Raw genomic sequence first — 72,089 nt, forward strand, 5'->3', positions numbered from 1 at the left:
TAGGCAAAGGACAGACATTAAACATAAACTGTTTTCAGTGATCAGAAACTGGTTTAAACCTGTCACAGAACATAAGTTCTGTGGACATAAACCAGTTTCAAAGTAGCTGGAACTGGTTTAAGATAAACCTGGTTGAATGTAGTATCCAACTTAACGGTTATGGGTCAAACCAGTTTATGCAACATTAGTCCCAGACCCCTTCCTGGTTTAAGTTACACTAAAATCCCCCAGCATCCTAGATGCTTTGCAGCCCTGGGCTATGCTATCTGCTCCAGAGAGCAGGGCTGGCTCCGCCCCTCTCTTCCCTAGCCAGAGCTCTGACAGAGACTGCAGGCACAGCACTTGCTTCCCCCTGCCCAATGCCCCCTTGCTGCTCAAGCAGGGATCCTCCTCCTCCCTCCTTTCCTCCCACAGCAGGGACCCCAGGCCCATGGACCCTAGGTATACTAGCTAATGCTGTAAGGTGTGTGTGTGCGCATCTCCAATTTTACCAGGACAGACAGACCGAACAGTGTCCACTTAGGGCTTTTTGGAGCTAATCAGCAGGTCAGCTGGTAATGTCTCTCCATTTCTTCCTTGGAAAAAGCTGTTTAAGAAGAGCTTGAGCTAATGAGAGAGGGTTTTGTTTTGTTGATGGGCTGGTAAACTGTGTTATCAGCTCCCTGCTGACTCTCTTGCCTGTCAGGTTTGTTGCAGACAGTATGAAGAAGCAGGGAGAGGGAGATTGAAAAGCTCAGTATCATCAACAGATGCATTCAGTCCTCACATTCCTTTGCCTTACTAGCCCAGGTCTGGGGTCTGGCAACACTCCCACCCCTTGAGCAGCATGCAGGGAAAAGCCTGGGATGATGCAGGCAGGGTAGAGGTTTACAACCTTCCCCAGTCAGAGCATCCTGCTGGGGCATGGTCATGCGCCCCAGTGATGGGAAGGGAGGGCTACTCTAGTGTCCCCCAGCTTTTAGCCTGAGCCACTGCAGGCATGTGCCAGCATTTCCTCAGTTCAGAGGGCATGTCTGTGTAGTTGCAAACCAGTTCAACTTAGGCAGATTATACTGACCAGCAGAAACTGAATCAATTCAGGCTCAGGCTTTTTGAATGCCTATCCTGAGCCTTAGGTAGCCCTAAATCCTCTGGATCACGATGAACATATAAGAGATATAGTCAGATGCCTGGCAAATCTGTTTGTGGCTGATTAGCCCAATTTGAGAGCAACTCAGGTTGTTACAAGTTTCACAGATCCATATGTTGTCTGAGTTGGAGTCCACATTTACAGCATGCTGCTTTCTTCTTTCTTGCTTTGCTTCCATTTCCTAGCTCAAAGCTGCTTCAAATTGAGATGTACTCAGTGCCAGATATTCCCAGCAGATTGGACAGGATTCTGCACACTCCTTCCAGCTTTCTATGCTGATGTTGAATAACTCATCTCATTTTTGCACACATTGTGGTACTGCCATAGGGGGTGACTCCACTTTCTAGAGCTGTTTTGAAGCACAATATACAAATCTTTCTTGGGGATATGTCTTCTCCCATTCTCCTGACATGGCCAATCCATTGCAATCCCCTCTTCTTGATAGTGGTTTCTAAGTGTATCTAAGTGTACTCCAGTACTTCTACGGTTGGTATCCTGTCTCTCACTTTATTTTCAGGATCTTACACAAAGCTCTCATGTGGAAGCTGTTCAGTCTCTTGATGTGCCTAGTATATGTAGTCCACATTTCTGAAACATAAAGCAGGGATGACAGTACACAAGTCTCAGTTTAGGCAATGGTATTAACTAGTTCCCTTAGATTTTCTAGATGTGTTCCTATGAATATAGAAAACTTAGTAACAGACCTATTTTTTGCTTGGCTTTCTTTTTAATTTAAAGTGAAAGAGCTCATGATTATAGTTATTTTCTATGACCAGCTCTATAACATTCTCACTCTTTATCAAAAGCAATTACAAAATAACATCAGCTTCTGTTGGCTTACTTGTTGGAGAAATCTGTTAATGACCATACCCGGGTATCAGGGCCCTACCATTATTATTAGTATTTATTCTCTAATCTACATCTGGAAAGTTGAGGTCTCCAATATTGATACAGTTCCCAATTGTGTTTATGTCTCTTGAGAGATCTCCATCTGTATCTAAATCCAACCCTGAGGGCCTATACAACCCTGAGGGCCAGTAGATTCTCAGAACTATGCCAAAGAACTTTTTAAATGATCCCTTCTCTGCCCCCGATCCCCAAAACCAAGTAATTTTGACTCAAACAGATTCTGTTTCATTCATGCTATCTCTTATTTTTTTTTACATTCTATTACACCATTAATATATAACACTATAACACAACATATGTCTTTCTTTCTATTCATCCTGAGCAGCACATACTTTCAAGATCTGTGTTCCACTCATGTTTGCTAGTCAACTATGTTTTTGTTAACACTTCCCTGCCTGCTTCCCTGGGACAGACAATGCGAACATCCCCACGTAAGTAATACCCTGGGGGAGAGGAGAGGCAGGAGAGGAGAGGCAGGGGTTTCCTGGGGGCAAGAGGAAGCCTGGAAGTGGGGGGGACGGGGGCAGCCTTACTTTTCAGTCCTCCAGACTCCTGCTGGCTTCAAACTTGAGCTATCACTGGCACTGACCAATATTTGTGTGGCTCAGTGAAAGGTATAATAAGGCCCTTAACATTAGTTTTCTTTGAAAAGAAAGCTATTTTCTAATCAAGGGAAAATGCAGTAGATAGATTCTATCTGGACTTCAAACATTTGATATGATGCCACAAGGGATATTACTAGTGAAACTGGAGAAGATGGGAATTAGTAAAGGAATTGCTTAGAATCTTGGAATCATAAAAAGGTAGGGCTGGAAGGGACCTCCAGAGGCCATTTAGTTCAGTTCCCTGCCTGAAGCAGGATTACCCCTGTCCAAATCATCCTATACAAATCCATTACCTAACTTATTAATAAAAACTGCACAGTCAACCTGACGCAACTGCAAGTCATCAAACCATAACCTGCCACTGGTAAAGCATGGGGACCACTGTGGCCAATGCCCTGCTTCTGCAAGTTTTGTTAAAATATGCTCGAGAGATCCAAGGAAGAGGGCCATGCCCTCCATTACAGAGGAAGGCAAAAAACACCACAATGTGTACCAGTTTGACCATGGGGTAAAATTCCTTCTTGACCCTAAATATGGTGACTGGTCTGACTGAGCAGAAGGACAAAACCCTTCAGATAGGAACCAGCAGGAGTATTGGCACATACCAAAGTCCCCAGCTTTGCATGGTGGCTAAAGAACTGCTAAACAGAAGGCAGTAGTGGGTAATACTGAGAACATGGATTTTAAGGATCTGTCTGGATCAAAACTTATTTAATGTTTTCATTAATTCCATTAACATTAATCCATGCTATAATCCATTCATATTTTCATTAATTCCATTAGGAAGTGTGGATGAAATTTGTTGGTGACACAAAGATAGGAGGAAGCCTCAATAGACAAGATAGGAGGATTCTGATATCATACAAAAAGAACTCAATTGCCTTGAGAACTGGAGTAACAGAATTGACTGATATTCTGTTTGCATTGACCAATAAGCTTGGTCAACATTAATAGAAAAGAGGCCTTCTCTAAGATGGGAAATCATCAGTTGGAAATGGCTGATGAGGAGGGCTAGTTTGTTTTAGAGATGATGGGCGATCACTCAAGAATGAGTAAGATAGTCTTCCAAGGATCTTGATAGTGAGTCCACAGGTAGCTCCATAGCCCAATTCTAGATCCACATGTTTTGTTTCAGTGAGGGCAGGTATTTTCAGGAGGGATGGGTACTGTGTTGCTGTGTTGGATGTTCTTCTCATTTGTTCATCTTTTCCTCTTCTGCCTGTCGACGAGCTGTTTCAAAGTATTGAGGATCCTCCTAAAGGAGTCTTCCCCCATTTTGGTCAGTCCTGAGCAAGGGTCTCCTTAGTGTTGATGTTGATATTCATGTTTGCCTTCAAGGTGTTTTTGAAGCACTTTCTTTGCCCTCTGCTATTTTGCTGACCTTCTTTCAGCTGTGAGAAAATGATTCTCTTTGGAAAGTGGGAGTCAGGCGAGTGAACAATATGAACTATTCAGTGAAGCTGATTTTGGATGATCATGGCGTCAATGCTGTTGGAATATGCTTTGGCAAAGATGCTGATGTTTGTGTATTTATCCTCCCAGCTAATCTGAAGGATCTTGTGAAGGGACTGTTGGTGGTACTTTTCCAGGCTCTTGAGATGTCTTCTATATGTGGTTCAAGTTTCTGAGCCATACAGCAGAGATGGAATGACAATGGCTTCATAAACCAAGAGCTTTGTTTCAGCAAGGATGTCATGATTTAAGAAGACTCTCTTAATCAAACATCCAAAGGCTGGCTCGCACATTTTAAGAGGTGTTGTATTTCCCCATTGGTGTCTGCCTTTGAAAGATGGCTTCCAAGATAAGTGAAGTGATCCACATTCTCTAGCAATTCTCTGTTGATTTGAACTGGGGGAGGGTGAGGGGATGTTGTTTCTCCACTTGGAGCAGGTTGGTAAAGGACTCGCTGTTTAGAGTTAGGTCAATACTCTAGTAGACTTCTGAGAATACATTAAGAAAGATTTGGAGGTCTGTTTCAGCCTGAGCAATGTCATCAGCATACTGGAGCTCTATTATGGATGTTGTCATGTTGGACTTGAGTCTGAGGTTGAAGAGTCTTCCATCCATCCTATACACAATTTAAATTCCAGATGGGAGCTTCCTGTCAACAAGGTGCATTATGGTGGAGATAAAGATGGAAAACAAAGTTGGAGTGATGATGCAACCTTGTTTCACTCCAGTTTTCACCTCAAATAGTTCTATTTGATTTCTGTTTCTGAAAACCCTTACTGACACGTTGTTGTGGAGAAGTCTCAGAATACTGATGAACTTGTTTGGGCCGCCAATTTTGGGCAGGAAATCATCAGTTGGAGAAGGCTGATGAGGAGGGCTAGTGTGTTCTAGTATGGTGACTTAGAGCCACCAATGTCATGCTGCCCTGAAACAGGCAAATATGGTCCTAGGATATATCAGGAGAAATATTTACAGTAGAGATAGGGAAATATTTGGCTCATTGTCCAAAGCACTGGTGAGATCTCTTCTAGAATACTGTATAAAAATTCTGTTGCTTATGCTCAAGGAAGATGAACTCAGTAGAAAATATGCAGTGTTCTTTGTCCCAGGGATGGAGGATTGGGCAAGGGGGAAGCCACACCGGCAGGCAGACCTCAGACAAATGTGAAAGGAAAAAACCCACTTGTTGCAGGACTTCAAAGAAGTGAAGAAGTGCACCAGGGAGAATCACCTGCATGGTTCATCAGCTGTGCACATCTGCAGCTGAGACTGGGTGACGTCATTGGGAGATGCCACCCGGTGGAGATAAAAGCTGGCCCTGAGAATGTGGCAATGGGCACACTAGGACCAAAGAGCGTGGCAGGGAGCCGCTGCAGTGGAGGCTCCCAGTGCCAGCAGGAAGCTGAAGATCTGGCAGGGGATGGATTGGCAGCTGCAGCTGAGACTGCAAGCCCTCCCCACCCTGGAGAGAAGTGGCACCAGCTGGGAACTGGAGAGCCGGTGTGGAGATGGGCAGCGGTGGAGCTGTAGGAGCCACTGCTGGGAGTGACCAGCTCAGGAGCAAGAGATCAGCAGTGGCTGCAGCGGAAGCCACCGAGCACAGCAACGATGGGCGGAGTGGAGACGCTGAGCTAAAGAGGGTTCCAGCAGGAGCTGAAGGAGATCCTGACTGGGGTGGGAGCACGGGTCTCAGCCCAGGGGATGCAACCGCTGAAGGCACAGGGGGAACAGAGTTGGCGAGCCTATGCCACTAGGGCTCCTCCCCCGTTTCTTTCGTCTTTTTTCCTTTATTGTTTCCCTTTCACTGTTTTGTTCCCTCTTGGTCTTCATTTTGCGTGTTTTAGGGGTCCTTACCATAAGGCTTGTTTTGTGGTATTGGTGTAGATTCTTTAGTTTTCTTTTTTCCTTTTTCTGTTTTTTTTCCCCACCCAGCACAAGTTTACCCAGCACTTTCCACTGGGTTCCGGGAGACCAGGGACCCTGATGGAGGATTGTGGGTGTGTTGTGAATACGGCAGTGGTCAGCGACATCCTCCTGAAACATCTGGAGCCATGAGAGAATGTCTTGGAAGATGGGACATTTCGAATCTCCCAGACCCAGGTGGGACCTCAGATGTTCTTCCACTGCAAAGGAGACATAGATGTTGAGGAGATCATTGTCCAAGGTTCAGCTGCAAAGAGATCCTGAGGCCCATCTCAAAGGGTGGCACATGGCTGGGGTGTAGGGGAGGTTGGAGCCCCATGGACACTCGCCAAGAGATGGGACAACTCTGGAGGCGCCTTCAAAGTAGACCCTCATCATTGAAGATCCATCTAATGTCGTGGCAGGTGAGTTTGGGGGCCACTCCGAAGGTGATCGAGGGACCCTCCGGAGCCTACACAAGGCTAGTTGGTGTACAAGAGCAGCTGCCTGCACGAAGGCGGTAGGAGAATGGATTGAGCGGAGGTGGGCACATTCTTCATTTATTTGTTAAATGATTTTAATTTATCATCTGTCTTGTTATGATGTCTATATTGTCTTACATGCTTTTCTCCCTTCTCTTTCTATTACTACAGTTCATTGTTTTCATATCTGTTTCCTCAACTGTCTTTGGCCTGCATGTCCTTTCCTACCTCTTTTTTCCTGTCATATAATTTTTTGCTCATACACAGATGAAATTTAAAGAATGAGACTACTTCAGATGTATGTATTAAGTAATGGATGCACATTTAAGTTTCTTACGTATAATATCATAAACATATGACAGTGTTATATATTATTTTGCCATCTCATATTACTATTAATCAAATGCTTATTCCACAATATACTGATTATATAATATGTTACCTGAGTATGTTTTATCAATAATGTAGAATAGCTTCATATGCACATATGTAATTAAAATCATATGCTTTTCATTTAGATTATATAAAACCAAATAGATTCTATCAGTTTGGTGGTTTACTTCCAGAGAGTCTGGCTTAATGAAACACCTTGACTGCCTGGAACTTCAGTGCCATTCTTCATCATTCTGAGGTAGATACACTAGTCAGATACTTAACTGATGTAAGCAACTATGTCTCCATTGAAATCAGTGGCCCACTGAATTTTTTCCACTGGACTGTGTATAGCATTTTGGGTTGGAACCTAAGAAATCAATGTCGTGCTTGTTTTGCATTAACCTTAAAGATTCCACAGTGGGGTGTTTTTGGAGGGTTCTTTTTTTGTTTTTTTTATGAGAGTAGGGAGTTTTCTTATAGTTCTTGTTTGGATTTCCCCTCTGTTTGTACATTTTATAGTTGGCTGTTAGTGTATCACCCCAGGATCTCTGTGTAATGCTGTTCACCTCAAAGTACATTACTACATCTATACAGAGGAATCATAAAGAACTAACTGCAGAGGATTAAATTTATACACTTCAACATGATGAAGAGTTTGGTTGACTCTGCCAGAATTTGACTCCCTGCAGTTTCTCAGTGTTGGAAATGTTATAACATTCTAAAACAAATACAACTTCATTCCCCACTTCCTGTGCAACCTTAGGATCAGAGAAAAATAGGACTGGAAGGGACCCTAGTAAGTCATTTAGTTCAATCCACTGGTTGGCCAGAACTGTCTCTGTTTAAACTATTGTATCTAAGTGTTCTTCCAATCTGCTCTTAAAAAACTTTCATGGGTGGAAATTGCACAAGCTTTATAGGAAAATCTGGGTAATCTTAACCCTAAAAGGATGAGAATTTTCTGTCAATTTCAAGCATGTGTGCATGTCTACATGTGCATGCACATACACTTACATAGGATTATTACCATTATCCTGTTCAACTCTTACTAGTAAAATTACTAAACATAGTAAATGTAAGAGAGCTGTAAAAAAAAATTACCAAAATGTCACTGTAACAGGTCGCCCTCCCCAGCACCATGTTCCTTGTTATCCGCACCCTAAGTGGGGTGCCCTTGGAGTCCCCTTTAAGGTTTCTTGTGTCCTGCTCTCTACTCTCCTGCCATGTCTTGATGGAAATTTTATACCGATGTATTTTTAAGCAGGAGACTGCCTATTGATTTATATGTTGGGGTCCTCCACCACCATTGACCTTGACCCCAATCTTTCTCTAGCTAAGCCTCCCCGTCTAAACTCACCAGATAGGGTTCAACTCTGAGGCTCTAGCTCTTTAGTCTTGGGGCTTGTGGCCCTCCTTTTTGCTCCATTCTGGAGCACAGCCTCTCTGGCTCAGAGGCCTGTTTACTAGGCTCATGGCCAGGGGGTCATAAGTTTAAAGCTGGGCAGCAGCCCCAGACCTTTATCATCCCAACCGAAAAAGCACACAGTTGCACACCAGGCCACCTTTCCCTCTCTGGCACCAGGCCTGTGCCCTTGAATACTGCTCCCTTTATGTTGCTGGGCCTGTGTACCCTGAACACTGCACCTACACAGGTGCCAGAGTTCCCACACTATAGTGGGGCTCCAATGAGGCCTCCTCCTTCCCCGGTACCCTCACCCAAACCACCAGTGTTATTCAATAACAAGAAAAATATGAACAGTCCTGTCCATGGGCAATAACCGCCACCAAGAGAAAAGTGATTAAAGAAGACAGCACACCAGCTTACATTTACTCAGGGGTTCATGCTTCTGCTTCCCATTATTGGCTACAGTCCTTCTTCTGGGGTTGCTGTCACTTCTCTGGGGTCCTCCATAGTTCCCCTCCTCCAGCCTTTGGACTGCTCACCAAGCCTCGCCATGGAGCTCTGGGACACACTCCTTCCCCTTTGGCTGCTAGCTCCTACTGCTGCCCAGCCCAGGGTTTTTATAGTCATAGCCTGCCCCCTTCTGGTCACCTGACTAGCTGCGAGGCTCAGCTTTTAACCCTCACCTTACCAGCATGCTGTGCCCAGAAAGTTTTGGTCTTAAAGGGGCCGACCTGTCTTTTGGTAACAGGGCTAGGGTTCCCTGTCACAGTCACCAAGCCACAAAAGATAAGAAACACTGTTTTATGCCCTTCAGTTCTCCTGTCTGGAATTAAAGGCTGCAAGATTCTGAAGTAACCACGACACCCATTAACTCAACAGGAGGGCCATATACAGACATTCAGAAATCCAGGAGAGAAATCAAAGTTACATAGTTTTTTCTAAGTGACCTCACTTAGATCAGGAGTGAACTGTATACAAATTTTCTCTAGTAGGGGGAGGGAGGGAGACACTCAGGCAGTCTCTGCTGGCAGAGGCTTGTAGGTGGGGGGCACTCCGCCATGCCTCTCAGTGTGCCCTGTGGGCTCCTTAGGCTGCTGGACACCACTGAGTACAGCTGAGCATCTGGGCCACCCCTGATTACCTACAAGGCATGGGCAACCATGGCCCCTAACTGCAGACTCTTCCCCCGCATCCTACTATGAGGCTTCCAAAAGAGCCCCAGAGCGAGTGCCCTCATTTGTTAATTGCATGTGCCTCTCTGTCCTGCCTACCTGCACCCTGCCATGGCATCCAACCACCCACAGCAGTCTCTGCTACATTGTCAATGAGTTCAGTATGGGCAAGCCCACAGCCAGAGAGGCACCCAGCCATTCATCAACTGTAAGGGCTATGTTTCTGTCATGCTGTAGGGCATTTTTAACCACCAGGCCTGCTTCACCCATGTCTTCACCAGCTGGGCAGGTAGTGCCCATGGTGTCCGTGTTTTCTGCAGCTTCCCACTCCCCCAAATAATGGAGAGTGGGCACTATGCTCCTGGAGTCCCTCATTACTTTATTGGTACCATCCTCATCCCTCCCCTCATCATCAGGGACCTAGATTACCCACTCCTGTCCTGGCTCATGAAGTCCAACACAGAGCAGCTAGATCACCAAAAGGAGCACTTTGCCACATGACTGTGGAGTGTGCCTTCAGCTACCTTAGGGTGCACTGAGAGGCTCTCAGCATGCACCTTGTGGTGAAGGAGGAGAACCTGCCATGCCTCATCATTGCTGCATGTGTCATCCACAACTAGGGGTGTGTGAAGCTTTGGTCACTGATTCAATTTGGAGAAGATTTGGCCCAATTCAGAGGCCAAATCATTGAATCTGAATTGAATCAGGAGACCAAAAAAGCCCTCTGAATTGATTCAGAGTCTCTGAATCAGTTTGGAAAAGTTTAGGAAAAAGCTTTAGAAATTCAGAGATTTGGAAGGCAGTCTTTCAGGGGAACAGAAACTGAGAAGAGGTCAAAGCGGGGGGGGGAGGGGAGGGGGGGAGGAAACTGGTTTTTGTACCTGGCCAGTGACTGTGATCTTTCCCCGAGTCCCCTTCCAATCACAGTGTTCTGGGGGGAGGGACATAGAAACAGCATATAAAGCATATAAAGGCTGCTCTGTCTGCAGCCTTTCTGTCCCTTTTGTGAGCTATTTCTGCCTGAGCAACAGCATCTGAAAGGTACTACTGGATTTGCTTGGCTTCCTAGTCAGTCTCCTGCTAGTTTCTTTTCTTGGAAAGGATTGGATACAGATTACCCTTCCCTAGAATCCCTCTACTTATCCCTATCCAATCCATTTCTTTCAACTTATTCTTCCCCCCAAAACCTCTTATTTGTTCTTGCTATCCACCCGCCCACACACACACTTTAAAAGAAAGCTGTGTTTTCCCCAGCAGGTGTGATCCATTGCAGGGAAGCACATACATTACACACACACTACACACACATATACAGTAAACAGAGAAGAAAGAATATTATTAATTACACATGAATATAGTAAACAAAGGAAGAAGAGATAGTAGTCAGACAGTAATCAGAGAAGAATAGATATTAATATTATTAATTACACACATACAGTAAACACAACAGAGAAGAAGAAGAGATAGTCATCAGACACAAATGGTAATCAGAGAAGAAGAAGAGATATTAGTTAGTTACACACAGACAGAGAAGAAGAGATATTACAGCTGCACACACACACAGAGACACATTTTCCAGCACATCAAAGATTAATATGAAGTGTGCTACAAAGGCATGTGCCAGGTCTTCAGGAAGCGGAGGCAGAGTGGCTAGAGGGGGTAGCAGGGAGTTCCTGCAACCCCCACCCCCAAACATAGATGCATCCTCTTTCTTGGCAGTAATGAGTCTTCTGCTGACAGTGGGAGAAGTACCTGTCCCTGTACCTGAACCACCTCTCCTAACACCAGCAGTAGCTACCAGCACCAGCATGACAGTCTCCTCCATCCCAATTTTATCTCCCAGTGTGAGCCTCCCAGTGCCAGAGGAGGACCTAGATCTGGAAGCAGGGGACCTGAGTGTTCTAGCAAAATAAATTCTGGGGAACAAGGGGGAAGCTGAGTTTCTGCTATACATGCCTCAGTGTTTCCCTTGACCCAGGTGTCCTTCTCTGGAAGGCATCTTGGAGGAGGTTGAGTTTGTGGAGGCAAGCAGCTCAGCTGAGTCAGCTCCTGCTCTTGTTGTGCCTCAGCCTTCTGAGGAGGGGGATAAATCAGGATCCCTAACCTCAACCCAGAAGCAGGGGGGTAGTGTAGTGTAGGATTATTTTGAGGTGGCAGAGGATCCCAAGTATGTGATCTGCCACCACTGCTGAAGGCAGATCAGCTGTGGCAAGGAGGTGAAACACTTCACTACCACAGAGATGCTGCTGAACCTCAGGAGGCAGAACCCCCTTGCCCTTTCATGGATTTTATAGGAATTAGGGCTGGAAGGGACTTCAGAAGATAATTGGTGCTTGCACCACCTCTGGCAGCAGTCTGTTCTAGGACTTGGGGGCTTGGACAGTAAAGAAGTTCTTTCTTATGTCCATCCTGAAATGGTCTTGGAGGAGTTTGTGACCATTTGACCTTGTCCTCCCTTGCTCTGGTGAACAAGCGTTTACCCAGATTTTGAGGTACATCCCATATATACTTATAGGCCCTTCTTCCTCCTCAGCCTGACATTGGTGGGAATGTGCCTACAAATAAGTCCCCCCTCTTGCTTCAAAGCCCTCATCCCCATGAAGCAGAAACAGACCACCCTGGAGCGGTGGGGGAAAGCCACAAACAAAGGGTAGTGTGTTGCAAGGGCAAGCGAGGTCACCCAGAGCACGCGGGATAGCCAGCCCTCCTCCTTAGTTGAGCGGCCAGGGTTCAAGTGACTCATGGTGCTCATGGCCCCATCCTATCAAGTGCCTGCATGCACCACCTTTAGCAGGACAGTGGTTCCCTCCCTGTAGGAGGCATGCAGGGAGTACTTGAGGGAGGAGCTGTACAAGGCAGGTCCACAGGTACAGTTTCCCAGAAACCCCCACAGCTATCTCCTTGAAACCTGGCAGGATTCATGGCTTCAGCAAGGGCTAGCAAGCTTGCTGTTTTCACCCTGCTCTGCCTTAAGGCACACATGTGACATGAATTTTACTTGTCACCAGTTTGAGGTGCAGTTTCCCAGAAATCCTTACATTTATTTCCTTGAAACTTGGTAGGCCTCATGCCCTTGGAAGAGTCTACCATCCTTGCTTTGTTCATCAAAATCTGCCAAAAAATGACAAAAGTTGTAGATATTTTAGTGATTCCCCATTATAGTCAATGGCCGAATCACCAAATCTCTCCGAACTGGTGCTGAATCTTCCGAAGCCATTCAGCCAAATCGATTCAGGACAATGATCCAAATCACTAAATTGAATCACTGTCCTCTGAATTGGCCGAATCCGAATTGAATACTTCCCTATTCACACAGGCCTATCCATAACATCTGCGAGATCAATAAGGAGGTCTTCCACAAAGCCTGGGCAGAAAAGGCCCAGCACACAGACTAGGCATGGTGCACTGAGCATGCATGACTGAGAAACCCCTGCTGATATTGGGAGCACTGGCTGCACACACTGTCAAGGAGTCTGGGTTCATGAAGCCTGGCTGACTACCCCTGGCCCAGGAGGACCGGGAGTGCTCCCTGGATGAGTATGGTTGGAGGGCTTTGAGTCCCTGAGTGCCTATGCCCTGGCACAGGGCAATAGATCTCCTGCCCCCAGGCTCCTCTATCTCTGCATCCTAGGTGGTTCTGTCTACAAACCTGACTGAGGGGCAACCATGCCCATGCCCTGCCACTCCCCTGAGGGGTAAACACCAGGATGCAGGGGAATGCAACATGAGGAAGAGATGTTTACAATATTGCAGTTGCCAAACTTTTCTTGTTTTTAATAAAGCCTTTTAAACATTGCCCATGTCAGAACTTGGCCCTTATTACCATTTATACCAACTACCAAATCTTTCGAGAGGAGCAGGGGCAGAAGTGAGGAAGGTTTGTGAAAGGAGCAAAATAACCTGGAGGGATGGTTAGGACAGGAACAGGGACGGGGCTGGGGCTAGGGGGAATGCCACAGGGATTGAACTTAAGACAGAAACTTGGAGGGGAGGCATGTGAGAGGGAGCTTTATACCTGGAACACTAAATCCCAGACTTAGGAGTGAAGACCAGGGACTTCTCCATGTAGGAGTTGGATAGGTGGGTGACCCTTGATAACTGTCTACCTGAGAGGGCTGCAAGGTACGGGGTGGGAGGCATCACTACAGCAGGGGCCGTGGACTCCTGGCACACACTCATGGGACCCCACCACCTCACTTCCATCTCTAGGTCCCAGTCTCCCTCTGTGGGGATCCTGACCTCACAATCCTTGGCCACAACAGGGGATCTACATCACATGGCAAGTCTGAGCCTGGGACCTGCCCATTTCCACCATGGCTGTGGTGCTCCCCTGCAGTTGGTTCCAGACCAGTACAAGAAGAGGGACAGTGGGGAGCAGAAAAGCTCCCCCATAGGCCTCGCACCTGGTGGGTGGATGATATGGGGCAGGTGGGTTCAGATGCCAACCTCTGTCCCAATGACAGACTGACATGGTGGGCTGCAGTCTCCCCCTGGTTCTGGGTTCTCATGAATCCTGTTGGCTTGTTCTGGAACTGCTTGAGGGGCCTGCATACATGGGGCAACCACCAGACCTGGGGGACTATGGACTGACTCAGAAAGGAGGGTGTATCACAGATGGTCCTGGCCTTCGGCCCCAGGCACCTTGGTCCTGCTCTCTTCACCTACTGTAACCCAGCAGAGTTGACCCTGCTAGGGACCTTTTTGCTTCTTTGGAGCATGGGTCACTTGGTCCCTCTCCAAGCTTCTCCCATTTGGCATCTGGCCCCACTCCTCTTGCTCCTAGTAAGGGCATAGTGAGGACTGTTCCCCCCTGCCTGGCATCCAGGGGTCCCTCCCATGGGACACCCACTCTTGTTTCCCCTGGGAAGACTCCCTGGAGCAGAGCATGGCATGCCATTAGGATCTAGGTGTAGCCTCCCCTACCATGTCTGGCCTGGGGGCTATGGGCTCTCTGCAGGTGGTAGCTCTGGCACCAGTCAGGGGTGTCTACAGAGCAGTCCAGGACCATGCTCATAAACTTCCTCTCCTGGCACTGGGACTCTACCAGCTCTGCCAGGGCATGTGTTGCTTCCTCAAAACGGTGTGTGGCCTTCATCCCTGCACCTTAGCATCCTGGGTATAAATATCCTCCAGCCTGAGGATATCCCCCCCTCAACATCTAGAGTCTCTCCTCATGCCATTTCTGCAGCTCCTGATGGCAGGAGTTGGCTGTGTATGCCTGGCTCCCAGAGGCAGTGACCAAGGCCTACAGCATCTCCTCCTTGATTCTTCAATGCCTTCTATGGACATCCCTCATGCTGTGCAGCCCCCTGTCCTTGAGCTGGCACTGGGTCCTCTGCACATTATCCTCCCTCACACAGGTGGTGTTTCTGCAGTTTGACAAGGGAGACACAGAGCCTTTGTATGAAGTTGCAATTTTTTCTTATAAAATGAAGTATAAGGGCAGGCATTTTGGACCTTCACAGCACTTGCCTGGGGACTCGCATGGAGACAACAAGGTAGCTATGTCTTGGCCCTCCCCCACCCAGGGCTGGAAGCTGTACTGTTGCTCTCCATCAGCACAACAGAGACCAGGATCCTGGCTGTGCTGCAGGTGAACAGTGGGCCCTGTAGTGGTGCTGGGATGGGTTACTGGGGGGGAGGGGCTTTCTCCCTCTCCATGAACTGCAGCAGGGACTTACTCCACATTCTCAGAGGGTCCAGGGATTTGGGATTCTGACAGGACTTGGACCATCCCCAGAGCAATGAGGGACTGATTGCTCCAGTGAATGCTGATGGAGCTCATAAACCACCCCATCACCCTATGTTCTTCTCTTACAGGAGAGACATTTCCAGTGCTGTTTCCATGCTGAAGTGGAACTTTGCTTCTGTCACTTTCCTGGTGAGATTTGGCCAGGCCTGGAGGGATGAGCTTTACCACTATTCCTAGAGGAACACCAGTCAATGCTTCTGCTACAAGACATGATTCCCCAGGAGGTGCTTGACACCTGGAGTTGGGCTGTCTGCTTTGAAGCCACACATTGCAAGCCTGGGTTACCATTCAATGTGAGAGTCCAGCTCACATGCTACCTGTGGCTCTGCTATGATGAACTGACAGTTGCAGACAAGTTTGCTTTCACCACAACTATTGACACAATGCTAAACCTGTGACTGCAAAGTTCCACACACTCTGGCTGCTTAAATCTGGCTGCAGAATCATGTTGTGTACTGTCCTTGGCTTTCCAGTTCCATTCTTCTGCTTTGAATACAATAGGAGGGGGTGCAGGTGAGGTTTTCTTTGCTTTCAGGGGTTAGGGAGTTGCTGTCTAGGACTGGGATGGGGTTGTGCTTGTGGGAGGTGGGGTTTTCTTGAGGGGCCAGTACAGTGATTGCCTGTGCCATGAGACTTGGAGTTGCCTGGCTTGTATGGACTTTCTCCAGGGATCAGATCAGATGGAAGGGGGTTAAAGTGCTAGAGTGCCACTTACAAGCCTCTCCAGATGCATGATCTGGGGGTCACTCTGGCAGCAGGACCAGATCAGCTGAGATAATGGTTCACACATAGAACTCTTGCTATCACATCGGTGCCTTTCTTGGACTTGGAGGGAGGGAGAGGAGTTTTTGCCAATGGGGAATTTTTCTCATTCCTGCTGTGCTACAACTCCAGTAGTGCTAATAGATATCTACATATTATCTCTTGTCCCTGACATTGGTGTCTCCTCTGCCATCCAGCCCATGGTTCAGCTAAGCTAATCAGGGCAGGGTGCAGAGTGCTGGCACTTGTGTTTCCTTTTTACACTTTGCCTGCAGATCTCAATCAACTCTTTTAATGCCTTTCCATAAGTGCAAGGGTGGCGATGGTCAGGAGAGGCTGGGGTGCTCTGGGCAGCTGGGAGCTATTTTTCTCAGTAGCTGAGTATTGCCTTAAGAGACAAAGAGGGCATGGAGGTGTGAATGAGGTAGATTTTTGTTCCTACAGAATGGGACATGGATTTCTAACCATTCAAGACTGGGGAGTGGGCTTGGCACTTCAGCTGGACTTCAGGAAGGGAGGGGAGGGGCTAACTCATCTCCCCAGTGTTAGAAGACAGAAATCTCTTGTGCAATTAGTGGCTTGGGCCCCCTCACTTAGAGCAGTCAGGACAAAGCAAGTCACTGGTCCCACACACCCCTCTAGCCATACACTGGCCACCCCTTTTCTGGGTTTCTTAGCCATGATGGCCTGGGAGTGGTCTGTGACTACTGGGATGGCCTGTAGTGGCCAGTCCCCAAGGAAAAGTGAGCAGGTTGGGTCCACTGACTGCCTTCTGGAGACAGAATTTATAGAAGACTTTGGGTTGATGGAGCATCTCTGTGCCACTACCTCTGTCCTGCTGGCTGTAGGCGTGGCCAACCTATCTCATACCTGTGCTTTCCCTAGGGGTCTTCATGTTTTCTTCAGTGCCTGGTTCCCTAACATGGCCATATAGAGTGGGATAGAGCCGTACCATCTGAGTACACTCATGGCAGCTGTGTTAGGAACTGGGTCTTGGGGGCCACATGTTTGGCTGTGGTCTGCAGGATTGAGAATGTGGGGAGGGAGGGAAGGGGCTCCTATTAGGTGGAAGGCACAGTGTTGGGGTCCAGGAGATGGATTGTGATGACCATGACATCAGAGCTTCTTTCCTGTGCTCCATGGTCTGCATGCTTGACCATGCCTGAGAAGATGTCAAGGAATCTCAGGTCCACTGCTAGATTCTGCATTGTCTCAGGGAGCAGCACTAATAGGTCAGAGTCCTTGGGGACTGCTGTCAGCTACAGATCTTATGCCCCAGGGCCCCTGGAGACCTGCTCCTGGGCAATTGGTTTTCCTGTCATCTTGGAGGCTTTCTTTATTGCCTTCTGCAGTAGGCCCCTGCCAGTGATGCCTCCTGCTTCTTGGTGGTGCTGTACATATGCATGGAGGGGATGGCCCTGTCTGTAGTGAGGAAGCAGGACAGCTCCTTGTAGAAAAGCATGCTATGCCTCTTGCTCCTGGACGTTTTTTTTTTTGGCAACAATGCACATTCTTGTATTGGGTTTTCATCCATTTATTCTTGGCCTAGCACTTCATTCAGTCCCTGTTGTGACCCCAGACTTGCATCTGTTGGGAATGTGCTTGAACACATTCTTGTTGCAGTGCCTAGTGCAGAGCTGGTCTTGGATCTCCTACTCACCTCAGACAGCAATGAGATCATTTCTCTGTGGCCCCAGTTGTGTGACCAGGGTTGGGTAAAGGAGGAGGATGGGATGAGGATGGGCAGTGGTACCCAGGGGGTCTTGGCATCCATGGGTGGTTGAGAGTCTGACTGCAAGAAGGTGGATGGATAGAAGAAATGGTGGGTGAGGGTAGGTGCAGGACCCAGCATATGGCTCTCCCTCTAACGCCAGCTGGGTGTGGCCCGTGCTCCAGAGTGATCAGGAGTCTACTGGTTGGGCCACCACCATGACCTTGAACTTTCCAGGGGCTTCCAGCAGACACCTCCATGATGCTGGCAATGTCCTATACCCTAGCTTGGAAATTTCCAGTGATCTCTACCTGCAACACTGAGGCAGCTGGTCACACCCCAACTGCTCCTGAAGTTTCCAGGGATGTCCGTCTGCTTGACTTGGTTTGGATGCTCAGTGTCAACCCTCCACCTTCCCATTTCTTCCCTAGTCTTACCAACCTAGGATCTTGTAGGTATGGGTCAGAAAACCCTTGCAGCATGTGAGAGAGAGAAGGAGCCAGCAGGCTCCAAGGCTCCCAGGCTAAGCAGAGGGTCAGCGGCCCCAGGTCCGCAGCCCCAAGGAGCCTGGCAGAAATTCCCCTTACCCAGGTGTGTTGGGAAGGGAGGGGACGATATTTCCCCCGCCGGTATAAAGAAGAGTCCGGGACTGGAAAGCGGCAACAATGCAGAACCGGAAAGAGGAGGAGGAGGACCAGGCCGGCGCACACTGCAGGGAATGCTGAAAGCGACGTTGAGCGCTGGTAGGAGTCTCTGGCAGAGAGCAAAACCCCAGCGGGGTTTTGGAACCCAGTTTAATGGCCCCTGTGGGCGTAGGACTGTTTGTTTACCAGCCTGGAGAGGGGTACCATAATAACCCTAAGAGAGGGGCACCATTGACTTTGGGGTACCATATTCCCTGTAATAGGGGCACAGTCCAATAGTGAACTTAAGCTATTGAAAAGGAATCTCATCAAGCCCTACAAAGGGGCTCTCAGAGAGCCAACAAAGGGGTGCGTGACCCCTCAAAGGTCAAGTTTGAGTTGGAGGGTGGCTGCAGACAGCTAGAGCACCTGCACAGACCAGGAGAGCCATCTCGGTTGTTGTGTTTGCTTTGATTGACCTTTCTTTTGTTGATTATCCGGGAGGAACTAAGGATACATGGCCAGACCAGCTGGCTGGCCACCACCCAGTGGAACGGGCAAGGGTGTAGGGATGGCAGAGCCCTCAGGAACTCGAGACCTCGCAAGACGCCAGGGAGACTCATAATTGGACTACACGTGAAGGCGTCTGAATCAACTCCATTAATATCAAGTCGTGGAAGGCGAAGCGTACGCATGTGAGACCGCAGTTATAGCTGATGACACCCTAGGCAAGTGGCAGGCGGCGTCTGTTAGGTCCACAGCGGACGGTGATCCCCGACACAGCACCCCAGGTGCACATGGCCTGGGTACCTGTTGGCAGTAGCCAAGCCATGAAGGTCACAGGGTTACTTCTGTACAGATCCAGTCCTGATGTTATGTCCCGTCCCCTTGGCCCAGCAGAGGTGATCTGCCTGCATTGGCTCTTGCCCAGGAAGAGGAATATATGAGCCATATATATGCTGTATGGGTCACAGGTTTCCTGGATCTAGCCTTTCAGATGTGTGTGGGTGCCAAGGTCTCAGTCCATGGGATGTGCCTGAGTGTGGGGGCATAGGGGGCCCTGGCTTGTTGTGTGTGGGTGTCAGATTTGGAGGTTCATGGGGCTGTACCTAAGGATAGGGGTTCTCCAGGGCTCAGTGTTGGGGTATTTGTGTAAATCATAAGGTACTTCATTGATGAGGTATTGGAGACCTGGAGGATGGCATGAGGACTTGGTTGCCAAAGTCCCAGGGCTTGTAATGGGGGACACAGATGCCTTGCTTCCTCCTTCTGCATGCCTATGGCTGACAGATGTTTGGAGGCAGGGTCAGAGTGAGGGTCTGTGTCTGTTCTGTTGACACCGGGAGAGGCTGGAGGTGGGGCCTACTGGGTGCTTGGCTGGAGCAACTAATCATAGGTCTCACTTGACTCCCTACAAGTGAGAGATTGGGGGGTGGGGGTGGCTGCAAAGCAGTTTGGGATGCCAGAAGACAGAAATCTAACTTGAATCATTAGGGATATACTACACAATTCAATATATCAGTCTAACCTGAATCAATCTCATTTGAGTGTACCTAGCATAAGGTCTATCTTAGGCTGCTTGTGCCATTTTAGACCCGTCTATGTGTGTTGAATTTCTGTACATAGATTGATTTATGTTTACTTACACCAGTCTAAGTGTAATGTCTGTATGTGCCTGAGATAAAAATGACCAATATTTCTTGGGGGGGAGGGGGTGGTACCTCAGGATACCACTGTATTAATGGAGTCTTCCCTTTTTCTGTCTAAAGGGAAACTCATTGCAATATGACATATTATTGCCTCAGGTTACAGTCAAAGGGATTAAGAACCGAAGGTTGTAACAGTCTGTAGCTCTAGAGCAGGTTGACATGTTCCCACAAATAAAACAGGAATCTGTCCAAGCGAAACTCATAGATCCTTTATCTTGTAGTATGAGCTTCCAGTAGAGAGAACTGATGTGTAGTCATTCCAGTTTTAGTATATTACTTTGCCTCTAAACAGTGACCGTGACCAGTCTCAGAAAAATAAATAGAATTCAGTGACAGGGGTAATTCCTAGCAACTGGAATCTCTTTTTCAGCATTAAGGACTGTGTTCTGTAATAGTTTGACATTTGTATAAAACAGAAGGCTATGAGTAGGAGTATCAAGCTGGAATCTTGTACTTTTATTATTTGTACTGCAGTAGCAAATGGAGGCTGCAACTGAGATCAAGGTCCTTCTCATCTTGGGACTGTGAGAAAGGCAGTTTCTACCCTAAATAGACAATACAGGAGTGTGGGAGATCTGAGATACTTTGCAGATGGGACAATACAGGAGTGTGGGAGATCTGAGATACTTTGCAGATGGGACAATACAGGAGTGTGGGAGATCTGAGACACTTTGCAGTGTCTGCATAAGACGCTGACTGCACAGTCATTACTGCACAGTTACTTAGTACTTGTATAAGCTGTACCAGCATGCTAGGCTGGGTGATGTGCTGAATTTGGGATCCTCAGGGTGCCAGTAACTCTGAGAACCCCCCTCGGGCAGATCTGCTGACTGAAGAGAGGTGTGTTCCTCACTTTCACTGCCCAGAAACTTATTGTGAATCCAATAAACACATTGGTTTCTTTATTATGTACAACAATATGCAGAAAAGAAATGACTGCTGCAACATTAGGTGAATAATTCCAACACACTGGGTGGTTCCACTTGCATGAAATGACCTCAGTAATTGCATTCACCTGGTTATAACCCTTTAAAACAGCCCCCCCACCTGCCCATAACCCAGGTTGATTTCCTTCTGGTCACGATCCTCTTCCCATAACAATAAATGGCAACACCGCTTTAAATATGATCCACCACTAGATGGCGGAGGTGAGGCTCCTGTTGCTCCAGGGAATGTGGACTCCTTGGTCACTTAGCAAAACAAGTCTCCAATTAGCCACTGTAGGTAATAGGCTTCTTTTCTTTAGTTTCTTGCTAAAAATACACCTCCTGCAAACAGTAGGGAGTAAGTGTCCTCTCACACATCCATGAAAGTTTGGGATCCTCACGGCCTGCTCCCTGTCTGGGCTGTCTCTCTCCCCCAGCACCTCCACATCCAGACAATGGATTCCCTCTGCAGGTCTCTGTTCCTGCAGTACATACCCATGCATTCCCTGCATGTCACCACTGTGAAGTAGCATTGCTGAATGGCTTGTGATGTTGACTGTGCAGTAGCCTGACACTATTGCACAGTTGTGACCTGTCATGACTTCCTGCCATGCAACACTACTGCACAATAGTCACAGGCTACTGCATAATCAGTGTTTCATGTAGAGATGGCCACGAAGAACTAAAATTCACATTGGCCCTGTTGGGTGGGTAATAGCAGCAGAGGTGTAGTGAGCTCATTAAGTTCCCAGGGCAGGTGGAGTGAGGACATGTAGACAGGGGGAGGGGGGAGGCATGGGTGAGTGTAAGGGAACTGTTACCTGCCCAGGCTACTGATGCTGCTGCTATAGCATCATCAGCTCTGGTGGCAGGAGCCCTGTGGCTGAGCTCCCTGGGAGTAGACCCTAATGAGTAATGACTTGTGTGCTTCTGCTCTCCTTGGCCCTGATGCATACTGTGGCAGGGCACTGTTGGTGCCTGCAACTTTAAGGGCCAGAGCATGCAGCAGCCAGGTGCTTGAGTATGGAGTCTGTTTTGAAACCCAGGATATATATCTGGTGAAGCAGAAGTTTGCTGCTGGCAGTTGTGAGAGAGACATCAGTTAGCAGAGAAGAGGCTCAGGAACAGCTTGGAGGTTTATGGGCTGGGGCTATGTGGATGGAGGAGGCTCCAGGTCCTGGGCATGACCTAAAAATGCATCCTTCCAGGGATGGATTCATAGTTAGTAGGGTTGGAAGGGACCTGAGCAAATCATCAAGTCCAGCCCCCTGCCATGGCAGGAAAGAGTACTAGGGTCAAACGACCCCGGTAAGGTGTTCATCCAGCCTCCTCTTAAAGACCCCCAGGATAGAACAGCACCACTTCTCTTGGAAGTTGGTTCCAGATCCTAGCTGCCCTGATAGTGAAGTAGTGCTTCCTGATATCTAGCCTGAATCTACCCTCTGCCAGCTTGTGATCATTATTTCTTGTCACTCCTGGTAGTGCTTGGGGGAACAGGGTTGTGCTTGGTGCCCCCTGACTAGTTTGTAGCCACTAGATCCCCCCTTAGCCTTCTCTTATGGAGGCTGAACAGGTTCAGGTCCCTTAATCTTTCCTCGTAGGGCCTGCCCTGCTGACTCCTGATCATGCGGATGGCCCTCCTCTGGACACTCTCCATGTTGTCCACATCCCTCCTGAAGTGCGGTGCTCAGAACTGGACGCAGTACTCCAGCTGCAGCCTGACCAGTGTCGCATAGAGGGGGAGGATCACCTCCTTGGACCTGCTTGAGATGCATCTGGGGATGCATGACAAGGTACGGTTGGCCTTCCTGACCGCTTCACCACACTGTTGGCCTATATTCATTTTGGCATCAATAATGACTCCAAGATCCTTTTTTGACTCTGCACTGATGAGAAGGGAGTTCCCCAGCCTGTGGGTCTGCTGCTGGTTCTTCCTCCCCAGGTGCATCACCTTGCACTTGTCAGTGTTGAACCCCATCCTGTTCTCATCCGCCCACCCCTGTAACCTGTCTAGGTCTGATTGCAGCCTATTCCTCCCTTCTAGCATGCCCACTTCTCCCCACATCTTAGTGTTGTCTGTGAATTTGAACAGGATGCTTTTAACACTCCAGTCCAAGTCGCTGATAAAAGATGTTGAACAGTGTAGGCCCCAGGACTAAGCCCTGCAGAACCCCACTGCCCACATCCCTCCAGGTCGAAAATGACCCCACCACTCTCTGGGTGTGGCCCTCCAGCCAACTAGTGACCCATTTGACTGTGTAGGTGTTGACACCAGAGTCCCTTAGTTTTTTAATGAGAATGGGGTGAGAGACAGTGTTGAAGGCCTTCCTAAAGTCCAGAAAAACTATGTCCACTGCTACCCCTGACCTGGCCATAAAAAGCCACCACGTTGGTCTGACAGGACCTGCCTATAATGAATCTGTGTTGGTTGCCCCTAAGCATAATCTCCCCTGATGGCCCCCCATGGACATACACCAGGATAACTCTCTCAAAAAGCTTACCCACTGGCGTGGTGGGGCTCCTGGTGGCATGGGAGCCCTCTGGAAATTCCAGGCCAGTTACTACCCTGGTGAAAGGTGGATCAGGGTATTTCAATAACCCCAGCTGTCACAACCATGTGGGTAACCCTGTATTAGTTTCCACCCCCAAGGGAGGTGGTGCTCTTCCCTACCTTGGGGGTCTTTAAGAGAAGGCTGGATAGGTCATTTGACCCCAGCACTCTTTCCTGCCTGGGTAGGGGATCAGACTTGATGATCTGTTAAGGTCTCTTCTGACCCTAGCATCTATGAATCTATGAGAAGTTGGACCCACATAAGAGAGTGTGGGCTAGTTGCTCAGAAGCCTGACTTGAGGCACCCTTGACTGGTCAATGTTGGGGCTAGTACCAGAAGGGTCAAAAGGGGTGGGGCTGACAGTGAGGGATGCCCAGAGCTGGGGGTCTGGGGTTCTGACTGGCCTTGGCGATGAGGCCAGGGTCTGCGTGGCCAAAGTTCCTGGGGGAGGGGGGCATGCCCAAGAGGGAGAAGAGTGCATGGAGTTTGGCAGCCCAAAATGAGGGTGAAGTAGGCCTCCTAATGGGAAGAGATCTACTCAGGGTCCAGACTAGAGTGGTATGGGGCTCAGTGTGGGGCTGGAGAGGTTAAGAGCTTAGATGCCAGCTGCAAGGCATGGGCTGTGGTGTAGGGGAGGTTTTGGAGCTGCAGATAATGGCCCCTGACATTGGGGCAGGAAATGGGATACCTCCTGTCTGGATAATACCTTAATCATTTTCCATCAAGGCATGGCAGAAGAGATAGGTTTGCAATTAGCTCAGAAACAGATGGGTGGGACAACTTTTAACTGGCCCTGGGAAGCCCCCTTCCCCCCATTACACATACATATTCCCCCCAAGACAATTATCCCAACTTTAACATAGATAGATGTCTGGGAGGCACTAGACTGCCAATGGTTAGTGCTGACTTAGTTAAGGAGCACTTGGAGGGGATGGATGGGTACAAATCATCAGGCCCGGATGACCTCCATCCATGGGTGGTGAAGAAATTGGTCAGTGTCATAGCTGAGCCACTGGTCCGGATGTTTGAGCACTCATAGTGCTGCGGCCAGGTCCCTGAGGACTGGAAAGGGGCCAAAGTGGGGCCCATTTTTAAGAAGGGGAGAAGAGATGAGCCGGGTAACTTTAGGGCAGTCAATCTTACCTGTATCCTTGAGAAAACACTGGAAAAAATCATACAGTTTGATACAGTTTCACATCCTATTCTTATAAGGAAGCTAGCAGGCTGTGGAGTGGATGCTTACACAGTCAGATGATTTGGATGGGGGTGTGGAGAGCACCCTGTCCAAGTTCACAGATGACACCAAGTTATGGGGCAAAGTTAACACCCTGGAGGGCAGGGAGTGGATACAGGCTGATCTGGACAGGATGGATCAATGGGCAGAATGAAACAGGATGCAGTTCAACAAAGACAAATGCAAGGTACTCCACCTAGGGAGGAGGAGTCCCCAGCACACCTATAGGTTGGGGGATGACCTCCTCAGCAGCTCAGCAGCTGAGAGGGATCTTGAAGTCATAGTTGACTCCAAGATGAACATGAGCCAGCAGTGTAACAAAGCCATCAACAAAGCCAATCGCACCTTATCATGCATTAGCAGATGCATGACCAACAGATCGAGGGAGGTGATGTTCCCCATCTATGCAGCATTGGTCAGGCTGCAGTTAGAGTACTGTATCCAGTTTTGGGTGCTGCACTTCAAGAGGGATGCAGAGTATCTGGAGAGGGTTCAGAGGAGGGCCAGTCTTATGATTAGTGCAAGAGCCTACAAGGGGAAGTTGAGGGATCTGAATCTCTTCAGCCTTCACAAGAGATGTCTGAGGGGAGACCTTGTAGCCACCTATAAGTTTATCAAGGGAGGACAACAGAGAATAGGAGATGCACTATTTACCAGGGCACCCCTAGGAGTAACTAGGAATAGTGGGTACAAACTAGTGGAGAGTAGATTCAGGTTAGACATTAGGAAGAAATTTTTCACAGGAAGGGTGGCCAGAATCTGGAACAGGCTGCTGAGAGAGGTGGTACTATCACCTAACTTGGAGGTCTTCAAGAGGAGGCTAGATAGGCACCTGGCTGGGGTCATCTGACCTCAGTCGTCTTTTCTGGCTTGGGCAGGGGGTTGGACACAATGATCCTTCGTGGTCCCTTCTGACTACAATCTATGAATCTATGAATATTGGGCACAGGGCTGTGCCTACTCCAGTAAGAGCTCCCAGGGGGGAGGCAGGGAGTAGCGTTCTGTTTGCCCCACTTGTCCTCCCCAAATACACTGCTTGGTGTAGTGCTGTGATGCCTGACTGCTTGGTAAACACTCTTGGGAAGGAGCAATTCTGGGGCTCCTCATAGTTGCCATCTGCTCACTCTACCTTATTTATGCTACTGAACAGCAGCTACAGTTAGCCATGTAAATGGCATTTTTGGCTACTTATGTAAATTTTAAATCCTGCTCCCTTTGTGTAGCTTATCTTGCTCATCTGAGTCTGCTAAGAAGGGATCTGCTTTGGCACATCAGAGCTTAGACTCATTTGTGATTCTACCTGTCTCCAAGCAGGTGTGTAACTGGGTAAATAACTGAAATGTTAACTGAAAAAAGTATGATCAGTGACTGCAGGCCATACTTGCAGTCCCAGCTTTTATGCAAGTAGCCTGAGTACGGGCAATTTAGGTTCTTAGCCCCACTCACCAAGAGGGGTTTGAATCTACATCTGTCATTTCCTAGCAGAGTGTCGTAACTACCAGGTTATAGGCTAAAAGCACCCTCCTTTTGAAGATGTTTCATTGTCATAAACATGGTATACCTACACTTTGAATATGGTCCCCCCACCTCCAAAAGCATATGGTACAGATAAAAAAGACAGAGATGGGCAGTGAAGGTATGGGGTAGGAAGAGGTTCTATATGAGGGGAGACTATCAGTATCTCATTAGGATGATTCAAAATTGAGATTTGGCCCAGTAATTTACCTAAAGGACCAATTTATCATTTACCACAAAATGAGCTGAAAATTCTGAGCAAATGCATTATTTACTGTGTAAGTAAGTGCTGAGGTTTTTGGAAAAACCTTTAATCTTCATTGTAGAATTGAATCTTTGTTTTAAATGCAAATTTCATGTCAGTCTTAAATATAGTCAAATGTCATAGAAAAAAAACTTTTCTTATGCTTGAAGAATGGTGTTTGTTCCCAAAAGTTTGCAAAGATAATTTTTTTCAATTATTTAGTTGGTCTAATAAAATATATCACATTTACCCAAAGAACCTTGTCTGCCTGTGGAAAAAGTCAGGCACATGTACAACAGCTTATAAGAAAGTTCTCTCTGACTAGGCACTCAACTATCATGATGATAGGAACAATGTAGAAAGACATGAAAAATAATATAGAGAATTCTAGCAGCATTTTTTCTCCCAGTAATGCAGTCTCTCACCATTGTCAACTTTGTACTTTCATGCATGAAAAGTTAAAATATTTTCAAGACTTTATGCAAATATTGGGGTATCATATAAATGAATAAACCCAGACTCACACTGCTGAACTTTTCCCAGATGTAATTTGATTATGTATTCACTAAGAAAATTGTTATCTAATTACACACTAGTTAGCTGTAAGTAATGATGTAAGAAAGTGGAAAGTAGTATATCTGGGTTTTGTAATCTGCTGAGTGCCTGTGTATCTTGATTTGGCTTTTGTACTTTTTCCCTACTTACTTCAAATTTCATTGGTCATATTCAGAGTTTGCATCCTACTCTTGCTAGGAGAGCTATGATCTTTAACTTAGTAGCTCTTGTATATATTAACAGATTTTATAGAATAAATATACCAAAAGACTCCTACAAGGATTAAACAATTAACTTCAGATAAAGGGTTTCAGCTGGGAAGACTAATATGTCACTGACTGTATTAGTAGTTCATTTAATGTTGGCTCTGGGAAAGTAAAACTTTGAACGTATTTGATGGTTGGGTTGAGGGGCAGTTAGAGTAAGCTTATCTAAAAACCCAGCCCTCTCCAAAGACTTTGACCCATCTTATTGTATATGCAGCTAGGCTCTAGCTCTATGGTCAAATTACTGTTGAACTTGTATTCTGCTTATACTGCCTCGTCACATCATTATATATCCTTATCATGACACAGAACACTTATCCTGCTAGTTACTGTACTGGAAAGAACTAAAGAACTAACACTGGGTGTGTCCAGATGAGCACGCACGTGCCTCTTGCCCCACCTCAAACCCCTTTGAGGTGGGGCAAGAGGCACTTGCAGGAATGAAAAAAAGTTCCCTGCACTGCAGTTTTCAGCACTGGGAGAAAATTAGACCCCTGGATATCCAGGGGTCTAAAAAAACCACTCCTCAATAGGGCAGAGCAAGGCATAGTTCAAGACTATGCCTTGCAAGCCAGTCCTCCAAAAGAGATGCTCTGGTTTTGGCCAGAGTGTCTTTGGTGTTCCTGCTGCCCCTGGCGCTGTCCAAGGTAAGTTGGGGGAAGGGGTTCATGGGCGTGGGTGGGTGAGGGGTGGCAGGGGAATGTTGGGAGGGATTTGGGGAGTGGTGGGAGCGATGTCTCCAGGGCTGTGGGGGGTGAGAACCTGGACCAGATCCCTGCAGTTTGCTAGTCTGGCTTCCCACTGGAGTGGGTCACAGCTCCAGGAGGCGTGCACAGGAGCCGTGCCTCCCAGAGCCCTGTGACCCACTCTGGTGCAAAGGCAGACTAGTGAGCCTCATGGGGCTGGGCCAGGTCCTCATCCCCCCACAGGCACAGGGGGCAGAGGTGAGAGCTGGCCCTAGGGCCTGGCCCATGGTGACAAGACCCGGCACAGCACATAGTTCCTATAGTGGCAGGACCTGGCCACTCGGGGACTCTGCATGGCCCCTGCACACCAGGCCAGGCCAGGCAGGAGCAGCCCCAGGGCTGGCAGGACCCAGCTTGGCCCCATGCAGTCTCTATGCACCAGGCTGGGCCAGGAAGCATGAGCTGTGTGCTGTTCATGCTGCCCAGTCCGGCTTGGCGCATGGGGATCATGTGGTGGCATGAACAGCCCCAGGTCTGGCAGGATCTGGCTTGGCTCTGTATGGTCCTTGGGTGGCAGGCCAGGTCCTGCCGCTATAGGAAGGGCTCAGCAAGGCGGTGTGGCACACAGGGACCACGCGCCATGCTGGGTCTTCTCACCGTGGGCCAGGCCCCAGGGCCGGCTCCCGCCTCCTGCCCCCTGTGCCTGTGGGGGGGTGAGGACCTGGCCCAGCCCCATGTGGTTCACTAGTCCAGCTTTGCACCGGAGCGGGTCACAGGGCATCGGGAGGCATGCCTCCTGTGCATGCCTCCTGGAGCTGTGCGACCCGCTCTGGTGCAAAGCCAGACTAGCGGGCTGCAGGGATCTGGTCCAGGTCCTCACCCCCTGCAGTCCTGGGGACATCCCCCCTGCCACCTGGCAGAGCAGCCTCAAGGGCAGCAGGACCCAGCTGGACCCTACACGTGGGGACCACGCACTGTGCCGGGTCCTGTCACCATGGGTCCAGGCAGCCAGGCTGCAGAGGGACCCTAGGACCTGGCTGGGCTGACAGATGGTCCCCACATGCTGCCCAAGGTCCTGTCACCATAGGCCCAGCCTGGCTGGGCTGCAGAGGGGCCCCAGGATCCAGCCAGACCTGGGACATTGTCCCCATGTGTTGCACTGTGTCCTGTCACCATGAGCACAGCCCATCCGGGCTGCAGAGGGGCCTCAGGATCCAGCTGGGCCTGGCATGTGGTCTCCGCATGCCGCACCAGGTCCTGCTCCCAGCTGGCAGCAGCCCCAGAGCTGGCAGGGCCTACCTGGGCTCAATGCATGGTCCCCCCATTGCTGCTGTTAAAGGTTAGTTATGCATCCTGGGTGGGGGGGCTGGGTGGAGCTGGGACCCTGGGCAGGGAGGCTGGGACCCTGTAGGGGATAGGGGCTGTGGCCCTCCAGGGGGGAGCTGGGACCCTGGGGGGTGGCATTCCATGTGCTGAGGGGGCTGCATCCTGTGGGGGCCAGGGGACCCACCCCTCCTGAGCAGTCCCCCCACACTGTCCCCCACACCCACAGTCCTCCAGCAATTGCCCTACTCCTACCCACAGACCAACCCACATCCCTCCACACAGTGCCACCTGCCTTCCCTCACACCTCTTCTCACCCCCTTTCTGTGAACACCACATCCCCTCATCACATACCCATCATGTGTGAAGAAAACCAAAAGCGCACAACACATATAGGTATTTAGAATTTATTTAATCATGATGATAGAGACACTGGTAGGCTTCCAAATTGCTTTAACATTGTGACTATACCAATAAAGCATCGCTTAACTTATCACAGTCTCTCTCTCTGTCTCTGTCTCTCTATAGGTGTATGTGTGTATATGTGTGTATAGAGTGTTTTTTGTTTTAATTGTGGAAGAACATGGATTTTGGGGTATTTTAAAAAATGGATTTGGGATGCTGCTGCAGCAGTCCAGTTGGCATAAGGGGTAGTGTCCCCAGGTATCAATTGGCTGGGCCCCAGAAGCTCCTGAGATCGAGTAGCCCTGAGCTGCTTGCCAGGGCAGGTTTTGTATGGATGGGGCCAGGACAGGGCAGCTTTTTATACTTTCATAGATTCATAGAAGTAGGGTCAAAAGGGAGGGAGTATATTTTTAAATAAAAAAAAGAAAAACTGTGGATTTTGCTACACTATGACCAAGTAACATATGCCCTGGACAAGGGAAGTGATGTGGACATCATATATCTGGACTTCAAGAAGGCGTTTGACCTAGTTCCTCATGATGTTCTCATGGTTAAGCTGGGGAACTGTGGCCTTGATCATCATACGGTCTGATGGCTAGGCAACTGGATACAGGGTCAGACCCAAAGAGTACTAGTTGAAGGGAGCAAATCAACATGGTGCAGGGTTACCAGTGGAGTCCCTCAGGGTTCAGTACTCAGGCCAGTACTCTTTAACATTTTCATCAACAATCTAGATTCGGGAGTCAGATGTGAACTGGCCAAGTTCATGGATGATACCAAATAATGGGGGAGGGCAGTTACACAGCAGGACGATCTAGGAATACAGCCCGAATCTATATTCTCTTCCCTACCTGGACTCCAACCCTTCCACTGAGTCTTTTTCTCCTGCTACCATTGTGTGCGTGTGTGTGTGTGTGTGCGCGCGCATGTGTGTAGGAAACAATAACTTCATGTGGGATAACACACATGTAGTGTGTTGTCTGTTTAATAAACCTGCTGTTCTGAAACCCTGAGTTGGGTTTTTGTCTGTTTCCTGACTGTTTCCTCCTTGCCACCACTTATCTGACCCCTCATCTCCCAGCTTTCTGCCTCAGTTTCCAGCCCCAATCTCCCAGCCTTCTGCCTCTCTCTTTCCTGGCAGTCTCCTCCTTGCCACCGGGATTTTTCCCTTGCTTTCATTGCAGCACCAGTGACCTTGAGTAATTCTGGGGCCACTTGACCTTAAGGAACCCCAAGCCTCAGTTCCTCAACCCAGCTTCTCTCTAGTCTACCAGTTCTAATGCCAGTTCTGGCAACTTTCACTCCCTACTCTCTCACCTTAACCTTCCCCCCAGGTATCCCAAGTACCCCAAGCACACACATACATACACTGTACCATCCACGTTAGGAACTTACCTGTGTGTATGTGTAGGTGGGTGGTACGTGTGTGAACTCGTAAATATATATATATATATATATATATATATGTCATTGTGTGTATGATATACGAATTAGTGATCTGTGTGTGGGTATTGGCAACTGATTGTTGTCTAATTTTTGGTGTGTGTAGTGTGTTTGAATTGGTGATAGGTATGCATGTGCCTAGGCTGGTAATCTTGATGTGTATGTGCCTGAGTTGGTAGTGTGTGTGTGTGTGTGTGTGTGTGTATGCACCTAATTGATTTGTGTGCTTGTATATGTGCAATTGTGTCACACCCTCTCATGCAACAGCACAATTTTGAGATCCTGAGAGTTGGCTTAACCCTACAGGGCAACAGTACAATGAGATGAGGTTGGTCAGGCAAGACCTGCCAGTCATTCATAGATTCGTAGATTATAGAGCCAGAAGGGATCCAATGGATCACTGTGTCCGATCCTCTGCCCCGGCAGGAAAGAGGACCGAGGTCAGATGACCCCAGCCAGGTGATTGTCAAGCCTCCTATTGAAGACCTCCAAGTTAGGTGATAGTACCACCTCTCTTGGAAGCCCATTCCAGACTCTGGCCACCCTTCTGTAAACAATTTCTTCCTAATGTCTAGCCCAAAACTACTCTCCACTAGTTTGCATCCATTATTCTTAGTTACTCCCTGGGGCACTCTGGTACACTGCACATCACCAATTCCCCGTTGACCTCCCCTGATAAACTAATAGGTGGCTACAAGGTCACCCCTCAGCCATCTTTTGTAAAGGCTGAAGAGATCAAGATCTCTCAACCTCCCCTCATAGGGTCTTTCATGGAGACCACTAATCATGAGAGTGGCCTTCCTCTGAGCCCTCTTTCGATCTGTTGGTCATGCATCTGCTAATACACAACAAGGTGTGATTGGGTTTGTTGATGGCCTTGTTACACTGCTGGCTCAAGTTCATCTTGGAGTCAACTATGACTCCAAGATCTCTTTCAGCCTCTGACCTGCTGAGGAAGTCATCCCCCAACCTATAGGTGTGCTGGGGATTCCTCCTTCCTAGGTGGAGTACCTTACATTTATCTTTGTTGAATTGCATCCTAGTCACAATGTTGGCTGGCATTCAGAAGCTTGCCTTCTGTTAGTCTGGTGTTGACAGATCCCTTGACAATTTTCTCCAGGATTTTTCCAGGGACAAATGCCAGTTGCTGGAGGGAGACATACCTGTGCCAGGGGATCACCAGCCATTGCTGTCCCTGGGTGAGCTCCCCACCCACTGCACTCACTGTGGCATGTGCACCCATGAGGCAGTGGCCAGAGGCCATGGTGCTGGCCACCTGTCCCCAGGATCTGCCCCCTAGTCTCCCCTACCCCAGGATGGCACACAAAGGACATTGAACAAAGTTTTCACAGGGAAGCATGTGTTTTATTGTTGATGGATGATGTGGGTGGTGAAGGGGCTCTGTTTGTTGGGGCAGGAGGGGGAGGAGAGATCTGTTTGATGTGAGGGGAATAAAAACTTTTTCTTATGAGACATGTCTTCCATGAGCATGGTGCTAGGGGTGGACAGGATTAGGGTTAGGGCTGCAGCGTAGGCAGACTAGAGTGGGGAGTGCTGGAGGAGGTGGTCAGCCAGTGCCTCCCATACCCAATGCCCTGGCCCCCACTAGAGCACAGTTCTTCTGGGGCCTTCACTGCTGCTGCTGCTGCTGCTGCCACTGGTGGTGCTTCTGCTGCCATGTGTCCTCTGCGCACCATGCCTCCACCACACAAGTCTCATGGAAGAGTTCCCCGTGGGCCTCCCAGAAGTTTGGCAGCACACAGGCTGCAACAATGACCTGGGGGAGGTTGTACTCAGTGAACTCGAGGCAAGTGGTAAAGGTGCACCAGTGACTTTTGAGGTGGCTGAAGGTGGACTCCAACAGAGCATGGGTCTGGCACAGGAAGTGGTTGAAGTGGGTCTAGGTGGCCAGTGTAGGGCTGCATGAGCCAGGGCAGAAGCAGGTAAGTAGGGTCCCCAGTGAGCAGGGGTGGGACCACCATGCCACTTAGCTTCAGTTTCAGTACCTCTGGTATGAAGCGCCTGCTCTTCACCAGGCCTGGCAGGCTGACGTTCCAGAAGACATGAGCATCTTAGGCGTTGCCCGGTCAGCTGGTACTCACATGTGTGAAGGCCCTGTGGTGGTCCATGGTTGCCTGGAACACCACAGAGTGAAAGCAGCTCTGGCTGTAGTAGGGGCAGTCTATGTGGGATGGGCAAGTGATGGGGATGTGGGTCCTTTTAAGGGCCCTGAGGCAGTGATGGAATCCCAGGGTACTGGGCCATGCCACCACCACCACAAGACCATGGTGTCCCCTAGCACATCCTGGAGGGTGCTGCACACTTCCAGAATGGCTTTTCCAGTGGTGGCCTTACCAATACCAAACAGGTGGATGTACCACAGGCTGGCAGGTGAGGCCAGCTTAAGCAGGGTGAGGAACAGGCAGGTGTCTGTAGACCTGTCTGTAGAGAAGTGGCCACATGCTGGTGTGCTGCTGTTCCAGGTGGGGCACAAGCTGCTTCAGGAGGTGGCCCAGGTCATGCAAAACTGGCCTCCCGCCACTGCTCATAGCTCCAGGGTGCTGGATAACATGCCACCACCAGTTCTGACTGGCCTGGTGGGTCCAGAGGCAGCAGGGCTAGAGGCCCAGGAGGTGCCATCCTGGAGCCTGTCATTGGCCTCCCTGTTGGAGTTCGGCCAGGCAGATGGGGTTGAGGTAGCAGGTGTCTGGCAGTGGCCCTGGGACAGCACATGGTGGGTGGGCAGGTGGTTGCTGCATGTGGAGGAGCTAGGAGGTGTGAGATGGCTGTGTGCAGTCAGTGTGGTGGGCCAGCAGGTCCAGCAGGGCAACCAGCAGGAGTGTGGGATGTAGGTCATCACTGGCAGGGGCAGGGGCTGGAGCAGCCATAATGCAGGGAGGCATAGGCGGGGAGGAGAGTGCTGCCACATGCTGTCCCTGAGCTAGGAATGCTGCTCCTGATCAGGCAAGTGGCTGGCCAGAAAGCAGCTGCAGGGCTGGCAGCTGCAGCCGGAGCTTCCCATAGTGGCAGGGGCCCATTTCATGGCCCCAGGAAGAGGGAGCAGATTGGCAGCAAATCCGCTCCCACTTCTCTGCATGTGTAGATGCTTGCCCAGCACCTTTTATTTGTGAGTAATTTACTCATGAGTAAAGTTGTGCCCCATAAAATGCACAGGTAGCTGCACCTGGCATCACCTAATGATTAGGGTAACCCTTGGTTTCCCCTGTTACCTCATCATTTTACCTTCAACATTTGATCTCAAAATCTGTGTCCATTTTATGTAGCTAACCTTTAATAAAGAGGGTGTTCTGCAAGCCTTTTCATCTTGGGAAAGTAGTAGTAATCCTTGGAGTAATCCCAGCCGAAACATGACATCATTCACACTGCTAGATAAATAATAATTTTGACTTTTTGATATTTTTTTAGTGGTTGAATTGTTTCTTTGATTTCTGTTGCTTTGCTGCTTATCTCTTTGTTACAACATTGCTTTGCCTTTTGTACTCCTGATGTCCATGTAGACACAACTCTTTTGCTGGTTGCTTCTCTGTTGCTACATAAAATCCAGTGGTTTCACTTTTTAAATCTGGAATTTTGAATTTTACTTTTCTTACAGCTCCAGCAAGACTTTCAAGGGGTCCTAGGTTATACTTTTTTAGAGTAGTGAGAAAAATTACAATGTTTCTTTTGCTCATTTTAACACAGTTTCTATTTAAAGCTTTCTTACTGTTTTCTTATAAATACAAAATATCAATATAAAATATCACTTTATACCTTTCAATGCAAAATAGATGTTTCTAATAATTGTATTTCCTCTTTCTTTTGGTCAGCAATTTTTCAGTAGCGTTTGTAGAATAGTGCCTGAAGCCCCAATGAGATTGAGATCCAATTTGTCCTAGAAACTATACAATTAAATGCAGTGGGTTTACAAATTATTCCTTCTCTTTCTTAATACTATGTATTCATTTTTAAAATGGAGGTATAAAGCTCTTTTGGGAGGAACATCTGGGCTGCTGTACAAATTTTAAGAGGAAAATTAAACAAAAACTGGGCCCCATGCCCAAACAAACCAGCTCAAAAAAAAAACACAACAAAAAAACCAGGCAAAAGAAACTACTCTGACTAGGAAGAGCTGATGGCTGTAAAAATGGCAAAAAAGTACCCAAGTAGAAAGATTTTGACCCAAATAGAAAGAATAGGCAGATATGAAACAACAACTTGAGAATCCAGATGAGACTAGTAGGCCCTAACTTTTTTCATAACTAAACAACTAGAAATTACTGAGACAATGTGACTTAGCTGCTTCATCCTACAAGCCAGCTAAACGCATTCAAATATCATGAATCAAGGCCAAAGATATAAGCTTGGCATAAAAATTATGATTTTTTTTGAAACAATAATTTGGGGGTTTCTTTGTTTGCCTTCAAGCAAAGAGAAAAGGTTTTTAACTTTTTGGTTACACTGAGAGAATTCTTGCCAGGTTTTTCTACAACCACAAGGTTGGAAATCTTTTTTTTTTTTTAATAGCAAATGATAGCTGAGCCTCATGAAAGAACATGATTTCAGGTGCTGGAGCTTTAAGGAAAACTTCATTTATTGCCAGACTTATGATAAAATTGGGAGAGTTGGCAATACTTATACCAGCAAAAAGAAAGTCCATTACAACAACTGCATAACCTTGTTTGTTCATTAATAAAAGGTCTTCTAGCCAGACAAACACTAGTCAGCCTAGTAGTACAAGAGTCTGGTGGAACCCCCCCCACAATCACTCATTCTCTCCCTTCTGCTTGTCCCGCTAGTTAGCAGCTGCTTAACACTGGAAGTTACCAGAGACCAGCACATGCTTGAACTTTTCTCTCACAGTGCCTGAAAAGACACCTTTCATACCCATTCAGATACCATATCTCAGCTAGATTCAGTAGGCACCAAACAAACCTTCATTTATCATCATTTAGGGGGAGGGGAGGGGCTTTGGTAGTAGTTTTTGTCCTCCATCCTATTATACACATACACATGGCTGCACATGTGCCCACACACTGCTCTTCATCTGCTTTTTTTTCTTCCAGGCTCATCTTCAAATCATCTCCTCTCCTAGCTGTCTCCTTTCCCTCTTCCCTCCTGCTGCTCTTTACCCTTCCTATTTCCACACAAAATTAGAGAAATTACAAACAGCTAGCTTAGTTTATAAACAGCCAACTAAATATTTTTGTGACTCAAACGAATATGTATGCATTATACCCAAGGTGAACACATGCTTTTAATTACCTTTCCCCTTTTACCCTACCCCAAATTGATTGTCCGTTCACATTATGCCACATTTGTCTTTCGATTACAACTCCCTCAGGACAGGGCTATGTTCTTGATGGTTTACAAGACACCATGTCTTAGCCATGTTGTGGTATAAATAATGACCCTTAGAGAGGAGTACTTGATACTTTCCTTTATGTACATATATTACAGATAGTGATTACTTTTCACTATAGGATGAAATTACACATTAAACCTAGAGCACACTAATAATACTTAAAATGCAAATATATGTATTTTAAAGTTTGTTAACTCGTGTTAAGTGTCCTCTGAGTGTCTCAAAGTTACATCACTTCAGGTGCTGTAACTGTGCTACCTGAGTCTGTTAGTGTCACTTCAGTCTGCCCTAGCTGTGCCTCCGAGCCCAGAGAAGGGGTACCAGGAACCTGGTGTCCTGGCTCCTAGCCAAAGCCCTTTAGTGACATGAGAGTCACTAAAGTCATCAGTTGGAGGGCGGAAGATCAACAACCTGCACTTTGCTGGTGACAGAGATCTGATAGCAAGGATGTCTGAAGAGAAAAGCTAGACAAAACCGCAAAAAGCTACACAATGAAAATAAGCAGTGAGAAAACCAAAATGATGACAACCTCCTAGATCACCAACAGCAATGTTGATATGAAGGTAGGCAATGAAAAACTAGAAAGAGTAACACGTTTTAAGTATCTGGGAACTGCCGTCACTGAAGACTTAACATCTGAAAAGGAAGTCAATACCAGAATAGTCATTGCCACCAGCCAACTAACAAAGCTAATGAAAATCTGGACAAGTAGCAATATTGCGCTAAAGCTAAAGTTACTTCTGCTGCATGCTGTGGATATCTCTACAATGCTGTATGACTGTGAGGCATGGATGATTAATAAGAAGTTGGAGAACAGAATTGAGGCATTTGAATGTGTTACTTTGGGAGACTCCTGTGTGTCTCATACACTGAGCACTAGACCAATAAGTCTGCCGAGCAGGAAATCAGTCAAGAAATTGGAATCTATGATCTGTTGTTGGAGATTATACAATGAAGGAAACTGAAATAGTTTGGACACATCAGGAGAAGGCTGGACACACTTGCCAACATCATAATGCAGGGTGCAGTAGAAAAGAGGTGGACCCAAGAAGAGCTGCAGAACCAGTATTAAGGACTGGATGAGGCTTCAACTGACAGAGTGCACGAAGTTAGCCAAACACAGGGCAGAGTGGAAGAGGGTTGCTAGAGCATCTAAGGTGCCCCAACAGTCGCAGCAGCCTCAGAACTGATCTGACCCAACATGTCAGAGTGGTGCAGGCAAGAAATGGTATTGGCCCTTAACATGTGACTGCTCACAGCACATTCCAGCTTCAATATCCCTTAACATTCCACAGATCTAGTAAGGTCTAAATATAATGGATGACTTCCCCCATACACTTGTTAGGACTTTGGACTTCATTTACTGAGGCAAAGCTATCATTCTTACATAGATGACAATATATAATAATTTATATTCCTATTTTAACTATCTCAACTGGGGACCTCCAGAGGTCATCTAGTCCAATCCCCTGCTCAAACCAGGACCATCCCTAACTAGATTGTCCCAGGCAAAGCTTTGTTTAGCCAGGTCTTGAAAACCTCCAAGGATGGAGATTCCACAACCTCTCTGGGTAACCTGTTTCAGTGCTTTACTGCCCTCTTAGTAAGAAAATGCTTCCTAATATCTAACTTAAACATCCCTTGCTGCAACATGAGACCATTGCTCCTTGTTCAGTCATCTGCCACCACTGAGAACAGTTTAGCTCCATTCTCTTAAATCTCCCTTCAGGTAGTTGAAGGCTGTTATTAAATCGTCTCTCAGTCTTCTCTTCTCCAAACGAAATAAGCCCAGTTCCCTCAGCCTCTTCTCATAAGTCATATGGCCCAGCACCTGAACCATGTTTGTTGCCCTCTCCAGTTTTTCCACATCCTTTCAGTAGTGGGGGGACCCAAGATTGAAAACAATATTCTAGATGTAGCCTCGCCAGTGTAGAAAGAGGGGAAGAATCACTTCCCTTGATGTACTGGCAACACTTCTACCAATGCAGCCCAATATGCCGTTAGCCATCTTTGCAACAAGGGTGTATTGTTGGCTCATAGTCAACTTATTGCCTACTCTAACCCCCAGGCCCATTTTCTATTAATGCATCCCAAAACCACATTCACCTTTTGTGCAGCTACATCACACTGCAGACTCCTATTGAGTCGGTGATCTACCAGTACTCCCAAGTCCTTTTCCATAGTGCTGCTGTCCAACCAGGAGTTAACCATTTTATAACTGTGTTTTTGTTTGTTCCTGCTGAGGTGTAGTACCTTTCATTACTTTGCATTGAACTTAATCCTATAGCTCTAGCCCAACTTTCCAATCTGTCAAGATCCTTCTTAACTGCACTAGCATCCTCCATGTTCATACTCTTTCCCAATTTTGCATTGTCTGCAAACTTGACAAGAAGCTTCCTATCCCAGCATCCAAATTGTTAATAAATATGTTGAACAGCACCAGGCCCAGGGCAAACGTCTGTGGGACTCCACTTGAAACCTCCTGTCACTTTGACATAGACCCATTAATAATTACCCTTTGCTTGGAACTATTGAGCCAGTTATGTATCCACCTTTATAGTTATTTTATCTAGCCCACATTTCTCCAATTTGTTTATGATGATAAGGTTGTTTGGGAACTTGCCAGAAGTCTTACTAAAATCCCTATCCACAGCATTCCCTTCATCCATCTGAGTAATTACTTTGTCCAAGAAGGATATCAAGTTTGTTTGACAAGATTTGTTTTTTGTAAGCCCCTGCTGGCTGTTGTGTTCAGCGTTCCCTCCTCCAGATGCTTGCAAATGGTTTTCCTTAGGATATGCTCCAATAATTTTCCAGGGTATTAAGAGCTGCTGGATCAGGTTATAGTAACCCTGATTCCTGAAAGCACTTATACTGTGCTTAGCTTCTGTGCTCCATTTTAAGCACATACTTAATTCCCATTTACTTCAATGGGCTTTAGGTACCTATTTAAGGGCTTTGCTAAATGGTCCTTGTGTCAGGGCACTGTTGGTGCCTGCCACTTTAAGGGCTGAGACAAGCAGCCAGCAGGTACTTGATTGTGGTGGCCATTTTAGATCTCTGGCTGCCTATATAAACAGAGCAGTTTGCTGCTGGTACACTAGGTAGATACATTGCCTGGCTATAAGGCTGTATGCAACATCTTGGTGGTAAGGGTAGGAGCTTAAGGGGATGGTTTTGAGGCTCCTGGTCCTGGGCAAGACCTAAAATTGCACCCTGCTGGAAGTGGGTGTCCTTGTGGAGCTCCCAGTGTTGTGGGAGCCCCCAGGAAATACCAGGCTGGTGAAAGTCAGGTTGGGGTGCCTTAATAAACCCAGCTCCCACAACTGGGTGGGTTACCCCATAGCAGGACCAAGAAGGTGGACTCAGATTAGAGAGTGGGCTAGAGGCTCAGAAGCCTGACTTGAAACACTCTCAACTGGTCAATGCTGGGGCCACGACCAGATGGGTCAAAAGGGCCAGGGGCCCACTGTGAGGGATGCCCAGAGCTGAGGACCTGGGGTTCTGACTGGCCTTGGAGGCGAGGTCAGGGCCTGTGTGGCCAAAGGTCCTGGGTGGGCATGCCTGGGAGGGGGAAGAGTTTCAGGGAACTAGGCAGCCCAGAATGAGGGTGGAAAAGGTCACCTAATTGGAGGCATCTGGTTGGGGTCTGGATTGAAGGATTCTGGGGCCCAGTGTGGGGCTGGTGATGTTAAGAACTGTGGATGCCATCTGTGAGGCTTAGGCTGCAGTGTAGGGGTAGAATGGAGCTGCAGATAGTGCCCTTGGCATTGGGGCAAGAATGGGCAGCCTTCTGCCTAATTAACAACATAATTATGTATCATCAAGACATGGCAGTGAGGAGGTGGGTGGTTGGCCCAGAAACAGGTGGACAGGCCAATGGTAGGCCAGCCCTGTGAGAGCCCCCCATTACAGTCCTACATTGTGGCCCTAGTACCTGATAGAGCCCCGTTGAAGTCAGTGCAAGAGTTCATCTGACTTCAGTTAGAACTGGATTAGGTCTTGCATTTTTAAAGTTATTATTAGAACCTGGCATTTTATTTAAAAAATCCTTTAAAGATAACTTCCTTTAAATAAAAAAAAAAATTCTAATAAAAATGCCTTATTATTTTTTTACATATTTTATTTTGTCAAAATGCCTTAGACTAGTTCATATTACATCTCACAACAGCAGGGACATTTGACTCTGTAGCTCAGGGCATCAGTGCACGAGAACATTTATATAGTGTTTAAGTATCACTGATGTAGGAATTGAAAAGCATGTACTGTGATACTTTTCTGAATAGGGAAAGGCTTTAGCAAGTGCCTAAGACTAAGTACAGACAGTTAAAAAGCCTGAGGCTGAATCAATTCAGTCTTTGCAGGTTAGTCTAAGCTTCAGAGATTAAACTGAAAACAAGTGGACAGACATTCATTTTTGATTCAGGAAATGTAGTCACATAGCTGCAGTGGCTCAGGCCAGAAGCTTGGGGGTGCTAGAGCACAGCTCTGTGGCATGTAGCCAGCATGGGCCGGGTTCACTTCCTCTTCCTGCTTCTCTCCAGGTCTCTCAGATTTGCAGTCCAGACTCACAACAGCAGAACATTGCAGGGTTGCTCATCCCTTCCTTTTCCTGCTTCTAGGTGCCTCTGGGGTTTGTAGTCCAAAGTCACAGCCAGAAGTAAGTTTTTAGCAGTATAGTTCTCTCCTCAGGGGAAGGGAAGTTTTAATGCCCCTCTCTGGTCCCAGACCCCAGCTGGGGTTTGCTTGAGGGGGCAGTCCCTGGTTCTCCCCTCCCCCAACCCTTCTCTGCTGGAGGAGACCAGAACAGCACAGCCCAGGGCTGGAAAGCATGATGGGATGCAAAGGCCTGTTATTTAACTTGAACCAGGAAGTGATCTGGGACACAAGTTTCATAAACCGGTTTCAGTTAAGTCAGTTCAGTTAAGTAAATTGGTTAAGTCTGATACTACATTCAACTAGGTTTATTTTAAACCAGTTTCAGCCACTTTTAAACTGGTTTATGTGCACTTAACTTCTGTTTTGTTACAGGTTTAAACCAGTTTCTGATGAGTTAAACCAGTTTATGTGTAACTTCTGCCCCTAGCCTAAATGGTCTTTTGCATGAGGTCTAGGGGTTGAGTTTATACTGACTTCATCAGGGACTGAGGACACTTAGTATCTCATAGAATCAAATGTCTTTTATGTCATTAGTTTGTTCAAAATAGAATATGGTTTTTATATTTATGAATAATTTTGCTTAAATCTGGGCCTGTTAAATAGATATTAGCAAATAGCATCTTAAAAACACAGGAAACTTAAATGGACTAGTAGTAATAATCTTTATTGGACCAAAAACACGGTTGGGGTAGACTTAAATGAACTTTTGGGTACCAAACACCCTTCTTCAGGTCTCTGAGAAAAGAGTTGGTTCCTACAAAAAATCCTTGCCCCTCTCATTTTCTGGACCATTTATGGGTAAAACATCCTCCCAACACTAATAATAATTTAAATTACAATTATTACATAGTATGCCGTACTTTTTAAGTAGTATAAATTAATGGTATGTAATTTAATACATATAATATTTTAATAATCTAATAAATGGAACTCCTATAATAGACAATCTCCCTTCTTCATATATTTGTTGCTTTTCATCACTGGGAAATATTAGGATGTGTGTACTAGATCACCACTGTATAGGACATTAAGAATCTTTAAAAAAAAAAAAGGTTACATGTTGGTTTAACTCTGCTCCAAAATAGCATATGGTAAAATTCCAATGTTGAGTGCTTTGTAGTGTTCCACCCTCAAGTTTCTATGCATTTTCAGCATTACTCTTTTAACAAGTTTACCATGCCCCCTTGATTTTTTTTCTTTGCAATGTAATTAAATAACATAATGAAATTAGGGTGTTTTTTTAATTCACAAAAAAATTGTAAAGTAACTGACACAATGAGGGAGAGCTCTTGTAGCAAAATGGAGCTCCGTCCGTGAAGGTCAAACTAATCATAATACCAGCATTTCATTAGGTATTAGAGAGACACTGGTGTGTTTGCACGTACATTTAGGTGCACCTAAACTTAATGCGCATTAAGGCAATTTAGGATCACGTCTACACATGCATTTGTTAAAGTGCATTAACACCAAGTGTGTGGACTGACGTGGGACTAAAGTTAGTCAGAAATCAGTCTATACACAGTGTTAATGCGCCTTAACACATCTACATGTGCGTTAAAGTGCTTTAGCTATTTGCAATTAAATTTGATACCTGCTGTTGAGATCATCGAGTCCAGCCCCCCTGCCATAATCAGCTGGGATCAAGTGACCCCAGCAAGAAATACATCCACCTGTGTTTTTTGAAAGAGTCCAGGATAGGTGCTTGCACCAGCTCTGGGGGAAGTCTGTTCTAGACCCTGGACAGTTGCATCATAAAGAACTGTTTTCTTATGTCTAGTCTAAATAGGCCTTCCTGGAGTTTGTGGTAGTTAGGTCTTGTTATCCCTTAGAAAGCACTGGTGAACAGCCATTCTCCCAGGTCCTGATGTACCCCTCTTATATAATTGTAGGCTGCTACCAAATCCCCCTGAGCCAGACTGAACAGCCTCAAGTCCCTTGGTCTCTCCTTATATGGTCTGCTCTCCAGGCCTTGAGTCATATGAGTGGCTCTTTTCTGGACTCTTTCAAATTTTTCCACATCCCTCCTGAAGTGAGGGGCCCAAAACTGGATGCAGTACTCCAGCTGAAGTCTCACCAAGGCAGAGTAAAGTGGGAGGATGACATCCCTGGTTTTGCTTGAGATGCATTGGTGGATGCCTGCCAGAGTTTGGTTTGGTTTTCCAGCCACAGCATCACATTGGTGGTTCATATTCATCTTGTAGTCAATCAAGACCCCCAAATCTCTTTCAGTTGTAGTGCTAGTGAGTGTAGCACTGCTGAGTCTATAAGTACATTGAAGCTTCTTCCTAGCAAGGTGCAGCACCATACACTTCTCTACACAGAAGGTCATCAGGTTTTGGTCAACCCACCTTGAGAACGTGTCCAAGTCAGCTTGTGCCCCAGCCTATTCTGCGGTGTGACCGTCTTCCCCCATAATTTGGTATCATCTGTGAACCTTGACAGTTTGCATCTGACTTCTGACTCCAGAATGTTAATGAACATGTTAAAGAGTACTGGCCCTGAGGGACTCCACTGGTCACCCTGCATCACGTTGATTTGCTCCCATCAACTAGTACTCTTTGAGTCCAACCCCATAGCAAGGAGGGCTGTGTGAAGCTTTGGTTCACGATTCAATCTGGAGAAGATTTGGCCCAATTCAGAGGCTGAATCTCCAAATCCAAATCAAATAGCTAGAAGCTAAAAACTTTCTGAATTGATTTGGAGCCTCCAAATTGATTTGGAAGAGATTTGGCAATTTGAAAGGCAGTCTTTATGGGGAAATAGAGATGTAAGTCCTTCCTGCCGCCCCACTCCCCCTCCATTTAAGTTTTTGTCTGGCTAGTGACTGACTTCTCTCTGACTGCCCTTCCAATCACAATGTCTGTGGGGAGGGACATAGAAACAGCATAGAAGCCTCTCTGTGCAGGATTTTCTGTCCTTTTCCTGAGCTGTTTCTGCCTGAACAACAGCGTCTCAAAGGTACTTTGGCTACTGGCCTGGCTTCCTTGTCAGTAGCCTGCTACTTTTTGCTGTTAGAAAGGATTGGATAGGATGTAGTTTAGTTTACCTTAACTTTGCTTAGCATCTGTCTACTTCCAATTCATTTCTTTCAATTTAGATTTCCACTTCCCCCACCCCGCGCCACAGGTACTTCTGAAAGAAAAAGCTCAGTATTTTCCCTGGCAGTGTGATCCATCACTGTGCAGGGAGGTACACATTGCACACACTCACACACACATAGAAGAAGAAAAATCAGATACTCATAGAAGAAAAAGAGATACAGATTATATATAGTAATTAGTTATTAATATTATTATAGTTAGTTTACATAGAAGGCAGATAGAGATTCAGGTTGAGCTTAACACATACAATACAGAAGTCAGAGTCCTAGAAGAAGAAGATATATTACTTTAGGTACACTACACAGAAGAAGAACAAGAAGTAGTCATACATTCACATTGACAAGTGCAAGGTACTGCACCTGTGGGGGAAAAACCAGCAGCAGACCTACAGGCTGGGGAACTCCCTTCTCATCAGTGCAGAGGCAGAAAAGTATCTTGGAGTCATTATTGATGCTAAAATGAACATGGGCTGACAGTGTGGGGATGCAGTCAGAAAGGCCTACCATACCTTGTCATGCATCCACAGATGTATCTCAAGCAGGTCCAAGGAGGTGATCCTCCTCCTCTATGTGGCACTGGTAAGGCCACAGCTGGAGTACTGCATGTGGTTCTGGGTGTCGCACTTCAGGAGGGATGTGGACAACATGGAGAAGGTCCAAAGGAGGGCCACCCACATGATCAAGGGGTAGCAGGGCAGGCCCTACGAGGAGAGGCTACGGGACCTGAAACTGTTCAGCCTCCACAAGAGAAGGGAGGAGGGGGGATCTAGTGGCCATTTACAAACTAGTCAGAGGGGACCAGCAAGCATTGGGGGAGTCCCTGTTCCCCAAGTGCTACCAGGAGTGACTGGAAATAATGATCACAAGCTGGCAGGGGGTAGATTCAGGCTAGATATCAGGAAGTGCTACTTCACTGTCAGGGTGGCTAGGATCTGGAACCAACTTCCAAGAGAAGTGGTGCTTGCTCTTACCCTGGAGGTCTTTAAGAGGAGGGTGGATGAACACCTTGCTGGGGTCATTTGACCCCAGTACTCTTTCCTGCCTTGGCAGGGGGTCGGACTTGATGATCCACTCAGGTCCGTTCTGACCCTACCAACTATGAAACATTAATAGCACATCACAGAGGAAGACACCATATATAGTTATTATTAATAATCATAATCAAGAGTAAGCAGACTAGGCTCCAGTACACACACACACACACACACACACACACACACACACACACACAAAAGAAGTCACACATGTCTTTTGCAGCACAGGAAAGATTAATATGAAGCATGCTGGAAAGGCAGGTGCCAGGTCTTCTGGCAGGGAATGGAGAGGGGCTAGAGGGGGGAGGGGGAGAGCTAGAGCTGCAAGTCCCCCCCCAAACATAAACTCATCCTCTTCCCGAGCAGCCATGATGCTTCTGCTGCCAGTGGAAGCAAGGAGGTGGGAGCAGTACCTGATATCCCTGTACCTGCGCCAACTCCCCTAACTCCAGAAATAGGCACCAGCATCAGAATCACTGTCTCCTCCAACCCAATTTTATCTCCCAGTGTGAACCCCTGACTGCCAGAGGAGGAGCTGGAGGTGGAAGCAGGGGACCTGAGCACCCTGAATTAAGCAATTCTGGGGACTGAGGGAGAATCGAAGTTTGTGCTCCACACCTGTTAAAGTTCCCATAGACCCAGGTCGTCTTCTCCAGAAAGAAGCACCTCAGAGGAGGTTGAAGTTGTGGAGGCTCAGGCAAGTGGCTCAACTGAGGCAGCTCCTCCTGCTGTTGTGCCTCAGACTGCTGAGAAGGGCAACAAGGCAGCATCCCCACCCTCAACCCAGAAATGGGGGAGTAGCATAGTGTGGGAGCATTTTGAGCTGGAAGATGATCCCAGGTTTGCCTTCAGCAGTGCTGGCAGATAGTAGATCAGCTGGGGCAAGGAGGTGAAACACTTCACCACTATGGTGATGCTGCTGCATCTCAGGAGGCAGCACCCCCTTGCCCTTCTTTCTGGTCAGCCTGGCACCAGTGCTAGTGTGCCCAAAGGGAAGTACCCTGCTCTCTCCAAAGCCTCCATCCACCAAAGCAGAGGAGGGCCATCCTGGAACAGTGGGGGAAAGCTGCAGACAGAGTGGGGTGCATTCCCGAGGCAAGCAAGATCACCCAGACCATTGGTGAGATGCTTGCTCTGGATAGCCAGCCCTTCTCCTTAGTTCAACAGCCAGAGTTCAGGTGGCTCATGGCACTCATGGCCCCATCTTACCAAGTGCCCACATGTACCACCTTTTGCAGGACGGTGGTGCCCTTCCTGTATGAGGCATGCAGGGAATACTTGAGGGAGGAGCTGTGCAAGGCAGGCTTGCACATAGCCTTTAACTTCACCTCAGACATCTGGAGCAGCCAGGGTGACAATCACACCTACCTCTCCCTCATGGGGCACTGGTATGATCAGCCAGGCCACTGATGGGCTCTCCTCCAAGCCGAGGTGCTGGATGAGTCCCACACAGCAAGGGAGATCATGGTGGCCATGAACTGCATGGTGAAGGGGTGGCTGGTTGGGCATTCTGAGCTCACCCATGTGTTCATGGTCATTGATAATGGGGCCAATATGGTCAAGGCTGTCCATATACCAATTTTGTTGACATCTGCTGTGTGGCCTTGGAATGGGACAGGGCTGATGGTGATGGTGCTGCCACCACTACTGCTACAAACCAGCTGATTTAAAAATGCAGGAAGATGGCAGGCTACTTCCACTGCAGTATCAAGGGGAGCAAGATGCTGCAGAAGAAACAGGCAGAGCTGAGCATCCCGCAGCATCATGCAGGATGTGGAGAATCAGTGGAACTCCATATACCTGATGCTCAAAAGACTGCTGGAGCAACAGAAGAGTTGCTTGGGGAGATCAGGATTAGTGGCCCCCTGATCAGAGCTGAGTGGGATACCATCTTCCAGATCTTGGTGGTCCTCAAGCCCTTTCTCAAGGCCACCAAGACCTTTAGTGCTGGTGATGCCTTCCTTAGCCAAGTGATCCTTGTAATGACAGAATTTGAAAACCAAATGGAGAAGTTCAAGGGGATCAATGTTCCTAGCTGGGGCAGGCCGCTGTCACCAGATGTGCAGGCATTGGTGAGGTGGCTAAAGGAGGGCATCAGGAAATGGCTGGATCCCTTGCAGTCCAGTACAGTCCACATGCTGGCAGGCGTGTGATACCCAAGGGTGAAAGGGAGCATGTGCACTGGCAGCACCAAAACCCTCATTCACTGGCCTCAGGTGCTGGTCAACAAAGTCAGGGAGGCTGAAGGGCAGAGGTGAGGGGATGTGGAAGAGGGGAATCCACTTTCCCATGCCAGCACTTCCAGCACCAGCACTGCCATCAGCACCAGCACCAGCACCAGCACCAGCCAGTCTCCATGCTAGTCACTACCGATGTGGGCCAAGGGCATGGCTTCAATGCTGGATTCCAAACGCAGCAGACACCAGCCTCAGGCAGGTAGTGTTGAGGCTTCGGTGGCTACCTATCTCACTAAGGATGTAGAGCTACTGGATTGCAACCCCTTGGCCTGGTGGGGAAGCTGCAGCCAGATGTGGCAGGATCTGGCCACAGTTGCCCAGCAACACCTGTCCTGTCCACCAACCAGTGCTCCAAGTGAGAGGATATTCAGCATGGCTGGGGATGTTGTGATACCCCACTGCACCTGCTTGGATCCTGCTTTGGTGGAACAGCTGGTGTTCTTGAAAGTGAACCTCCTGCTGCTGGGGTTCCCTTAGCTCCACTTGCAGATGGACTGAGTGCCACCCTCCTCATTCCATCTGCACCTATTTCCTTTTTTCATTATTTTAAACACTAGTTAGTGTCCTGCTTTCAGCTGGAGGGGGCACTCACTGCATCACCAGCCAGCAGGGGAAGAAAATGTTCCTTCTGAGCTCGCTCCCCTGCCAGGACAAACTTGGAGGTATGGGCTAGGGCATACGGGGCAGAAGGAGGCCCCAGGTCCTTGGCATGACCACTAAAACAGCAGTCTGCCTGGGTAGGGAGGCCTGGTGGGACTGCTGGTGGCACAGCAGCACCATAAATGCCAGGACCAATGCTCCCCTGGTAAAAGGTGGGTAGGAAGCACTATAACCTCCAGCTAACGCATGCACGCACACAATCCTGGCTGGAAAAAGCTCATACCTGTCATGTCTTTGACAGGCCTGAGGCTTGCTGGTTGCAGTGCAGTTTTAAGGCTCCCAGTGAGCTCAGCTTAGCTGCCTGGGATGCTAGTTTTTGCATTGAAAAACCATTTTCAGGCTGAGGAAGTACCTGCAGTCGGTATGTCTCCTGGTCCTGGATGGAAGGAATAGTAAAGAAGCCAGAGGCTAGCTGGGCATGCAGTGCAGGCAAGAAAGCCAGTCAGTAAAAATGGAGGTGGAAAATGGAAATGGAGGCATCAGAGGGTGAGGGACAAGCTGGGGTTGCGGTGAAGGAAGGGAGATGTAGCAGCGCAGGTAAAAGTGCAGAGGTACCTGGGGAGTTAGATGTCCGGCAGGTTGCAGCATGTCATCCCTCCTCCCTTTCTTGAAGATAGGGACCATGGTGGCTCTTTTCCAATTTTCCAGGACCTTGCCCAAGGGCTACAAATTTTCAAATATCTGTGCCAAGGGGACAATCATTATTGTCTTCCTTCAAGACTTTTGGGTGCATTCCATCTGGGCCCACAGACTTGTGAATGTCCAGTTTCTCAAGGTGTTCCTTCACCCAATCCACATGAATTTTGGGCCTGTCACCCACTCCCACGATGGTTTGTGTCCTTTCTGACAGTGTGATCCCCTGGAAGGGTGAAAAACCGATAGGAAAAAGTCATTTAGGAGATTGCCCTTTCTTGGGAGTTGGATGTCAGTTGCCCCATTAAATCTCACAGGGGCCCAATGATATCTGTGTTCTACTTTTGACTTCCCACATATCTGAAGAAGGACTTTTTGTTGTCCTTGATTCCTGTAGCTAGCTTGAGTTCGGTTTCTGCCTTGGCTTTTCTGGACCACTATCTATAGGTGTGGCAAGTGCTGAGTAGTCCTTTTTGGTGATTCTTCCTGTTTTCCAACTGGCGCAGACTTCTCTTTTGAGTTTAATGAGGTCTAACAGTTCCTTGTTCAGCCAAGGGGGCTTCTTTGCCTGTTGCCTACATTTCTTGTGAGATGGAATGGCTTTCTCCTGTGCTTCAAGGATTATGTTTTTTGAGAGATGACCATTCCTCATGTACTCCCTTTTCTAGCGGGGTATGGCCTCTAATTGCCTGACTGACCAAATCTTTGAGTTTCCAAAAGTCAGCCTTCTCAAAATTAAGAATTTCTGCTTTATTGAGGGATTTGTCTGCTCTTTGGTAAACTGAGAAGGTAACCAATTCATGGTCACTGTCACCAAGCTTCTCCTCAATCCAATCCTCAGATCACTCACCAGGTCCTCCCCTTTGGCCAAGACCAGATCAAGCATTACCTCTCCCTTAGTCAGCCCACAGACCTCCTGTGTCAGGTAGAGGTCATCAATGCAAGCGAGAAAGCTACGTGATCTGTCAGATTTGGCCTTCTGCTCATCCCAAGAGATGTCAGGGAATTTGAAGTCCTCCATGATTATCATGCATCGGGAGCACATGGCCTCAACCAGTTCCCTATTGAATTCCCAATCTAGTTCTTCTTTTTGGTGAGGAGGTCTATAGTAGAATCCTACAAGTATGTCACCCTCCCCATGCTCTCCCTGTATTTTGACCTAGAGGGTCTCAAGATGCCTTTCCTAGTTAGAAAACTCTTGCTTGTTTCTCATGCTCCTGGTGTTCATGTACAGGCACTTAAGTCTGCTATGAGAAGCCCAATGCTTCCCTATGGGGTGAAGCAGGACCTTTCCTTGGGCTGTTGTCAGAGCGGGTTCCCTTGGGCTGCCCAAATTATTAGTAATGCAGTTGACATGGTCTGGGCTAGAACTGTTTATAGACCACCGATTCCCCAGCGGTCTTAGTTTAAAGCCCTGTGAACAAGGTAAACCATTATGGTTGAGAAGAGCTTCTTCCCTTTGCAGGTGAGGTGAAGGCCATCTCTTCCCAACAGTCTGCTCTCTCTGAAGTGTGGACCATGGTCAAGGAAGCCAAACCCCTTGCGATGGCACCATTGCCAGAGTCTTGTATTAACTTCACTGATGCAGCTTTCCCTCTGGAGCCCATGTCCTGTGTGACTACAGGGATTGAAGAAAAAACTATCTGTGTCCCTAGCCACCTGAGCCCAGCCCCTAGAGCCCTGTAGTCATGTATGACTTGGCCCGGACTGCTTTGCACCGTATCATTTGCACCCACATGGATGAGTAGTATGGGACAGTGGTCAGAGGACCAGATGGGAATATGGTCCAAATTACTTAGGTCCACATTTTCAAATTACATAAATCCGCATAGCAGATTTAGATCCACTAGTAGCCTTGATCTATAAAATATGAACATGCCAAACTTGATATTTTTTGATAAAAATTACAAAACCAAAAAAGGGAAGATAGTGGTAATATTGGGCATGTATACACAGTCTCTAGAGGCATGGGGTGGGGGGAGGCACTTTAATTAGTGCAGCACTGAGAGTCAAGCACCCACAGCATCACATGTATCTGTGTCCACACACTGAAAAATGGTGGCTGGGCACTTTGGACTAAAGCTCGTTGAATGATTCTTCAGCACAAGGATGATGATACATGTGACACTGAAGGCTGCTGGAGTGCATTAATTTCCATGCTGCAGCAGCCTTGATTAATCGTTATCTAAACGATTAATCAAGTCTGCTCCAGCGTATGGGAATTACAGCACATTGGAGTAGGTTCCTTGCACGTGTATAGAGCCCCATTATCTGGATTTTAGAAAAGCAGTGTGATGTCTGACAAAATCTTACAAAGTGACTTCAAATTGGCTTCCACATGTGCTCCATCACATGGACTGGAAATCAGCTGATAGATAAAAAAGATAATGATAAACAGCTATCATTATGTATTGAGCTGGATGAGCTTTCTATCCAGGTGCCACAGAAAGCATGTTTTATTTAAAAGGTAAATGAATGGTCTGGCATTGATTCTCAAAGAATTTTCATTAAATGCACAGATGGTACTAAACTGCATGCTTTTGCCAGTGCTAAACTAGAGGAATCAGGCAAAGGGTCTGATAAAAATTAGAAACATAGACTGAAAATAACAAAATGAGAGTCATCTTGGAAATCTGCATCTACATCTGGGGAAAATTAAACCAAAATAGTTCCTAACAAGACAGAGAAATTTGGAGAATAGCAATACTGAAATATACCTACGGTAATAGTAGACAGCAAATGAGATAATATACAAGCTTCTAATGTAACAATGCAGAAAAGGGTGCCAAAGTGATTAGGTGCCAACAGTGTAGACATCTCCTTTCCATGTAACTAGTGAGATTGTACTGGGAATATTTTGTTTATTTCTAGACACCCCATTATCACAAAGTTGAAGTTTAACTTTAAGAACATGACTGAAAGTGATGTCATAATTCATATGCTTAAGTCTTTTTTCTATATTGGGTCCAGGTTCTTTGAAATAGCTAGTATTAACCCATGGCTTTGAATATTTAACAAGACTAAACAAAGTACCAAATTGATAATAGGGTACAGTCTTGTACTGATATGGGAAAAGACTGAGAGTCTGAGCCAGTGTACACAGATGTAAAGGGAAAGGTTCTTGTTAACTTCAGTGGGCACTAGATCAGGCTCTTCACGAGCCAGGTAGGTGTTTTTCATAGTCCTGGAAAAATGAGTGGAAAACAAATGCTAACATGTTTTATGAGGCCCAGGTCTAGGGTTGTTTTTACTGTGGAAGAGGGGGATTTCAGCTTGATGAGCAAGACCAAATATTAGCAAGCTAAATGCGAATATTCAAATAGGAGCAAAAAAGCCCCTCCACTTTTAAAACTAAAATATTGGTCATCAAACCTGTCCCAGTTTTTAAAAAATTGAAGAAATAAAGCCCTTATGTATATTTTATTTTAAATGCCAACTTGGCCAATATTTTTATATTTTTGTGAAAACAGAGGAAAAGGAATTATTATAGATCTTGATGTACACTTCAACAGTCAACAACTTATTCATTTTTCATTGAAGTTCCTCTTTTCCAAAGAAACATTAATACACTGAAAAATACATCTACACTTGGATGAGCTTCATTTCTTTTATCTACAGAAATATGCAGCAAATTTAGTTATGGAGACTAGTTAAAGATCAACTCCAAACTTGGGTGGGTAATTGTTCTCCTGTGAATGAAATCCTTTGCATGAAAATATTTGATCTTCTCCTTCTGAGGCAACACTGAACAGTCAAAACATACGACTATAATTATAACAGCCACCTAACCATCACAGAAAAGTTGACTTTGTAGCCTAATTAATAGTGGTTCACTGTAAGTGAGCTACGTATGAGACATAATTGTGACATAAACATTTCGTTGGCGCTAAGAACCTGATATATGAAGCAGATTCAATTTCAATATGGGTTCAGGTTATTAAAAAAATACATATGATGTTATGGTGAAGTCTCAAACCTGACATGAATTTAATTTTTCAGTTTGGAAGTTCATAATTTCTTGTAGCTTCCAGTTCCAAGGATAGATGGACAGGGGTTATATAAGTTTTGTGGTTTCATGTAATTGGCCAGGGCAATTCATCAAGCCTACAAATATCTTTGCTTCCAACACCTCCATTTATGCACCTTTTCAGGTTTCCAAGATGTTTGCCAGCAATTTGCCAGCAATTTTTAAAATGTTTTTTTTTTCTTTACATATGCTTCCTACCCATAGTGCTTCAGGTATTCTTGAATATTTGCCCTCTTTTTTCCAGATGGACAGCTTTCACTCAGGGAGCTTTCTTACTGAAGAATGTTCCACACATATAGAATTTGTTAGTAATACACTGAGCACAAATCTTGCCAATTACTGTTTTTCAGCCTGTCCATGAAGAAGTACTTTGGATTTTCTTTCCCTTCCTCTCATACAATGAAAGATGGGTGTACTGAAAAAAGACTCAGGGGTAATAAAGTTGCTGTTTCCCTCAAGTGTAAAAGATGGATTTTTTCTACAAATATATAACTACATAAATAAATCCTGATAGGAGAGGAAAAAAAAACAGAACAAAACAAAAATGCACAATGATTTTATAAAATAAAACATTTTATGAAGCAACATTTTTAGAGCTAAATGGTCACTTTTCAGGAGGGAGGGAGGTTAAAAGTGGGGGGGTTCTCACACAGATTTATACTGGATTCTATTTTGTTCAACATATTCATCATGGGCTGGACTTATTATTGAGATTATTGAGGTTCTTTCATGGGACTGTCCCACAGAATAAAAATATAAAAGGACAAAATCCCTTCATGAAGAGCTGAATAGGATAAGATCTGATTCAAGCTCCTATCAAGTAGTCCAGATTTGATTTAAATACATTATTTTGAGGAGAATCACATTATCTACCTTCTTGCAGTTAGCTATGTTTTGTTTATTGATGTGATAACTCACCACTAATATGAGAACAAAACTTAGAGGAACAATAGTCATAAACAAAACCTTGAACACAAAATAATCCCTGCATGTGAATGCATGGTTACATATTGCATTATTCCAACAGTTATTTAAACTTTAGTTAGATATACATTAAGCAGTCAAAAGAGTTCACAAAATATTTGTATGACACAGTGAAGATGAGACATATTGCTCAGCCCAAGGGCCAAAGTATTATTGGACCGGTTTTTGTTTTGGGATCAAAACCAAATATGTAACCCCTCCTGAACAGCACACTGTGGAAAAGTAATTTTGAAGTGACAAAGGCATAGGTGATTCCTAGATCAAAAACCCCCCAACCCAACCAACCAATGGACCAATCCGCTAACCAATCAAAATTCCCTGGCTTTCCAGGTATACAAAGATGAAAAAAAAAAGCTATTCTGGCTTTAGCATCTACTTGAACCTCTAAAAGCAACTGAGCATCTAACCTGCTACTTAAACTGCAAGCTCAAATATTATTTTGTCTTTTTCTACTCAACCACTGGTCTTTTTCAGATTGAGTCCCCAATCAGCTCCTCAACCATGCACTAACATAAACTATGCACTAATTAAATACATTTACCATTGTGACTGAATCATATGAAAGAGGTGAGTGCTATCCTGTTACTCAGCCAAGGGTGGTGGGGAGAGGGAGGAGAAGGACTTAATTAAAGCATCTGGCGCTCATGTGAAAGTTGGCTACAGACAGGGGGAGCTCTGGCCAACCAACGGCAAAAGGAGAACTGAGAAAAACTCCAGACAAAGTGAGAGGAAGACTGAAACAGTTGATCCAGGCTGGAGGGACCCATGCGAGGGAGCTCCAGTTGTATCACTTTAAGAAGAGGGAGCAGCAAGAGCACTGGCTGCCATTTAATTGAGAGATTAAAAGCCCTTGTTCCAGGGTGAGGACAGAGCAAGCTCTTGGAAAAAAAGGATGGGCTTCTGGACATATAATCCCTTCCCTGAAGCTGGAGCAGGCAGTGGCAGAAGAAGCTCTCCATTGAGGGCAGTGGCCCAACAGCCTTTTGTGTTGTAGACATCACAGTACTACAGGGGCCAGATAGTGAGAACTCAGGAGGTGTCACAGACCAGGGCAGTTAAAGTGAGAGCTCATTTTCTTTTGAAGTATAGTCTACCCAGTGTGGGAAGGAGTTTTTAGAAAAGCAATGGCTTACCTTTATGTCAAGCAGTGGCTTACCTCCCAGTCAAACAGTGGACTGGGAGTGGCCATAATGGGTGAATGAGCAGACCACAGTGGGGTGCCAGTAGGGCACACTGAGGTTTAGATCCCTGCCAGGGCAGGACATAACCCAGAGGTGGCCTGGAGCTGACAGGACCAGGAGCCATAGCCCAAGGGGGGTGAAACCAGGGCTAGGGGCCCAGAATTGGAATTGAGCTGGACCTCATAAGCCAGGACCCAGTGCCATGGGCCTAGGCTAAAACAGTCCAGATAGAGAAAGGACAGGGGGGCGGGAGGGGAGAGGGTGGAAACTGGGAAGACTGAAATCCCAACAAGGGCTTGGAGGCCTGAGTAGCCCAGACAGTGTACTGAGGCAAGGTGTCTCATGAGAGACTGTGTCATGTGTATTAAGTCCCCCTGAATTTCAAAATGGCTATGGGGGCACTTTAAACCCCGGGGTCCAATTACACTTTGACTCTTGGGGGGGATCTTCAAAAAAATTACACTGGTTCATTGAAGAAGCAATTCGATTGGACACCTCACAAATTATGATTTTCAAATCTTATAATCTTGTCGCTTATGGGGGGGATCAGCCCCTCTGAGCTCCCCCATAATTCACATCTTGACTAAGCCTCATTGAATGAGCCTTTGTTAAAGTACCCCTGAAGCCATTTTGAAACATGGGTGGGGTGGTGGTACTTAATACACATGACAGAGAGCTGTTTTAATTAGAGTGGCTGTCCAGGCATTGCTGTAATTAAAATGTTTCCCCCGCACCCCGGCCCCAGCATGCATATAGGCAGCCACAATGACTAACAAATGCAAAGCACAGGGGCTTCATCTTCACTTATTTTGAAATGTTTATTTTAAAAATTGTTCAAAGAACAATAGTAAGTGTTATCATTTTTGTTTAAATTAGAAATAAATAGATCATTTGCCATACATCTCTTTATTTGTCCAGAAGAGTTCCTAATTTCTTGACAGTATTTTAAAATAACTGTTATTGAATTGCTTTTTAAGATAACTACAAAATTAAATCATTTCTAGCTTCAGCAAACTGGGTTTGTAATGAATGGCTGTTCTAGGAGTTGTTGTGACTAACATAGAGAATTGCATGTGAGAGCCTCAAAATAGCTCTGAATCTATTATTCCCCTTCTATTAATCCATTTCTTGAAGTCATTAAATGCTTAGGTGATATTCCAGTCCTTTCCAGCATTGATGATGCCTCTGAGATTTGTCATCAGCAAACTGCATTAACACTTTTTGTGTCCATGTTACTAATGCATAATAATTGTAATAATCATGGTGGTCCTAAGGCTAAACCTTGAAGTGCTCCACTTTCATCCAACCAGATATTTATCTTTTCAAAACTCTGCACTTCTGGGTCCCATTTTTCTAGTTCCTTTCTCAATTTAAAAGTCTTCTATATATCCCCATCTTCTCCAGCTTCACTTATAATTTCCCATGTGTTACTATATCAAAGGCTTGAAGCCCAGATAGATTAGACATACTGCACTTCTTTGGTCTAGAAAATGCAATGATTTACTAAAGAAAGACATGTTAGTCTGTCACAATTTGTTTGTTGAACACATTGCAATATATTTATTTCCAGTTTGACTCCAGGCCTTTAATTACTGTTCCCTTCAAATTTTGTTCTGAAGCCAGTTGGGGGCAGCTTAATGTGCCAACAGTTTCTTGGTTCACTTTCAGCCCCATTCTTGAACATTACTACGTTAGCTATTCTCTAGTCGTAGGTCTTTACTGCCACCTTGACAGATTATTGAAAATTCTTGCTCTTGGACCTGATAATCCTTTCAGTATTCTGAGAGAATCCTTGGGCCCCTAGCTTCAGCACATTAAACTCTTCTGAGTTTTGCTTCTACTTCGGTTGTGGAATTTCCATTTTCTATGTCCTCTTGCTCTTGTCTTTTCTCTCTTGTTCAACATCACTGTCTTTATGGAATCCTGAGGCAAAATATTTCGGTTTCTGAGCCGTGCCTAAGTTATCTTTCATTTCTCCCCCAATCTTATTGCATACTGGCCCCACTTTTCCCTCCCTTGCTCACTTTTTATTTGTATAGCTGAAGAATCTTTTGCTTTTTGTTTTAATATCCTTTGCAAAGCCTAACTCAGCTTGACTTTTGGCAATTCTCACTTTATCCCTACATGGCTTTCTTGGCTGATCAGTCCTTATTACCCAGACTTTATACACTCCCTGTTCACTCTAATATCCTTTTTGAGGTGGTTATTCATTCAGTGGTTATTTATTAGTTATTACATATCGAGCCTTTCCCAATAAGTATCTGCCCTTGTTTGGATGCAAATTCCAGACCTTTCCCAATAAGTATTTACCCTTGTTTGGCTGCAAATTTTTGTACCTTTTTCTTGAAGAAATGCCAGGTTTCTTTTATAATCGAGTTTTCAAATTTCTTGGCCCTGAGTCATTAACTAACTCTCTTAATATACAAATATTTGCCCTTTGTCCTTCCATGTAATTGAATTTAAGTTAACTTGTGATCAGTCTATTCAAGGTTACTTTCTGTCGCCAAGCCTTCTATAATGCCTCCATTACTTACCAAACCAATTGTAATATAAAAGCCTCCCTTTTTGGTAGAAGGTAGAGTATACTTGCATTAATAGACTAACCAAAGTGTGTGTGTGTATAGCACAAGTTTTTATGTGCTGAAGCGCACTTCATCAGATGCTTTGAAGACATGCAAAAAGCAGTGTATGGCTTGCTCCCCTTTCTCATTCAGTGACAGTTTGATGATTAAATCTGTCCATTCTTACATCCAGGAATAGCTGCATTAGTATCACCCACTCTCTGATCTACAGGGTATCTCAAAAATGTAGACACACACTTTACTGTTTGTCATTATAATAAATGCCTGGATGTCGGTAGTGGACATTTTCAATTCCCACAGTAGTATACATTGGAAGTTATAAGGAAATAAGACTCAGCCCTGTTGATCAATATGCCTCTGTATTCCTGAATATTAAATTAAGTACACATAGTTTTGAGATTACCTGTATATCTGGGAAGTTCATATCCTATAAATCCTCAATTTCCAGCAGTATTTCTCTCTAATACCCTTACAGAGATTTTCATCCATACCCAAATATGACCTTGGGGAGGGGACAGCATCCTCCCAGCAATATCCCACTCAAAACTCTTTTACCATCATTTCCCAAATAATTTTGGACCTCCTTCCTTTCACCTAACTTTTCTGAACAGGTTGTATGATTCAATACCTGTGTTCCAGTCTCAGCTGCTATTTCACCATATTTCTGTTATTCCTTTAATAGCTGATTTTATATCTTGTGTCACTAGTTTTAGTTCCCTATTTTGTTGCTCAGGCTCCTTGTGCTAGTATACAAATATCTCAGTTATTTCTTACTGAATTAGGTGCATAGCCAGTATCTATTCTGAATTAGGTGCAGCTCATTATCTAACTGTGTTATCTATCATATTACTCATCAATATTAGTGTTTTTTCCATGACACTTGCTCTTTTATCCACTGATGTTTATTTTCCTGATTTTCCTTTTTCTGTGCACTAAAACTAGGCATTTATATTCTATGAATCTCTCCCAAACATTTATTATTTTATAGATCTTCTTATCAGTCTGGTCAGTCTCAGTTCTTAGGAACTACTTATTCCTTCACCATTTCTCATTTCTTGACTCCCCTGAAGTAAATATGTCCTCACTACTTCAGCTACCACTACCTTGTACCATGAATTGTTTCTCAGGCTTATATTTTTTGTAGTTCTCATCCTACATTTTCTACTTCCTTCTTCTAGTGTGCAACTAGCTTTTTCTGTGTTCTAGATCAACCCCTGGCCCATAGGCCAGCTCCCCATGGGACATATTACTACGTAATATGGCAGGAGGCAGCCTCCTGTCATCCCAAGGAGAACCAGGGGCTTGTACCCCTGGGAGGAGTCTGGCACAGCCCCACAGCCCTCCCGGGGGTGTAGTTCTGCAGATTTGCCTGCAGGATGACAGGAGGCTGCCTCTGCTGACAAGTCACACTAGTTTTGCTTGTCAACACCTTGAGGTGCAGTTTCCCAGAAACCCCTGCACCTATCTCCTTGAAACTTGGCAGGCATCATCCCCTGAGAAGGGACTACTAGTCCTGCAATTTTCATCTGGATCAGGCTTGAAATTACAAAGGTATAGGCATTTGCATGATTCTCCATTATAGCCTATGGGCAAAATGTTGAACCACATCAAAACAGCGAAACAGTCTTGATGAAATGAACAGTGTTTCGAAATGAAATGAAACAATGAAACAAAACACTGTCCCTTTAAAACAGTGAAACAGAAGTTGAAATGAAATGATGCTGTTTTGCACAGCCCTATTAAATACCACTCTTCCAAACCATTTTCAATTTGTTCACCCTTCTCAAGCCTTTGCTTCACTTTGCCCTACTCTTTCTATATGAACTCTTTGAAAAAACGATCTGCAGAGTGTGTAGTGAGAGCCAGACCCGAGTGGTGGCCATGATGTCCCTTGGTGGCTACGTAGCTCTTGCTCCACCCTGGCTCCCTGGATACCCTCCCCTTTCTGCCACACCTTGATGTAAGTATTTACTGAGAAAAGGGATGCTGCTTAGGGGTCCCAGAGAGAGCCCTGACACAATAACAGGATGCACCTTGTCCTGGAGACCGGGGTGACACAGGAAACTCACCTGCGGCAGGGGACGATGATCTGGTGAAACCCTTGCGGCTTGTGAGCCGGCTCTTTATACAGCTGCAGCCGGCCGGTGATGTCAGCTCCAGACACCGGCCGGCGAAGATAAAAACGGTGGCGGCTAAAGCGGAAGGGGCGGATGGCCCCGGAGTGGGAGATCCATCAATGGCGGAAGAAGAGGGTGAGGCCTCGTGACGTCCAGGGAAGAACAGGGAGCCGGAACAGGGAGAGCCAGAGGGAGGGAGCCAGCAGCAGCCCCCAGCAGCCGGCGGCAGCCGGGAGGCGCCCGAACGGGACAGCGGTGAGGAGGAGCCACCGCAGAGGACTCGCTGGAATAAGGTGCACGTCGGGCATGGAAGGGTGACAAGGATCCCAAGGGAGGATCTTGATCGGGGCAGGGTCACCACTGGGACCACTGGCACCCCAGTCTATTGAAGCTAAGGTCCTGGGGACAGAGGGTCTGGAGCCAAATCTATACCCATAGAGGCTCGACCCATTAGGTATAAGGGATAGGGATAAGGGAAGGTGGTGGACGGGCAAGAGGAGCCATGTGCCTCCTCGGCTCCAGAAGGTGGCATGAGGCCGGGGTACAGGGGTGGTTGGAGCCCCGTGTACATCCACCGGGTCAGACCCAGGCAGCGAGAGACCTGCTAGACAACCCCCCCCACCATTGACGGTACACCAAGATGTGGCAAGCGAGAGCAGGGGCGGCGACGCGGTGAAAGAACACCCGCATTGCCCTCAAGGGTCCTGGGGCGGGGTGACACCAGAAGGGCTGTACCCTCAGGAGTGAATAAAGCCCGGTGGGCACACACCTTATAAGCTAATCAGGTGAAGAGCTAATTTTGTTGCCTCCAGCCTCCCCTGTAGTCATGCCCATGCATCACAGATGTTGTTACCCAATCAGTCTCCCTTGTTGGGGCCTCAGCCTTCTCAGCCTCTGTCCTTTTCTCTCACTGGGCCATCTAGCCAAGGTTCATTGTGCTGGGTTTCTGGGTTCCAGCTCTTTTCTCACCCTGCTCTGTGCTAGGCTCCCCAGCCCTGTCTCCACTCTGCTCTGAGCTCTGGGCATTCTGACCCTGTCTCCTCCCTACACTGGGCACTGGGCTTTCTGGCCCTGGTTTCAACACTCTGACCCTGGGCCTGGTTTCTGGCCCTCTCAGGCTTGTGCTCCTACACTCTTGGTCTCAGATCTTCTATTGCCTGTTTGAATCCTGTGCATTGCCTCTAGCAGGGTTCCAAACCCTGTGTGCCTCTTAGGCACTAAATTGCAGTGCACCCTTCAGGCACTAAACTGCAGCCTCCTCATCACCCCTTTGCTAATTGTGCTCAATCCATCAGTTTACACTTAAACAAAAACATAAGGACACAAGCTAGTACCGAAATCTAAGCTCACTGGCTAAGCCAGGGGTGGGCAAAATACAGCCCATGAGCTAGATCCAGTCTGTGTCAGGTCTTTGTCCAGCTTTCTAGGCAGCCCAGGTGGTGATGGTTCCTTTTGGCTGCTGCTGCTGACCCCAGCCCTGTGGTACTGGTTACTTCCCCTCACCATCACCTGTTCATTCCTGTTGCAGCCACTCAGACCCACACTATGCCAGACAGCCTTGCATCTCCACTGCCATCACCACTGCCTCTGGGCTGCCCAGCAGGGCAGTGGTGGCAGCACAGAGTGGACACAGGGCAGCCCAGCATGGAGCAGGCTCTGGGCAGCTGTGGCAGGAATGTCTTGTCAGTGGTGAGGGGAAGGGGCCACTTTTACCCCCAAGCTGAGCAGTAGCTTCTGTCCCATGCCATCATGGCTGAGCTTGGGTGGGTGAGCACAGAGCAGATGCAGGGCATGTGGGGTTGAGGCTGTGCAATGTGGGTCCCTGCCAATACTGTGGGGCTGGGGCTGGCAGCAGTGGCAGCTGGAGGGAGCCACCACAACCTGGGCTAACTAGAAAGGCAGTCTAGTTACAGAGCAACCCCAGACCCACTGCATGCCCAGGGGGTGGCAGAACACACCACATCCAGGTGTTGTGGAGAAGGCACAGGACAGGCTGGGGCTGTGCTTGGGCTGCAGCTGGTTCACTCTGGTGGAGGTGAATCCAGAGCAGGTGTTAGCTGGGACTTGGCTGCCTGCTGCTGGTGATGGTGGGGAGGCACCACATGCAGGCTCCAGGCTGTTGTGGGGTGGGGGCAGGTGTTGACTGGCTTAGGGAGGTGCATGTGGGGGCTACCTTGCACACCCCACCATACCCAGAAACCCTCCCCTGAAATCCCCACAACCACATCCTCCCTCAAACACAATCACGCACTCCACAAACACTGCACCAGACTACCCCCCAATCCTTGTGCCTCTGGGAGGAGACCCACTTACTGCTATGCCCACACCCCCCATCACACACACCCCACACCTACCCCACCACGCATATATATCCAGTCAGCCTCCCCTCCACACACCTCACAGACCCCCACAAACCTTATACCCACCCACATACACACCCAAACATCCCCACAAATACCCCGTGCAAGCCCTTCGTACCCACCCAGCCACATCCACACACACGCTCCCCTAACACCCTCCCCCACATCCCACATACATACATATCTATACACACACACACACACACACACACACAACCCCTCACATCTCCACCTCCCCATGAGAGTAAAACTTCATTTTGAGCTATTATGCAATCACCTCTGTATACACCACACAAATACATACAAAGCCAGACAAAAATATTTTTAAAAATAAAATTAAAATATGTTATTGACAATGTTTTATTTTTAGTATATAATTCATATTTTTTCCAGTTCCAAGATGGCAAATCCCCTTCCCAAAAGTAGTACATCTGGGGGCAAGAGGAGGGACTTCTGGTGGCAAAGGTCAGAGGTTAGGGGGCATGACTTCTGGTTCCAAAATGGCAACCAGGCTGTGAGGCACCTGTTAAGGGGGGGAGGGAGGGGGCTACACTTGAAGCCCTTGACATCTCACCAGAACTCTTTAAGAGGCTCTCCATCTGAAATAATTGCCCAACCCTGGGCTAAGCAAGGGACTTTATAATGAAAACCTCCTCATCCTGGGTCCCAGCTCCCTGCAAGTCCTCAGTCCCTTGCTTGCAGCTCCCAGGTATAATAGGATCCTAGCCAGTTGTTCAGCTATAGCCCTCTCCCTGCAGAGCTCTTTTCCTTGCAACCTGGAGGGCTAGACTAAGCCTTGACTCAGGCCCTGGGACTATATGTTTCCTACCATCAGCCCCCTTCTGGTCAGGTGACTTTCCCAGATTGGCTGCAGATGTGCCTTTTACCTTGATGGGCCCCTCACTGCCCAGGCAGCAGCATCTCCTTGCTGCCTTCCCTCTTACAGCTGGCCCCTGTTTAGCTGCCTGGGCTCTAGCTGCTGCAGTTTCTCTGCTTAACGTGATAGGAGCTCTAAGCTCCCTATTACCAAGTGTCCATGGTACTATTCCTCTTGGAATCTGATATAACTTGGCAACTTCACTGGAGCTTGTGGCTCCTTGCTTCACTCCCACTGCTTCCAGCTTCAGTTGTATTGCAGCCCCTGTGGGAAGCTCTTGATTTTAGACCCACCATCCTAAGCATCAGACCTCTTCCAATTCCTAAGAGTTACCAGAATCTTCTGGTGGTGGTGTTGGCAGTGGTGGCACTTGATTTCTGAACTCTAGCTCTTTATTTTCTTGATAATGAGTATGTGTGTACACATTTGGATAGCTGCCCCAGGGCTACACTTTTCTTAACCAAACCCCACCCTGACTGGACTATTTTACTCCTCTAAACCTCTCACCCTTAGATGGAGAATCCCCACCCCCTGCAGACCCACCAATTCTCCCACGCCCTACAAATCTGTCAGCTCCCCATATTCTGCCAACCGACCTCCCCTCAGGACCCTCCCCCCAGACCCACTAGCCCTTCCTGACCTGCCCCTCTCCCAGCTTACTTAGATGGGGTTGCTAGAATGGTTCCTAGCACTGGTGAACATTTGTACAAGTGGGACTTAATCTAGGATCACATGGCTTAAAGTAAGCTGAGTAATAATAGATCAGGTCCTAGGAATATCTGCATGTGTCCATAACAGAATCTCCTATAGGCTACTGCTGTATTGTCAGTTCATCTTTAGCAACAAAACTGTTCAGTTCATGAAAACAAGGAGTAGAAACATCAGCATTCTGGGGCTTCCTTGGAAGTCTGTTGATCACTAGAAAAGGCTTAATGAACAAAGTTTTCCTTCTGTTTTACAAGAATTTCTTATTATCTAGCTACCCAGTGAACTGGCCCATAGTATATGGCTCTAAGTTACATGAGTAATGTACAATGCTTGTCTGTTTAGGAAGGATTCCTTCTTGAAAAAAAAGTTCTTTAGCAAGGGGTGGGGCATGATTTCTATTTTACAATCTTAAATCAGAAGACATTTTCTGGAAAGACATTTTCAGTAAAAATGGTTTAGTCTGAATCAATATGAAAATGATGTTTTCTAGCATAATTACACAGTAATCTAGTGTGTTGCAGGGCACTAAGATGTGCCTGCTCCTTCAAAGCCAGAAGCAATCTAGCCAGAGAGCCCTGCAGGCTAGGCAGAGCTCCTCAGCTGCAGGTTGCCTGAGCAGCAGGATAATGAGGGAATTAGCCGGCACCTGCATGTGTTCAGCTGACCAGAAGGAGGCAGGGCCCTGGGCACATATAAGCCCAAGGGCTGAGGCTGGCAGGGGTTAGTTCTCTGGCAATTGCCTAGTTTACACTATCTGAGCAGGCTGGAGGAAACTTCTGTCCATCATCACCAGCTCTACATGCATTGCTCATGCCCCATATCATCTATTATCCAACCCTTGTGTCCCACCTAGGCACCAAGTGGTGGGACACCCTGGGTGAGGGTGGGGCTGAGTGCCCCAGTGGGCAAGTCTATATTTCACCTTGATCCCACAAGCCACTGGGGACTTCAGCTGGCAGTTCCTTCACAGACCTGTTGCCATGGGTGTGTATCTGGTACGCTTTATGGACACCCTCAACACCTGCCCCTTTTGTGGACAAAGGGAGACCCTGTTGCACACTTACTTAGAGGGAACCAGGATGCAGGCCCTGCACCTCCTCCTTTGGAACCTCTTATTGAGGTTCTGGATGCACTTCTTTCTGCACCTTTTTGTTTATACACACCCAGTCCATGGCCCTACCAAGTCCTGGGCCCTCCACCTCCTGGTCAGCCTCCTCCCAGCCCTAAGCTAAGCTGGTCATGTACTTGAGCAAGAAGGAGGCTCTGGTTGGTTCCTGGGGACTGCAGGGCCATTTTCTTCTACTTAATCCATTCCCATCTCTGAGCAGAGTACCACTGGGCAGTGTCCGCTGGATCCTTAGATGTATTTGGGGGCCAGTGGGCACTGTCTGGTGTGCTTTTGCAGACTAATTTTAACCCCTTGACCTGCACTCCCATTCTGTTATTTTCATTTGTTGACCTACAAGTTCAGCTGTCTTCTTTTTTCAGGTAGTCTCCCCACATAGAGGAAGCTAATATGTAACTTGTGGGTTAGGCCCACAATTCCTAAAAATGTGGCCAAAAAAGACAGGGGAAGGAACTCCTGCATGAAAGATGCCTGGCTGTGTGGTCTGCTGCCTGCAGGACTCATAAGGTTCCCAGAGCTCATTAGGTACCCTGGACGGAGTAGCACAATAGACTAGGGGAGAAATTTGCCTTCTTAAAGGGACAGAGCATGCCCCACATCATTATTGTTATGTTATAGCCCAGAGACTGATGTTTGTGGTGTCATTTGAACTGATGGTTTGGGATGAGGCTGAGGTTGTGAGGGGAGGTACAGAGGCCTCATTAGTGCTCAGAGGAGGCATACAATCTCCTTGGGCCACATCAGCAGTTGGCTCAAGGCTCAAGTAGTTAGAGAGCCTGTAAAGGGAGGGTGTGTGCAAGCACAGAGCACACAAGCGACCAAAGGGCCCAGTGCCAGAGGGGCACATCAGTTGAGGGCCAGAAGGCCTGGTGCCAGAGGGGTGCAGCAGACAGGTGCCAGAGAGTCTGGTGCCAGAGGGATGCAGCAGACAGGAGCCAGGGGCCTCGAGACAAGAAGAGATTGATCAGAGCTAGTGACTCAAAACCAGGCCCAACACAGTGGGCCTAGACTAGAAGGGCCTAGACTAGATGACAGGGACAGAGGCAGAGTAGCCCAAAGCCCCAACAGAAGTAACAGCCCTGTGAGGCATGGGGTGTGCTAAAAGGAAGGTCTGGAGCTATGCAATTAGCTCAGAAGGCTTAAGGTGTCCCATGAGGCACTGACTTGGAGAGGGGTGTGACGCAGGGCCCAAGGACCACTAGTGTCTAGGAGTGTTTCACAGGACCGTGGCCATGCAGAAAAATGTGGGCAGCCTCTCTGCTTATTATGTGGCAGAAGAGATTAGAAGGTACTCTTGGGGCAGAGCCGGCATGGTCACAGAGCCCCAGGGGCATCATAGTCATCCCTGCGGACCCCGGGCTGTGACATATTGTTGCTGAAAGTTTGGGTATCAATCTATTTTTCTCTACCATTAGAAAACAAATCAAAATTGGAACACTGAGAGGTTTTGAAGTGATTCCTAAAATATGGCCACTTGTGTTGTGATAAAAGATTGCAGTTTTTACTCTAGGCTTAGAATGGAAAAATAAGTGCAGTAATTCAGCTAATACCCCATGGTAACTATGGGTAAATGTTACCTTTTTCTTGGCAACTACTGTCTCTAAAGGCTGAAAGTGCGATCATGGTCGTTTTGGACAAAGTATCATTTTTATACTTAAAATATAGTTTGTTAGGGTAACAAACTTTTTGCGCACATGCATATGCACACGCATATGTGTGCATGTGAGCATACACACGCACATGTGTGCATGTGAGCATACACACACATACAACACATACAACACACACCAGAGAAAATGTTTAATTTTATTATGTAATATAATTGGTTTCATTCCAAACATTTCCTGAAGAGTAAATTAAGCTGAATTTCAGAAAGCATATTTCTGTATCTATTTTTATCATTGTAAGCACAATAGAAACAGGCCAAGCTCTTTCTCTGCTCAGTTTACTCAGCTTGAGAACTCTTCAAATGTTCCACAACATGATTAAATCAGATGCATCTGATTTTCATTCAGTATCGAAATAGCAATGTATTTGTTTGTTTGTCTGTTTATTCTTTGTTGAGTATCAAGGGAATCTGGTTTCTGGTTCCAGCTGAATCACAAAGTTAACCTGACCTATTGGTACTCAGTAATTCACAGCAAACTCTAGATGGGTACGGCAAACTCTAGATGAGTACTGTATCCAGAATTTAGTAGACATTAAACTTTGCAAACTTAGGTTTGAGCCTTTTTGCACTTCAGTTTACCCACATGTTAAATGGAAATAATGCTTAAATACTGTGGAGAGCTATACTAACCCTTATTTCATCATCTTTTCTAAAGCATCTTGAAACTGAAATGGAAGATGGGCAGATTTTAAGGCAAGAAAAAAACCGTTACTGTCACCCAGTTTGCCCTTCTGCATACCATGTGCCCTACAACTTTACTTAGAAATTTGTGCATTAGGACAATAACTTCTGTTTAAACAACTGAATGTCTTTTAGAAAGAGATCCAGGTCCGCACAACTACCTAATAATTTTTACTCCAGTTCAACATATGCCTGCCTTTAACTTCAGTGGGATTTGCTTAAGTATCTTCCTGTATTGGAAGGTACCTGCCTTTTTAATAGCTATTTGGTTAATTTTACCAGAATTATTTTGTTGTTTAAAATGATGAAATAAATTGTTTTACAGGCCAGAAAGGGGTGGTTATTTAATTCTATCTGTCAGTGCTTTTGCTGGCCAACACATCTATAATAAATAGTATGATACAGCCCAAATTCTCAAAAATTCCTCAAATTTGCTCCTGAATCCATGCTGATGCACTTCATATCAACTTTTGTTTAGATGCCCAAATATACATTTTGGATCTTATATTTAATCTTTTCAATATGAAAAATTGCATATCCAATTTTTGCTGTCCAAAGAGAAACATATATTTTAGAATGCGGAAATCACATTAAATTAAATTGAGTGCTTTGCCAGCTGTTATGGAGGCAGTAATATTAAGTCATGACATACATCCTTATTTTTTATGCCTTCTTTTAAGATTCCAGATGAGCTAAATTGATAAAGTACCCTGGCTGAATAGGTACTGCTTCATTGAAATAAGAAGCTATATATGCAAACAAAAATGAGATAGACGCTCCCTTTTCTAGTATTATCACATGCTTTCTTAAGTACAACTTTAGGAGATATAATAAAATAAACAGATTGTTTTTTAAACAGATGTTCTTCTGCTTGTCTGCCTGGGAACAGCTGATATATGAGAGAATAGTCTAAGACGCAGTACAAAAATAATATTTAAGTTGGAACAAGTACTCTTGTGATTTACACCTAACATTTCTTTCACTCTGAGAGACTGCCAGTTTTTAGAGAAAAAACATCCAATGTGCTTTATCATTCCTAAACAGTACTTACGTTTTTGGGAGTGAGAACAATCTAAGCATCAAAGATGTCTTATGCATTTTACAATGAGCTACAGTTGAATTATGTCCTATCATATACTAAGAACAGCTAAAGGCTTCTCATGTTCAGAATAATAGCGTTTTTTGTTAACTCATTAATACTGGGATTTTCTAAGGGGTGTAAAATAGGTGGTAACTGAATTTGGATTAAATATGGCTTCTTAGTGACCTTTAAAGATGAGGAACTGGAGAGCAAGATGTGGAGATCACTTGCAGGATTAGTTCTTGTGGCAATTCCTAGCTCTTATCCCAGGCTAATTAATAAGCTGCAAATCAGCAAATTAGATCCTCATTTGCAAAGGCATCAACTAATGGAGAATCTCTGCAGCTCTATTGGAGCTGTATAGTCTATACCTTGTCATTTTAGTCTGTGCAACACATATGGGCCTCAGAAAGGGGATGGAAGAGGGCTGCTTAAAGGAAATCTGGGTCTCTTGTGAAGCTCGCTGACTGCAAGGGGTCAGAGTTAGGAAGACATCTCATGTATCATATGTGGCCTGACGCTTACGCTGTGGCATCATATAAGAAGGACACTTTTAATACGAGAGAGAGTACAAAGGAGAGAAGGATTTTGGGAGAAATTAGGGAAGCAGTGGCTGATAGATTCCTCTTAAACAGGAGGAAGGGGAAAAGTGCGCTCACCAGAAGCATGCCACATAGAGAGACATGCCACTTTCCCAGTGGCTCAAGTAATTATTCTCACTACAGAGCTGCCAATCTCGCAAAGTTCATGCTTCAACCACTAAACATCACACTCCCATTTGGGATGGACTAGGGTCACATATGACTGGAAATTTATTTAAACTGGCCTACAAAGGTCTAGTGGAAAAGAATTAAATTCTTCTGTAGGGAGAGCTCCATAGGGACAATCTGTAAAATCTCCATCTTATATTTTGTCACTAAATGGATAAGAATTATATGAAGACATGGACATTCCACTGCAGGAGATCCATGTATGTGGTTCTGTGGAATATTCTTTGTCTGTTATTAAGAGATTCTGGGCTCAAATGCTGGGGCATGGGATGGGTGACTCTCAAGGTCTGAAAAAGAAAAAAAATAGTTATACTACAATAAAGCAGAAGACACTGAAATTTTCTCTAGCACAGGCATAGATTTCTTAGAGCTTCTACAATGAATGTCTGCAGAGTTTGACTTACTGCCCGGGCAAGGAGCTTAAATATAAAGCTTTTTTCTGTAACTGCTCTCAGATCTCATCACGAGCCACGTGCTGTTATACATCTAGGGGTAATTTGAATTTAAGGGAATATTTTAATAGTAGCTCTGGAGTGGCTAGAGCAATGTATGATGAAAACAATTTTTCTCCTGCCAGTGTGGATGCTACCCAGACACACATAAGTCTGGAATACCCCAGAGTTGACCTTATTACCAATTTTCCAAATAAAATTCAAAATATTACTACTTATTTATTTTCTTGGTTTTTTTAAATGAATGGACTTCATTAAAGGAAAAGAGGAGAATGAGAAACAATGAGAAAATGTTGTATGATTCTCTTAAGTAAACATCTGGAGATCAGTCAGCCCTGAGACAAATCTTGGACTAGATCTGCTGCTCTTTAATTTAATTTATCCACAAGTCTAGTCTATAACAAATCAAACCCCAAACTCTATCTTTGAAGACTCAAAAGAATATTCCAAATATTATCAGTTGACATTCTAGTTTGGCAGGATAAACCAAACTTTGATTGTTGTTGTCTTTTGCATTTTGCTAGGCTGTAGTCAATAATAGAAATTATTTTTTAAAACCCAGAATTTGTTATGAACGATCATGATTCAAATGGGAAAACATTCAAACTAGTTTGCTTCCTGCTTCTCTGTTTCTTAGCATAGAATTCTATAATAATGTCACCAGATGGCCAAAACATCTAAGCTCTTGCTAGGCACAGTTCTCCAAACAATTTTAATAGCTGTCTCTCAAGACTATTAAGTGCAAGTCAAGGTAAAATTTGCCCTATGCACTGTACATTTATATTAAAAACCATGGAACTAAATTAAACAGCTCCTCCATACTACTTTATATGGCCTATTTCCCCAGCCTAGATATTGTATATTGTCTTCAGAGATGGTAAACTCCCAAAAGAAGAGTTCATTACTGTTATTGTATCTGTAAAACATTTACCTCATGGAAGGAGCTAAATGGATAATGAAAAATGACAATAAAAATGACAGTAGTCCTGTATCCAACTTTACCAACATATTTTTACTGAAAGGTCTCCATACAGGGAGCTTATAAAGGTCTTATGGTACAATCACCCAAACTCTATTTTCCCTTCAAACTTGCCACCTAAGGGATCCTACCTACAAGTTCCCTAAGGTTTGTTAAAGTCTGCTTTTATGAAGGCCAGGGTCTTTATTTTGTTGCCCTCCTGCCTTCCTCTCTTTCCTTAGGATCTTGAACTCTTATCATTTCATGGTCACAATAGACCAAGTTCCTTCCACTTCACATTCTCAACCAATTCCTCCTTGTTTGTGAGAAGCAAGTCAAGAAGATCTCCATCCCCACAGTTGGCTTGTCTACTATATGTACCAAAAAGTTATTCCTGACACACTCCAAGAACTTGCTGGACTGCCTGTGCAGTGCTGTGTTGCCCTTCCAGCAGATATCATCATAAGTAAAGTCCATCACAGATCCTGTGATCTGGAAACTTCAGTTTGTTGTTTAAAGAAATCATCCACCATTATATGCTTTTAACACACTAATGTTATCAATGTACTTACCTGGCAAAAAAAAAAGAAGATCCAATGATGATTAATTTTGAAAAACTTTCTATTACATTCTTATACTAGGAAAAATAGTAAAGCAAACACAGCAATATGGAGTGAGATTTCTCAGTGCAGAACGGCTTTCACGGGATTCTGGTCTATGTTGGTTCTTCTGCTGCATTTATCATTAAAATATCTGAGTTCTCTTAAGTCAGGGGTTGGCAACCTTTCAGTAAGTTGGGCCACCCCGAGTGACACAGCTGTCACCACAGGCCAAGTGATCCCTGGCTGCTGCCCCAGCTAGTTGTGCTCCATAGCCTTTAAACCCTCCACTGAAGAGTCTGTTCACAATTGCTACTGACAAGCACAGAAAACAATAATTTGGGGTGGCTAATTCAGAGGTGATAGTGAGTAGGGGCTGCAGGGGGAGTGGGGGAGGGGGGAGATGAGAGAGCCTCCTTCTGGAGGATGAACAGCTACATCTGGATTGGTTGATTGTTAGTACAGTGCAGGCTGGATCAGGCAGAAGCAGGGCATCAGCCATCCATTCTTAAAATACAGACTGGGTCAGACCTTTGTGAGCCAGATCCAGTCTCTCTGCAGGCTGTAGGTTGCTGGCCCTTGCTCTAAGTGATAAGACTAACTTCTGTCAATTGAAGTTTATTTTCCTGTGTATCCCTTCCTCTGGGGTAAATTTGTATGTGTAGAGTTGTATTTTGTTTTAGTAACTACCTGTTGTTCTCTGTTTATATTAGAGAAAGCAAGGTGAAAAAAATACAACTTACATTTGGAGTGGAAGTTGGTGATGTTTGTGAAAAAGTAGAGTAGGTGAGGTTAGTTTTTGTATGATGTCATTCCACATTCTTGGACCAGCCCTTATAAGGGCTCTGTCTTCTTCACAGATGTGCACATGGCAAATAGTAAAGGAAAAATCATTAAGTGGAACTTACAATACCCTTGACTGTGTGTGTATGGAAAAATGCTACCCCTCCTTACTCAACAGATCTGCCTCCTGAATGTATACAGAATAATTTCTCTTTAGTTTATTGACAACTTATATTGATATACAATACCAGCATAGCTAAGAAAGAGGGAGCTGAAACTATTATTCCATATTCTCCTTAAACAGAATTGTCT

The sequence above is a fragment of the Crocodylus siamensis genome, chromosome 3 (assembly GCF_052110815.1).
Source record: "Crocodylus siamensis isolate JL-2025a chromosome 3, ASM5211081v1, whole genome shotgun sequence".
In the NCBI taxonomy this organism is placed as follows: domain Eukaryota; kingdom Metazoa; phylum Chordata; order Crocodylia; family Crocodylidae; genus Crocodylus; species Crocodylus siamensis.